General features: G+C 44.0%; 5 protein-coding genes across 6 annotated transcripts; 4 read left to right on the top strand and 1 right to left on the bottom strand.

The window, feature by feature from the left end:
• The first annotated feature begins 20362 nt into the window (after window positions 1-20362).
• Window positions 20363-22692, top strand: LOC106608165 (prostaglandin E2 receptor EP2 subtype). The gene is made up of 2 exons (XM_014205947.3): window positions 20363-21360; window positions 21846-22692. The coding sequence occupies exons 1-2, from the start codon at window positions 20572-20574 to the stop codon at window positions 22170-22172; spliced, it is 1116 nt and encodes a 371-aa protein (XP_014061422.1). The 5' UTR covers window positions 20363-20571; the 3' UTR covers window positions 22173-22692.
• A 14657-nt stretch (window positions 22693-37349) lies between these two features.
• LOC106608168 (26S proteasome regulatory subunit 10B) lies at window positions 37350-41489 on the top strand. The gene is made up of 14 exons (XM_014205950.3): window positions 37350-37508; window positions 37962-38041; window positions 38155-38194; window positions 38292-38344; window positions 38462-38529; window positions 38669-38783; window positions 38894-38981; window positions 39281-39342; window positions 39442-39565; window positions 39793-39854; window positions 40169-40289; window positions 40625-40705; window positions 40794-40865; window positions 40980-41489. The coding sequence occupies exons 1-14, from the start codon at window positions 37424-37426 to the stop codon at window positions 41096-41098; spliced, it is 1170 nt and encodes a 389-aa protein (XP_014061425.1). The 5' UTR covers window positions 37350-37423; the 3' UTR covers window positions 41099-41489.
• A 126-nt stretch (window positions 41490-41615) lies between these two features.
• LOC106608169 (cell growth regulator with RING finger domain protein 1) lies at window positions 41616-45846 on the bottom strand. The gene is made up of 6 exons (XM_014205951.3): window positions 45644-45846; window positions 44823-44962; window positions 43425-43605; window positions 42960-43107; window positions 42613-42720; window positions 41616-42302 (listed from the first exon to the last, which is right to left on the bottom strand). Exons 1-6 carry the CDS (start codon window positions 45820-45822, stop codon window positions 41967-41969), a joined length of 1092 nt encoding a protein of 363 aa, XP_014061426.3. The 5' UTR covers window positions 45823-45846; the 3' UTR covers window positions 41616-41966.
• Window positions 45847-45851: 5 nt separating this feature from the next.
• Window positions 45852-61202, top strand: LOC106608167 (phospholipase DDHD1). Its single transcript, XM_045721073.2, has 13 exons — window positions 45852-47033; window positions 47254-47436; window positions 48166-48294; window positions 49195-49342; window positions 49961-50070; window positions 51330-51436; window positions 51624-51883; window positions 52033-52111; window positions 52228-52377; window positions 53248-53312; window positions 53553-53734; window positions 55695-55943; window positions 57932-61202. The coding sequence occupies exons 1-13, from the start codon at window positions 46241-46243 to the stop codon at window positions 58114-58116; spliced, it is 2640 nt and encodes an 879-aa protein (XP_045577029.2). The 5' UTR covers window positions 45852-46240; the 3' UTR covers window positions 58117-61202.
• Window positions 61203-61817: 615 nt separating this feature from the next.
• Window positions 61818-68537, top strand: stxb6 (Syntaxin-binding protein 6). Of its 2 annotated transcripts, none has more exons than XM_014205909.3 (7): window positions 61818-61984; window positions 62640-62799; window positions 63618-63748; window positions 64134-64458; window positions 64750-64848; window positions 65508-65680; window positions 66491-68537. In XM_014205909.3, the coding sequence occupies exons 2-7, from the start codon at window positions 62646-62648 to the stop codon at window positions 66512-66514; spliced, it is 906 nt and encodes a 301-aa protein (XP_014061384.1). In that variant the 5' UTR covers window positions 61818-61984; window positions 62640-62645; the 3' UTR covers window positions 66515-68537.
• The last annotated feature ends 2798 nt before the right edge of the window (window positions 68538-71335 follow it).

Here is a 71335-nt window from a genome sequence, read left to right as displayed (position 1 = left end):
ACACCCTAATTGACAAACAAACAAACCAAAACAAAGGCAAAGACTTCTCATGCTTTGTTGATTTCAAAAAAGCCTTCGACTCAATTTGGCATGAGGGTCTGCTATAGAAATTGATGGAAAATGGTGTTGGGGGAAAAACATACGACATTATAAAATCCACAAACAAACAAGAAACAACAAGTGTGCGGTTAAAATAAGCAAAAAACACACAAATGTCTTCCCACAGGGCCGTGGGGTGAGACAGGGATGCAGCTTAAGCCCCACCCTCATCAACATATATATCTACGAATTGGCGCAGGCACTAGATAAGTCTGCAGCACCCGGCCTCACCCTAGTAGAATCTGAAGTCAAATGTCTACTGTTTGCTGATGATCTGTTGCTTCTGTCACCAACCAAGGAGGGCCTACAGCAGCACCTAGATATTCTGCACAGATTCTGTCAGACCTGGGCCCTGACAGTAAATCTTAGTAAGATCAAAGTAATGGTGTTCCAAAAAAGGTCCAGTCACCAGGACCACAAATTCCGTCTAGACACCATTGCCCTAGAGCACACAAAAAACTATACATACCTTGGCCTAAACATCAGCGCCACAGGTAACTTCCACAAAGCTGTGAACGATCTGAGAGACAAGGCAAGAAGGGCATTCTATGCCATCAAAAGGAACATAAAATTCAACATATCAATTAGGATCTGGCTAAAAAATACTTGAATCAGTTATAGAACCCATTGCCCTTTATGGTTGTGAGGTCTGGGATCTGCTCACCAACCAAGAATTCACAAAATGGGACAAACACCAAATTGAGCCTCTGCATGCAGAATTCTGCAAAAATATCCTTAGTGTACAATGTAGAACACCAAATAATGCATGCAGAGCAGAATTAGGCCGATACCCGCTAATTATCAAAATCCAGAAAAGAGCCGTTAAATTCTACAACCACCTAAAAGGAAGCGATTCCCAAACCTTCCATAACAAAGCCATCACCAACAGAGAGATGAACCTGGAGAAGAGTCCCCTAAGCAAACTGGTCCTGGGGCTCTGTTTACAAACACACCCCACAGAGTCCCAGGACAGCAACACAGTTAGACCCAACCAAATCATGAGAAAATAAAAAGATAATTACTTGACACATTGGAAAGAATTAACAAAAAACAGAGCAAACTAGAATGCTATTTGGCCCTAAACAGAGAGTACACAGTGGCAGAATACCTGACCACTGTGACTGACCCAAACTTAAGGAAAGCTTTGACTACGTACAGACTCACTGAGCATAGCCTTGCTATTGAGAAAGGCTGCTGTAGGCAGACCTGGCTCTCAAGAGAAGACAGGCTATGTGCACACTGCCCACAAAATGAGGTGGAAACTGAGCTGCACTTCCTAACCTCCTGCCCAATGTATGACCATACAAGAGACACATATTTCCCTCAGATTACACAGATCCACAAAGAATTCTAAAACAAACCCAATTTTGATAAACTCCCATATCTACTGGGTGAAATACCACAGTGTGCCATCACTGCAGCAAGATTTGTGACCTGTTGCCACAAGAAAAGGTAAACCAGTGAAGAACAAACAGCATTCTAAATACAACCCATATTTATGCTTATTTATTTTCCCTTTTGTACTTTAACCATTTGTACGTCGTTACGACACTGTATATATACGTAATATGACATTTGTAATGTCTTTATTCTTTTGAAACTTCTGTGAGTGTAATGTTTACTGTTCATTTGTATTGTTTATTTCACTTTTGTATATTATCTACCTCACTTGCTTTAGCAATGTTAACATATGTTTCCCATGCCAATAAAGCCCCTTGAATTGAATTGAATTGAGAGAGAGCGGGAGAGAGAGAGAGATACAAAGAGAGTTAGAGAGAGGGAGAGGGGAGAGAGAGGGAGGGAGGGAGAGATAAAGAGAGAGAGAGGGAGATATAAAGAGAGAGTGAGAGAGAGGGAGAGAGAGAGATGGAGGGAGAGATAAAGAGAGAGAGATGAGGAGAACCAGGGGGTTGAGTATATAAACATGTGGCTGGAAACCTCTCATTCTCTTATTTCCAGTGGGGGAATAAAGGAACAGAGAGAGGGAGATTCTCTTACAGCCATAAGTGCCTCTCTCTGCTCTCCCTGACAGTGTCTCTCTCTCATGTGGCTTCCCGTCACAGACAGGCCCGAAGTGAAACACTAGGCCATAGGCTTCGGGTTGCATGGCTTTGTAGTTCTGACTGGGGAAGGAAGAGGAGATGAGAGGAGTAGGGGATAAGGGGAAGGAGTGTGGGGTTCCAGGTGGGAGGGTGGAGCTAGTTTAGGGAGACTGTGTTGAGAATTTGGGGAGGCTGTGTAGAGGGTTTGGGGGGCTGTGTAGAGGGTTTGGGGGGCTGTATAAAGGGTTTGGGGAGGCTGTGTAGAGGGTTTGGGGGGCTGTGTAAGGGTTTGGGGGGCTGTGTAGAGGGTTTGGGGGGCTGTGTAGAGGGTTTGGGGTGCTGTGTAAGGGTTTGGGGGGCTGTGTAAGGGTTTGGGGGCTGCGTAGAGGGTTTGGGGGGTTTGGGGAGGCTGTGTAGAGGGTTTGGGGGGCTGTGTAAGGGTTTGGGGGGCTGTGTAGAGGGTTTGGGGGGCTGTGTAAGGGTTTGCGGGGCTGTGTAGAGGGTTTGGGGGGCTGTGTAGAGGGTTTGGGGGGCTGTGTAGAGGGTTTGGGGGGCTGTGTAGAGGGTTTGGGTGGCTGTGTAGAGGGTTTGGGGGGCTGTGTAGAGAGTTTGGGGGGCTGTGTAGAGGGTTTGGGGGGCTGTGTAGAGAGTTTGCGGGGCTGTGTAGAGGGTTTGCAGGGCTGTGTAGAGGGTTTGGGGGGCTGTGTAAGGGTTTGGGGGGCTGTGTAAGGGTTTGGGGGGCTGTGTAGAGGGTTTGGGGAGGCTGTGTAGAGGGTTTGGGGAGGCTGTGTAGAGGGTTTGCAGGGCTGTGTAGAGGGTTTGGGGGGCTGTGTAGAGGGTTTGGGGAGGCTGTGTAGAGGGTTTGCGGGGCTGTGTAGAGGGTTTGGGGGGCTGTGTAGAGGGTTTGGGGGGCTGTGTAGAGGGTTTGGGGAGGCTGTGTAGAGGGTTTGGGGAGGCTGTGTAGAGGGTTTGGGGGGCTGTGTAGAGGGTTTGGGGAGGCTGTGTAGAGGGTTTGGGGGGCTGTGTAGAGGGTTTGGGGGGCTGTGTAGAGGGTTTGGGGAGGCTGTGTAGAGGGTTTGGGGAGGCTGTGTAGAGGGTTTGGGGGGCTGTGTAGAGGGTTTGGGGGGCTGTGTAGAGGGTTTGGGGGGCTGTGTAAGGGTTTGCGGGGCTGTGTAGAGGGTTTGCGGGGCTGTGTAGAGGGTTTGCGTGTAGAGGGTTTGCGGGGCTGTGTAGAGGGTTTGGGGGGCTGTGTAGAGGGTTTGGGGGCTGTATAAAGGGTTTGGGGAGGCTGTATAAAGGGTTTGGGGGGCTGTGTAGAGGGTTTGGGGGGCTGTGTAGAGGGTTTGGGGGCTGTATAAAGGGTTTGGGGAGGCTGTATAAAGGGTTTGGGGGGAGGCATCATAGGATGTGGGCTCATGTAGGCAGCTCCTCTCCAGGAGATGGCTGAGGCCTGGTTCCAATAACAGAGAGTGGGATAGAAGCCTTAGTTCCCACCATGCTTCCACCACCACAACTCCCTTCAGCCCCTTGACCCCAGTCAAGACCTGTCAATAACTACATTTCAGGAAGGGGATTTGGGATTTGCCAAATGGTAAAAAGGAAGTTGTACACAGACATACAGTACATACACATGGAAAGAAAGACATACACCCTCTCTCCTCCCCCATACAACCTCTCTCCTCCCCAGTACACCCTCTCCTCCATACACTCTCTCCTCCTCCACACACTCTCTCCTCCTCCATACACCCTCTCCTCCTCCATACACCCTCTCTCCTCCTCCATACACTGTCTCTCCTCCCCATACACCCTCTCTCCTCCTCCACACACCCTCTCCTCCTCCACACACTCTCTCTCCTCCTCCATACACCCTCTCTCCTCCTCCATACACCCTCTCTCCTCCTCCATACACTCTCTCCTCCTCCATACACCCTCTCTCCTCCTCCATACACTCTCTCTCCTCCTCCACACACTCTCTCTGCCTCCTCCTCTGTTATAATCTCATACACAGCATGACAATTTTAAAGCTTAACTGTCTAATTTAGAAAACAGCCTAGGTGTCATCGATATGAGTCAGAAACATTTATTCTACTGTCAAAATGTACTACGGAGCCCTGATGAGTTTAGCAGGATAGACCGACTCACCTCTAAAGTCCTACCTCCCCTTCTCCTCTTGCTCTCCTCCTCCCCTCCTCCCGTTATGTCTCAGCTCCTGTCCTCCTGTCCAAAGTCCCCATACACCAGCCGGCTGAAGTTAATTGGCAAAATGATTTGGATAACTCTTCCCACCTGCAAACACACACACGTGACATCCACATCAAACCACACCCCGAAACCAACTCGCGTTTCAATACAATCATGGCCGCTGGCATTTCTTAATGATCCAAATCTAAAACAAGGACATATCAGGAAGTGCAGTCACCCTTTAACATTGTTTGGCATAGATAGGAGTAGACAATCATTGGCACACTACTCCTTATAAACAGCGCTCTGCTTTCAACTTTGAGCTATTTCATATGTCTTTTACAGCACCCGCCTTACGTAATACACACACTCACAGAGTGTGTAGTACTGGGACAAAGTGCATTACAAGTGGTAAACAGGTGCAAATACTCACAGATTATTACAACTAAATGAGTCAATAGCCTTTCCAGTTTTATTCCAATCAAGGGTTAATATGATTTCAGGATAAGAAAAAGTAGAGGAACTGAAATAGTTTGATCTCATTGCAACCAATAAAAGACAAGTCATTTTGTCAATGGGTCCTAAACCACTGGGGAAAGTGCACCAATTGCTGGTAAAAAGACAGAACTGTACAGTGTTTTTTACATTCCATAGGTGGGCTTTCATAGCGTCGATATAATCAGGGCAGAATCCATGCAGCCTCTGTGAAGTCATGTAAAATGGGCCCCTATGTGAACATCTCCCCAACCTACAGGACCCCTGATGTGTTTAGCAGGATAGACCGACTCACCTCTAAAGTCCTACCTTCCCTTCTCCTCTTGCTCTCCTCCTCCCCTCCTCCCGTTATGTCTCAGCTCCTGTCCTCCTGTCCAAAGTCCCCATACTGTAGGAAGTAGATAACTCTGTCCAAAGTCCCGATACTGTAGGAAGTAGATAACTCTGTCCAAAGTCCCGATACTCTATGAAGTAGATAACTCTGTCCAAAGTCCCGATACTGTAGGAAGTAGATAACTCTGTCCAAAGTCCCCATACTGTAGGAAGTAGATAACTCTGTCCAAAGTCCCCATACTGTAGGAAGTAGATAACTCTGTCCAAAGTCCCCATACTGTAGGAAGTAGATAACTCTGTCCAAAGTCCCCATCCAAAGTCCCCATACTGTAGGAAGTAGATGACTCTGTCCAAAGTCCCCATCCAAAGTCCCCATACTGTAGGAAGTAGATGACTCTGTCCAAAGTCCCCATCCAAAGTCCCGATACTGTAGGAAGTAGATAACTCTACAACTGGTCTGCGTACTCAGACAGAATAGGACAGGAGTTTGGACTCAAACAAAATAGATGTGTGCCAAGCCAATTCAGAGATTTTATGAAATAGTTCAAACACAATGTCATTAAGGAGTGTCCACACTTGGACCAAAGTAAATAGACAATCACTCTCAGTGTTACATTTCTTATCCTTTACAGTACGAAGTGTCAACACTCCAGGTATCAACAGGAGCCCTATGAACCATCTCCCAAAGGTAGTGCACTATATAGGGAATAGGGTGCCTTTTGAGACTTAACCATAATATCTGGTTGAGTTGGGAAACAGGAAACAGGTGTGTTGTATAACTTGTGCGGCTGGAATAACTCTCAGGCCTCGTGTTCTCAGATACCAGAGAGGAGGTGATAAGGAGATGAGAGGAGAGGAGGTTGGAGAGGAGGGTGGAGAGGAGAGGAGGAGATGAGGAGAGGAGGGTGGACAGGTGGGTTGTATAACTTGTGTGGCTGGATTGACCCTCAAGCCTAGTGTTCTCAGACACCCATTACTCTTCAACATGCTGTCCGATTCTCCCCCCTCCTCCTCTTCTCCGCCTCCTCCTTTCCTGTCCTCCGTGTTATGTAGGCTGTAGAGGGTTGGAGGGTGGAAGGCAGAGGAGGAGGGGGGGTGGTGGAGAGGAGGGTGGACGGAGAGGTGGAGGGAGGGGGAGAGGAGGAAGAGAGAAGGGGGAGAGGAGGGGGAGAGGATAGGAGAGGAGAAGAGAGAAGGAGGGTCAGAGGAGAGGGGAGAGGAGGAGAGGGGAAGAGAGGAGGAGGGGAGGGAAAGAGAGGAGGAGAGAAGGGGAGGAGGGGAATTGAGGAGGTGATGACAGGAAAGGAGGAGAGGAGAGGAGAAGAGAGGAGATGAGAGGAGAGGAGAAGAGAGAAGAAGAGAGGAGAAGAGAGGAGGAGAGGAGAGGAATTGAGGAGGGGAGGGGAGGAGAGGAGGAAAGGAGGAGAATTGAGGAGGGAGGAGAGGAATTGAGGAGGGAGGAGGAGAGGAGGAGAAGAGGGGAGCACTGCAGGGTACAGGAGACGAGTAGTGGTAGAGGAGCTTCTCCTCCTGCCTTTTGTAACAGGGTGGATGGGTGACGTGAATACTGTGGCTGCAGGGTCATTGTGAGGGCTCCTGACTGAGATTCTTCCCCACTGTCAGACACACATGCGCACACACACACAAACCCATGCACACACTGTTTATGTTCACATTCCCAGACTCTGGCAGGTCTCTACCCTCTCACAATACATAAACATGGGTCTCTCTCTCTCCCACCCCCCCGTCTCTCTCTCTCCCTCCCCTGTCTCTCTCGCTCTCTCCCCCTCTCTCTTTCTCTCACCCCCCATCTCCCTCTGTCTCCCCCCCACTCTCTCTCTCTCTCTCAATTCAATTTTCAATTTAATTTAAATAGATAATAAACAAAAGTGAAAAAAACAATACACATAATTACAATAAACATTACATTCACAAAAGTTCCAAAAGATTAAAGACATTTCAAATGTTATATTATGTGCAAATAGTTAACGTACAAAAGGGAAAATGAATAAACATAAATATGGGTTGTATTGTCTTATTTTCACACATCTTGCTCCTGTGATTGGACACTGTGGTATTTCACCCAATAGGGAGATGATCAAAATTGGGTTTGTTTTGGAATTCTTTGTGGGTCTGTGTAATCTGAGGGAAATATGTGTCTCTAATAGGGTCATACATTTGACAGGAGGTTAGGAAGTGCAGCTCAGTTTCCACCTCATTTTGTGGGTAGGGTGCACATATCCTGTCTGCTCTTGAGAGCCTACGGCTGCCTTTCTCAATAGCAAGGCTCACTGTACATAGTCAAAGCTTTCCTTCATTTTAGGTCAATCACAGTGGTCAGGTATTCTGCCACTGTGTACTCTCTGTTTAGGGACAAATAGCATTCTAGTTTGCTCAGTTTTTTTGTTAATTACTTGACACATTGGTAAGAATTGTCTTTTTGTTTTCTCACTCCAACCCTGTTCCTGGAGAGCTACCGTCCTGTAGGTTTTCACTCCAACCCTGTTCCTGGAGGACTACCGTCCTGTAGGTTTTCACTCCAACCCTGTTCCTGGAGGACTACCGTCCTGTAGGTTTTCCCTGGATGACTACATCTTGCTTCTTGTACTTGTACTACTGCTTCTTGTGTTTTGTGTAATTGATGTGAATATATGTAGATATGCATAGTGTAATTGATGTGTATATATGTAGATCTGCACAGTGTAATTGATGTGAATATATGTAGATAAGCATAGTGTAATTGATGTGCAAATGTGTAGATATGCAATGTGTAATTGATATGCACAGTGTAATTGATATGTATATATGTAGATGTGTATATATGTAGATCTGGATAGTGTAATTGATGTGAATATATGTAGATATGCATAGTGTAATTGATCTGTATATATGTAGATCTGCACAGTGTAAATGATGTGTATATATGTAGATGTGTATATATCGAGATCTGCACAGTGTAATTGATGTGTATATATGTAGATATGCATAGTGTAATTGATGTGTATTGATGTGTTCATTTATGTCTCATCGCACTGCTTCAATGAAAGTTAAATAAATATATAATGTGATGGTCTGGAGGTCCACCTGTTCCAGGAGGAGTAGCTAGGCTCCTTAAGCAAAGCTACTAAACTTGGTCAGTGTTTATGCATGTGTTGGGTCAGCATAAAACAGTGTTCTAGGATTTGATTTGATTTGCCCATTCCTATCCAGAACTTAAAGGGTTAAAGTGATGAAGAGCACAATGGAAAGGAAGCGTTCAGTGATCACCCTGGTCACATGACCAGCCAGCGGTCACTTAGTGTTTAACCTCTGTGACTGTGACTGGGCACGGGTTCAAGCCAAACCCTGCCCCAGAGAGTGACCGCTGTGTTGAGCAACCTTGGCTGAACTTGCTGAACCGCTTGCGGTCGGAGTGGAATTCTCTTCTCCTGTGGACATCACACACTCCCACTGCAGAGCACCCTGGGTAATGGCACCCCCCTCTCTCTCTCTGCTCTCTCTCTCTGTGTCTGTGTCTGTCTCTCTGTCAGTCAGTCAGTCAGTCAGTCAGTCAGTCTGTCTATCTCTCTCTCTTTCCCTCTCAGGTCTGTGGGGAGGTAGTAAAGGGAGAGAGAGACTGGGAGGTCTGGTCTCGCGGTCAGTGGCTGGACCTCACTGTGCCTTGGCAACCGTCACGTCTTTAGCAAAGCCAACATGTTTGTTTTAGGATATCATCAGGCTTCTCATTTACAGGAACCCAGCCTGTGGTCCGATAGCATTCCCAAATCCCTACCCCCTCACTGATGCCAGACTTGAGAAATTCTATAATTGTATGCAACGCTGTAGGATAGATCTGTTTACTTGTATATCTATTTTGGGGTAGGGAGATAGCAGAGGTGGGCTGGATGGATAGACATACAGACTACCCCAGTGCCCTCTTAAGTAAGAAAGTAGAGGTGGGCTGGATGGATAGACATACAGACTACCCCAGTGCCCTCTTAAGTAAGAAAGTAGAGGTGGGCTGGATGGATAGACATACAGACTACCCCAGTGCCCTCTTAAGTAAGAAAGTAGAGGTGGGCTGGATGGGTAGACATACAGACTACCCCAGTGCCCTCTTAAGTAAGAAAGTAGAGGTGGGCTGGATGGGTAGACATACAGACTACCCCAGTGCCCTCTTAAGTAAGAAAGTAGAGGTGGGCTGGATGGGTAGACATACAGACTACCCCAGTGCCCTCTTAAGTAAGAAAGTAGAGGTGGGCTGGATGGATAGACATACAGACTACCCCAGTGCCCTCTTAAGTAAGAAAGTAGAGGTGGGCTGGATGGATAGACATACAGACTACCCCAGTGCCCTCTTAAGTAAGAAAGCAAACAGAAAATACATCAGAGGAATCCTGTTCTGCCAGAAAACAAATTCTGTTTTTTCCCAGATTCAAATTCATGTTCATACCTTAGTAAAGCTTAACATAGTCCTATATACAGCATTGTCATGTAAAGAGACTGAGACCTACTAATACTGGAACTGGAAGCATATTTAGCATAAAATATGTAAATACCAGTCATTTTGGCCAGGAAAAGCCCTAGTTTTCCATTCACAGACACGGTTTGTGGGTTATTCTCTCCCCTACTTAGCATAGCACAGCGTAATTACATAACCACATGTAGTTATTGCAATGGAACAACACACGCACACGCGCACACACACACACATGCACACACGCACGCACGCGCACACACACACACACACACACTGTTGGATGACCTAGTATGGAGGAGGAGGGTGCACCAGGTTATCTTGGGTAAGTAATAGTATTTAGTATTTGTTAGGATCACCATGCCAAGGCAGCAGCTACTTTTCCTGGGGTCCAAACAGTATTAAAAAAAATTACATCACAGCAAAACACAACAAACAGCCTACATCATAAATAACACAATACATCATCAAATACATTATTACAATTTGGTGCTTTCAACACGTCAATACATCTCACAGAGACAAGTAGTGATGCAGTCAATCTGTCCTCTACTTTGAGCCAGGAGAGCTTGACATGCATGTTATTGATATTAGCACTCCGTGTACATTTAAGGGCCAGCTGTGCTGCTCTGTTCTGGGCCAACTGGAATTTGACTGTGTTCTACTTTATGGCTGTTGACCATAATACTGGGCAGGAGTCCAGGTGTGATGAAACTAGGACCTGTAGGACTTGTTTAGTTGATTGTGATGCCAAGACAGCAGAGTAACGCTTTATTATGGACATACTTCTCTCCATCTTAGCTACTGTTGTATCAGTATGTTTTGACCATGACAGTTTACAATCCAGGGTTACACCAAGCAGTTTAGTCATCTCAACTTGCTCAATACCACATTATTCAGTATAAGATTTAGATTAAGTTTAGGCGTGTAGTGAATGATTTGTCCCAAATACAATACTTTTAGTTTTTTCTATACACAGAGTATATAAAACTTTAGGAACACCTTCCTAATATTGAGTTGCAGCCTCACTTTTGCCCTCAGAACAGCCTCAATTTGTCGTGACACACATACACACACCCTCTGAATGACACACATACACACACCCTCTGAATGGTACACATACACACACCCTCTGAATGGTACACATACACACACCCTCTGAATGGTACACATACACACACCCTCTGAATGGTACACATACACACACCCTCTGAATGGTACACATATACACACCCTCTGAATGGTACACATATACACACCCTCTGAATGGTACACATACACACACCCTCTGAATGACACACATACACACACCCTCTGAATGACACACATACACACGCCCTCTGAATGACACACATACACACGCCCTCTGAATGACACACATACACACACCCTCTGAATGGTACACATACACACACCCTCTGAATGGTACACATACACACACCCTCTGAATGGCACACATACACACACCCTCTGAATGGTACACATACACACACCCTCTGAATGACACACATACACACACCCTCTGAATGGTACACATACACACACCCTCTGAATGGTACACATACACACACCCTCTGAATGACACACATACACACACCCTCTGAATGGTACACATATACACACCCTCTGAATGGTACACATACACAATCCATGTCTCAATTATTTCAAGGCTTAAAAATCCTTCTTTAACTTGTCTCCGCCCCTTCATCTACACTGATTGAAGTGGATTTAACAGGTGACATCAATAAGGGATCATAGCTTTCACCTGGATTCACCTGGTCAGTCTATGTCACGGAAAGAGCATGTTTTGTACACTCAGTATATTTATGACTAGCTTATTACTAGCCACCCAATTTAAAACTGACTGCAGCTCTTTGTTAAGGGTTGCAGTGGTTTCACTTGCTGTGGTAGCTGACGTGTATAAAGTTGAGTCATCAATGTAGAAAAAAGCTACCTTGAGGTATGCCAAACTCTACCTGGTTTACGTTAGAGGCTTCCATTAAAGAACACCCTGTGTGTTCTCTTAGATAGTAACTCTCAATCTATAATATAGCAGAGGATGTAAAGCCAGAACACCAACGTTTTTTTCAGTAGCAGACTATTATCGATAATGTCTTAAGCTGCACTTACATCTAACAAAACAGCTGCCACAGTCTTCTAATTATCCATTTTATTTCAGCCAATCCTCAATCATTTGTGTAAGTGCTGTGCTTGTTGAGTGTCCTTCCCTAGAAGTATGCTGAAAGTCAGTTGTTTATTTGTTTACTGTGAAATATCATTGTATCTGGTCAAACACCATTTTTCCCAAAAGTTTACTAACGGTAGCAGGCCCGTTGGTCGGCTGTTTCAACCAGTAAAGGGTGCTTTGTCATTCTTGGATAACAGTACAACTTGTGCTTCCCTCCAGGCCTGAGGGCACATACTTTCCTGTAGGCTTAGATGGAAGAGGTGACAAATAAGAGTGTCAATATAGTCCACTACAATCCTCAGACATTTTCTAGCCAAGTTGTCAGTACGAGGTGGTTTATCATTATTGATAGAACCCCCCCCCCAAAAAAAATCACCTCTTCCACTCACTCATGGAATTCAAAATGTCAATCCTTGTCTTTCATAATTTGGTCTGTTATGCATGGATATGAATGTTCAGAATTTGTTGTTGCCATGTCATGCCTACATTTGCTAATCTTGCCAATGAAAAACGAATGACAGTAGTGGACAATATCAGAGGGTTTTGTGATTACTGAGCCATCTCATTCAATGAAGGATGGAGCTGAGTTCGCGTTTTTGCTCACATTTTGTATTTAAAGTGCTCCAAAGATTTTTACTTTTTACTAAGATTTTTACTATGCAATACAGTATATGCTACTTGTTCGTGTTCCCACTCAGTTGTCCCCAGTTGCACTCACAGGTAATCCAACACCCCCCATTGAAAACCTCAAACCTGGTCACGTGTGTTTGAATATGCAAGCTGAAAAGAGAGAGAGAGAGAGAGAGAGAGAGAGAGAGACTGTTTGAGGCCACGGTGTGAGTGAAGGAGAATTTTGTATTTTTCAAACACCTGAAACAGCTTTTTCCTGCAATCTAGAGCCATAATTAATATCCTTAATTCTATGTATATTTTCTGCATATTTAAGCATACCTCTTGAGCTGTCTGTATCCTCCTGACTGGTGGGTAGTAATTGAAAGGAATGTGAGTCTTATTCAGTATATTTACAGTTTTTTACAATCACTTTGGCACAAATTTCAGAACCTTGATGTCATTTTTCAGAACTCTCGACACAAAATTCACAACCGATGATCAAAATGCACATTTTTCAAAACTCTAACACTTTTTCCAATTGCTTGGATACAATACACATAAAGCTAAGATCATTTGTTCATTGAACTAAAATCACCTGTTCAAAATGACACAACTTAACATCAAAGTATTACCATTTCAAAATGCAATTCACACATTACATCTGAGATGACTGTCTATTCATTTCATTACAGTGATCTAACTATCAATTGATACAACTGATCAAAATGATAAGTAACTGTTAAATTACTCTGAATGCCTAGTTTTATGGAAACTGACGAACAATATTCCATGTTTAGATCATGAAAGGTTCAGGATGTGATTTGATTTGACAAGGCCACGGACCAAGACAGCAGCAGCAACAGCAAAGAGCGGGCTGTGGTCAATTTGGTTCGGGCCAGAAATGATATTCGCCTTACAGAACTTCGGCAGCACATCTTGGATAATGATGACATGTTCAACAATGTGGAAGCCATAAGTTTGCTGACTATTACACGCATGCTGAAAAGGCACCAGGTGTCTCTGAAACAGCTCTACCGTGTGCCTTTTGAAAGAAATGCAGACAGAGTGAAACAACTGAGGACTGAGTATGTTCAGGTATGTTCAGGTATGTTTAGTTTCAAGATGCCTGTTGTGAAAAATTCCCCAATATTCTACATCATTGTAATCAGTAATTCTCTTTCCAAAATGTATTTTTAGAGGGTGATGGAGCTGGATGCTGACGAAAACCATTGCAAATTCCTCTTTTTGGATGAGGCAGGCTTCAACCTGGCCAAGACAAGGAGGAGAGGTTGGAATTTCATTGGCCAGCGGGCAACCATCCAAGTACCTGGACAACGTGGGTCCAACATCACCATGTGTGTGGCTATATGAGAAGATGGTGTGGTGGGACGCAGACCTCGTATTGGATCATAATGCAGCTCTCCTTGTAACCTTCCTTTATGAGCTAAATCAGGTCAGTAGAGCTGATGGCATGACCTATGTCATTGTGTGGGATAATGTCAGGTTCCACCATACTCAAATGGTGCAAGCAGGGTTTCAGGACCATCCACAATTTACTACCCTGTACTTACCCCCATACTCTCCTTTCCTTAACCCGATTGAGGAATTTTTCTCCACATGGAGGTAGAAGGTATATGATAGGAGCCCTCATGAACAAGCCACCCTTCTCCAGGCCATGGATGACGCATGCAATGACTGTCACGCTTGACGTCGGTTAAAGAGGACCAAAACGCAGCAGGTATGTGAATGCTCATCTCGACGTTTTAATGAATACAAAATGAACACCAAAATAACAAACAGAAATAACGATCGACTGACAGTCTGCAAGGCACAAGGCTAACACAGAACAATCACCCACCAATAACAAACACAAACACACCCTAATATATGGGACTCTCAATCAAAGGCAGATAGACAACACCTGCCTTCAACTGAGAGTCCCAACCCCAATTAACCAAACATAGAAACAGACATACTAGACTAAACATAGAATACCTGATAACCTAACAGTGCCCAAAAACCCCGGAATACTTAAACCAAATGCCCCTTCAACAAAACACACCACCCCGAACCACATAAAACGAATACCCTCTGCCACGTCCTGACCAAACTACAATACCAATTAATCTTATACTGGTCAGGACGTGACAGTACCCCCCCCCCCCCTTAAAGGTGCGAACCCCGGAAGCACCTTAACAAAAATAACCCCAAGCAACACCAAAAAAGAAAAATTCCCCCTTACTAAAGGGAGGGAAGGGAGGGTGGCTGCCGTCAACGACGGCACTGTGCTACACCCCCCCTCCCCAACCCACCTATCTCTGGAGGTGGCTCCGGCTCAGGCCGTTCCAGGCTGTCGGGCAGTCTGGCAACTCGGGACAGTCTGGGCAGTCTGGCAACTCGGGACGTTCAGGGCAGTCTGGCCGCTCCGGCAGTTCAGGGCAGTCTGGCCGCTCCGGCAGTTCAGGGCAGTCTGGCCGCTCCGGCAGTTCAGGGCAGTCTGGCCGCTCCGACGACTGTTGACTGGCGGGCAGCTCCGACGACTGTTGACTGGCGGGCAGCTCCGGCGACTGTTGACTGGCGGGCAGCTCCGGCGACTGTTGACTGGCGGGCAGCTCCGGCGACTGTTGACTGGCGGGCAGCTCCGACGACTGTTGACTGGCGGGCAGCTCCGGCGACTGTTGACTGGCGGGCAGCTCCGGCGACTGTTGACTGGCGGGCAGCTCCGGCGACTGTTGACTGGCGGGCAGCTCCGGCGACTGTTGACTGGCGGGCAGCTCCGGTGACTGTTGACTGGCGTGGCTGGGTTTACGCACTTGAAGGCTAGTGCGGGGAGCGGGAACAGGACGAGTCGGACTGGGTTGACGCACTTCCGGGTCCGCACGAGAGACAGGAGCTGGAAACCCAGGGCTATGGAGGCGCACAGTCGGTCTTGATCTTACCTCCTGCACAACCCGTCTTGGCTGGATGGAACTAGTAGCCCTGTACGAGCGGGGTGCTGGTACAGGGCAGACTGGGCTGTGCAGGGGCCTGATGGTAGCCGTGCGTAGAGCGGGAGTTGGGTAGCCTGGTCCTCGGAGGCGTACCGGCAACCAGATGCGCTGCGCAGGCATCCTCCTACCAGGCTGGATGCCCGCTCTAGCACGGCACCTGCGAGGGGCTGGAACAACGCGCACTGGACTGTGCGTGCGTATGGGTGAGAGTGCACTCCTCAGCGAAACATGGCGCTCTCCACCCCATACGCTCCTCCATATAACCACGGGTAGCTGGCTTCCGGCTCTTCCTATGCCTAGCCAAACTACACGTGTGCCCCGCCAAATTTTTTTATTGGGGGTGCCTCTCGTGCTTCAACGCCAGTCTTGTCCCTCGGAAACGTTCCCGGTCCATGCCAGCCTTACTCCTTTCCTCTCTCTCGCTTACCACCTGTCCCCATGGAAGGCGATCTTTACCTGCTTGGATCTCCTCCCAAGTGTAGGAGCCTTTTCCCTCCAAGATCTCCTCCCAAGTCCATCTCTCTCGTTTGTCCAATTCGACATTCCTCTGCTCCTTCCTCTGCTGCTTGGTCCTGGAATGGTGGGTGATTCTGTCACGCTTGACGTCGGTTAAAGAGGACCAAAACGCAGCAGGTATGTGAATGCTCATCTCGACGTTTTAATGAATACAAAATGAACACCAAAATAACAAACAGAAATAACGATCGACTGACAGTCTGCAAGGCACAAGGCTAACACAGAACAATCACCCACCAATAACAAACACACCCTAATATATGGGACTCTCAATCAGAGGCAGATAGACAACACCTGCCTTCAACTGAGAGTCCCAACCCCAATTAACCAAACATAGAAACAGACATACTAGACTAAACATAGAATATCTGAAAACCAAACAGTGCCCAAAAACCCCGGAATACTTAAACCAAATGCCCCTTCAACAAAACACACCACCCCAAACCACATAAAACGAATACCCTCTGCCACGTCCTGACCAAACTACAATACCAATTAACCTTATACTGGCCAGGACGTGACAATGACATCACAGCAGACCAGTGTCAGGCCTGGATTCGCCATGCCCGTAGAGACTTCCCAAGATGTTTGGCTAATGAAAACATGGATGAGAACCTGTGTCCGAACCCACAAGACAGGGTTGAGGGAAATGTAGAAGTAGAGTAATCAAGCCTTTGTTTAGCGTTTTACAGTACGCCAGGTGAGGAACACTGCAGTTGACGTTTTATTGAGGTTGTTTTCTTTTTTGTAGCTAATTATTTTTGCTTCGATTCAAAGAAACCTATGTTGTGATTTTATTGTATTTCAAAATACATTTCAGATTTTGTTCAATGATTCCACTGTGTCTGTAGTATTCTCTCGCCTAGTCCTTTTACAGTGATGTATTTACGTGTAGTACCATAATGAAACATGTATCACATATTTTGAACTACAATATTTAACGATTGTACAAACAACTACACAGTGAAACTATCGGTATTTTGTGTGTGGGTGATCTAAATTAATGTTCCTATGGTATTTCATGATAAATGAGTTATTTGAACCAATGATTCTGCAAGTGCAAGGTTTCTTTAAAGATATGAATGCACAATGCAATGTTTTGAACATTGGACAGCCTGTGTTACAAGTGATGACCGCTTTGAGTTTTGTCTAGAGTTTTGAAAAATGACCTCAAGGTTCTGAAATTACTGCCAAAGTGATTGTAAAAAAACATAGTTATCGCTTGCTTTTCTAAAGTCCACCAACCTTGCCAGTTAAGTGGCTAGTAGTATTACTCTGTGTGTGTGTGTGTGTGTGTGTGTGTGTGTGTGTGTGTGTGTGTGTGTGTGTGTGTGTGTGTGTGTGTGTGTGTGTGTGTGTGTGTGTGTGTGTGTCTGTGTGTCTGTGTGTCGTGTGTGTGTGTGTGTGTGTGTGTGTGTGTGTGTGTGTGTGTGTGTGTGTGTGTGTGTGTGTGTGTGTGTGTCTGTGTGTCTGTGTGTCGTGTGTGTGTGTGTGTGTGTGTGTGTGTGTGTGTGTGTGTGTCTGTGTGTCTGTGTGTGTGTGTGTGTGTGTGTGTGTGTGTGTGTGTGTGTGTCGTACCTATTTACACCTCTCTTTCAAGGCCCAGAGAGACAGAGAGAGAGAGAGAGAGAGAGAGAGAGAGAGAGAGAAACAGAGAGTGAGAGAGAGAGAAAAAGAGACAGAAAGAGTGAGAGAGAGAGTGAGAGAGAGAGAGAGAGAGTGAGAGAGAGAGAGAGAGAGAGAGAGAGAGAGAGAGAGTGAGAGAGAGAGAGAGACAGTGAGAGAGAGAGAGAGAGAGAGAGAGAGAGAGAGAGGAGAGAGAGAGATAGAGAGAGAGAGGGACAGAGAGAGAGAGAGAGAGGGACAGAGACAGAGTGACTCCTTCCCCTCTCTCCCTCCTCTCCCACTGTGGTTCTTTAATTTCTGGGAATTATGTGTCTTCTGTTTCTGGGTGAGTGAGAAAGCACTTAGAGAGAGATCTGAATGAAAGGTAGTTATTAAATGCTACCATGTTTATTGTATGTTTCATAGTCTCAGTCAGGTAGTCAACATGTCCCATTGGTTCATCACACCAACTGAGGGAAGAGGGATGAATGTACCGTAACGTTTTACATCATCTTCCAACAGAGGCCTTGGTCTCAATGGGACTACCTGAAATAAAGACTAAATACAAATAAAGAAATAGAATGACCATGACTAAGGTCAAAGAGGGTTCAATCCCTGATCCATAGTGATACCCTCACACACAAAACACATTTAATATAACCCTTTAGCACTGTTGGAGGCTATATCAATATCCAATGAAGTATATAACCTTATCTCAGTTATCCAAGGTATTTTTATGTTTTTACTGTTTGTTGTCTTGTGTAAACTCAAGATGAACAGCCATGAGCGTTTCTCGAGGTTGACAGTAGACCCTACTAAGACCGCCATCTAGTGGAGTGAGTCTTGAACAACAGTCAACTGCTGAGCTGAATTCTGCTCTTAGGATAAATGATTCATACATCATAGTCCCTAAAAACAGGCCTCAGATATATTTGAACTATCTGGACCTGTATTCATAAAGTGTCTTAGAACTGATCCTAGATTAGCACTTGATACATACGGCCCCAGATCAATTCACTTGTATGGATTGGATGACAGTTGACAGCATAGATACAGAACTGATATGGTCTGTGGTTGACAGTCTTGCCTGGGGTACACAGTGAGATGGGTTAACTGTGATTCATTCCATACAGGTGAGACATGTATCTAGGCAGGTACTCCTCTGTCTGATATTTCATTATTATTTTAATAATCATATTAATATATGTTATTTACTAGACACTTTTATCGAAAGAGACTTACAGTCACATGTGCATACCTTATCTTCTACCTTATCTCCTACCTTATCTCCTACAATATCTTCTACCTTATCTTCTACCTTATATTCTACCTTAATCTCCTACAGTATCTTCTACAATATCTTCTACCTTATCTTCTATCTTATATTCTACCTTATCTCCTACAATATATTCTACAATATCTTCTACCTTATCATCTACCTTATCTCTTACAATGTCTTCTACCTTATCTTCTACCTTAATCTCATACAGTATCTTCTACAATATCTTCTACCTTATCTTCTACAATATATTCTACCTTATCTCCTACAATATCTTCTACCTTATATTCTACCTTTTCTCCTACAATATAATCTACCTTATCTCCTACAATATCTTCTACCTTAACTCCTACAATATATTCTACCTTATCTCCTACCTTATCTCCTACAATATATTCTACCTTATCTCCTACAATATATTCTACCTTATCTCCTACAATATCTTCTACCTTATCTTCTTCAATATCCTCTACCTTATCTCCTACATTATCTTCTACCTTATCTCCTACAATATCTTCTACCTTATCTCTTACAATATCTTCTACCTTATCTTCTACAGTATTTTTACCTTATCTTTTACCTTATCTTCAACAAGAAATATCACTCACAAAACAGAATAAATATCTGATACAACTACAGTTCCTCACAATAAAATGACAGCTCTTAATAAAGATTGTTTAAAAAGAAAGACCAACATTATACGATATTAAAACAAATCATTTTGAGCTGATAGGAACTCCAGGTCCAGTTCATTATTAAGGTAAGCATTTGAAGGCCTGAGAAGTCACTAGTTGTGAATCTCATCAAGGAATTAGTCCAAAGTGTCTCAGTGTGGCTTTGTATAAATAAATAAAAAAGAAAATACATCATTTTCTTCCGTATATTCTACAATATCTTAGTACAAGATCTTTATTCGACAAGCACATCCCTGAAAGAAGAGGAGGCTGGTGAGGGTATGTCGGCTCATAGTAATGGCTAGAATAGAACACATGCAATGGTATGAAACACATGGAAATTATTTGTTTGATGTTGGATACAGTTCCATAAAATAATTTCCATGTGTTACTATGAGCCCCTGCCATCAGCCACCACTCTCGACCTGTAGGCCTATACAAAAGAAGGCTACATATAAAAGTGGCATTTATCAGGCAGACATATAACAGTAGGCCTAAACAAAAAGTGAAAACAAATTAAATCCGAGGGTAAGTAATACAATCTTTAAAAATTAATTAAAAGTGGGTAGTGCGCACTTCTCCACCTGAGCAGGCTGACCGTAGTCATATGCCGCGGTCAAAACAACTGGGAACTCCGAGTTGGGATTCCGAGTAGGATGACTGTTCAAGTCGATTATTCCCAGCTGGAGCTGTTTTCTTTCCGAGTTCCCAGTTATTTTGAACGCATTGACGTCGGAAGTCGTAGATTTGCGAATTCTGAGTTCTGAGCTCCCAGTTGTTTTGAACGCGACATTAGTTTATACTTAAAATAGGCCTACCTATCCATGCGTTGTAAGATCTGAAATACGTCAGCCACGCCTGGGCAGAGGAACGCACACAGTGTGTGCTCACACTACACTGTCAGCACAGTGAACCACATGGTTGCGTGTGTGGGTGGTGGGTGGGACTGAAAATAAATCTGCGTTTTTGTTGACACGAGATGAGCCGCATTTATGTCAGTTGGACGCGGACGTTGCTCCTTTGTGTGCACTGATCTGCATAAAAGTTACATTGATCAGGTCATGCGTTTACCGCTTAGTGGAGTAGGTTAATACTTTTTTTATGGATTACAAATCTAAATTAACGTGCGGTGACAGAGACAATGTCTCGTCTGGGAATCTCTATATGTCCGCGGCAATGTTTTCGGCGGGAGTTCTGGGCAATTTAATCGCCTTGGTCCTCTTGGAGATGCGGCGCCGGAGGCAAAGTCCATCCCTTTTCCAGGTGCTGGTGACCGCGCTGGTGATTACGGACCTACTGGGTACCTTCTCTGTCAGTCCTCTCGTACTAGCCTCCTATACACAAAACAGGACCTTGATGGGTATGGGTGGAAATGGAGCGGTATGCGACTATTTTGGGTTCAGCATGACGTTTTTCAGCCTCGCCACTTTGGCCATTCTGTGCGCCATGGCTTTGGAGCGCTACCTCTCCTTTGGACACCCGTATTTTTACGAACGGCACTTGAGAAAACGCTGCGGATACATCACCATTACACTCATCTACCTGATCTGCATCCTTTTCTGCCTAGCACCTTTCGTGGGCTTTGGAAAATACGTTCAATATTGCCCGGGGACTTGGTGCTTCTTTGACATGGTCCCATTAGAAACCAAACCAAAAGTACACGTCGGTGTGTATGCGTCATTGACTCTCATCATGATTTCTACCACAGTGGTCTGTAACTTATCTGTCGTCTACCACTTAATTATGATGTATAGGAGATGCAAAGCGCGTGTTTTAACGCGACGGATACGGTTCTACCAAAGATCCCTCTCTATGACGGAAGAAGTGGAGCATCTTCTGCTTTTGCTGTTCATAACGGTTACCTTTGTCATCTGTTCGTTTCCTTTAGTGGTAAGAGCATTCGTTTCGATGTTGCAGGTCCAAAAATATTGAAAATATTGAGATACTGTCTAATGTGCAGTGTGTGTGTGCCCTCCCTTCTCTCAACCCAAGTATCTCTTCACATATGTTACAGTTCAAAATGGTTCTCTTTAACATAACCATGTCCTCTTCTGTTACATCATCATAAACAACATCAACCCAATTTAAACATTTAATATATCAATAATGAAAGACTTAGGCTTACATGGAGCAAGACCATTGACATATTGTGATTATTTATTTATTATATTACCATGTACTTATTGCAGTGTTCTTGCACCTGTTATAGCTGAAGCCTACTAGCTGCAACCAATACTTCCTGGCCTTTAATAGATAATAAGGATACTGTCTTACTTGATAACCATATTTTGTTAATATTGAAATTCTGAATAACTGACTGTGATGCATTTCTCTTTGTGTGTGTGTGTGTGTCTGTGTGTGTGTGTCCCCCATAGCTCCGTGTGTTCATCAACTTCATGGGCAGGTCAAATGAGAGCTATGGCACTGATCTCGCTGCTCTCCGCCTGCTGTCCTTCAACTCCATCATCGACCCCTGGCTCTTCATCATCCTCAGCCCCTCGGTGCTGCGCTTCCTCTGGAGGAAGCTGACACTGTGTAAGCCCCAGAGGCCCCCTGAGGCCCCCACATTCCCACGGGAAAAGGCTTTCCACGTTGGGACCAAACTCTCACCGCCAAACCCACCCATGGAGCTCCAGAACGAGGAAGTGCAGAGAGTGGACAAGACATCATTTCATGCATATGGAACCAATGACCCAGACTAGAAGGATTACAGTAACGGGACCATTTGATATCAGCAGGAGCCTAAGTGGACACAGGAAGTGATTTAACAGACTAGACATCCACTGGTTGAAGGGACCCCCTTACACAGTGTGTACTTGCAAATAAACATTTAGTGAGGTGCAGCATTTTCACTTATTGACCTCATGACAGGAGGTTGGAATAGATTGAGGAAGATATCAGAGATGTGGAAGGCTGCGGTGCTGACATGTTATGCCCACACAATATGGATTGGGATTTGGAACAGGACTTAGCATTTTGATGTGTCTACTTATTTCATTGCTTCATTATATTTATATACAAACTTTATGATCAGAAATGTATAGGACTGAAATGTTAATTTGACCGAACTCCTCCTGGACGAATGGGTCAAGTATTTACTATATTAATAAAGGTCAATAAACATGATCTAATCTTAAGCCATTTTATGATTGGAAAACCAAATATAATGTCCTTGTATTATATTGAATGTTTACATTAAATATTTCAGTATCAGAACCCAAACCCAGCTGTCGTCGGAGCCCGTATTCATATGATGTCTCACAGCAAAGAAGTATTTTAGATCATAATGAATAAGATTACATGGACAAGACGGTCAGGTCACCTACATGGGACTCGAAAAAAAGCCGGCAGACCAACTGTTAAGGCTGAAAGCTATACAGTCCCAATCCTGAGAAGGTAAACATAGCTACCTGTTCAGCACGTTACAACATGTTTAGACATTTGGTGACCACTGTGCCATTCTTAACATTTATTGGAATGTTTTCATCTGTCCCTTTGCATTAAGCCACTCCTCAACAGATACGCAATCCTTGATTTAGTTGTAATTTGTGACAATAAGATGGGTTTCAGCTTGATGTACTTACTCATACCAGTAACTTTCCATTCCAAACAAAGGTGTTGGCTTGTCTTATTCATAATGCACACAGAACAGACCGGTTTTGACTTGTGTGTCCTCATCTGTGTGCTGTGTACAGTATATCATCCTAACTACTGCTGCGACTATACGTCCATTCAAGTGTTCCTGTATTTCTCTTTCCATTTCCTGACATGGCTTTTTTTAGAAAACAATTCATGTTATTTTCTTCAAAAGTGGTGCCTACCCTTCCGTGGTTCTATTCATTTTCAGTCAGCCTGAAGCCCTGCATCAATGTTGATCGTTAATTAAGTACAAGGCCAGCAGGGCTTCCATTTGCAGTGATCTGGTTGAGTGACTGTTTAAGACTGAAATAGCTATGTTGTTTATTAAACGAAAGTGTCATTGCCCTTAAGGCAGGAAGTCAGAGGGAGACGGTGTGTGCATCCTAAAATGCATCCTAATCCCTTTATAGTGCACTACTTTTGACCAGGGGCCATAGGGGAATATGTAGTAAATTGGGTGCCATTTGGAACTCACTCACTGTATTCAGATTAGTTTGAGCAGATGCACTCAATGTGTTTCCCATAAAAAACTGCGTCTGTATTTACTTTATGCTCCGTTCCCATCATTGATGGTATGTCACATGTCCTTTCAGATAAGATCTCCACTCGCATAAGAAGTGTGTTTGCTGCTGGACTTTCAGTCCTTTACGAATCTAGGAAGGAAACACTTACCTTGGATTGTTTGACTATTGCACTGAGCTGACACTTTGGCACATCTTTGCTAGGTCAGTAAATGGTAAAGCTGATCTTTGTAAAAGTGGACATTTTTAAACAGTTTTTATTTGTGTGCCACTGTGTGTGGGTTTACCGTTTAAATTTGTTAGTGTGAATTTCAGTCGACAACTGAAGTGAGGGGGAGATTGAGCTAATATACTGTGGCCTATCTCCAATGCTCCATAAATATTGTACTGAATCTCTCCAAATGGTCCTTTATTGAACTACAGAATGAAGAAAAAAGTTAATAATGTCTCCAAGTGCAACAGTATATTGTACTATATACTAACAGTACACTTACAGGGAAGGATGCACGGTCATCTCACAACCAGATGGTTTCTGGTTGGACTGATACAACATAGAGTAACATAGAATTGGACACAGATCACACTTACACTAACAAACACAGGCCGCATGTACACAAAAACTTCATTTCAAAGTGACAACAAGGACATAGGATTTCGAAACACAAACAGGAACTCAGATTTTTATTTTCGAAGGTATCTGAGATTTCATTTAATGTTCATATCAGTTAGATTGGACAGCTCACAGAATGTCGCACATCTTATGAAGATAACAAGGAACAGACAACCAATAGTACGAACAAACAACAACAGCCCAGAACATTACTGTACATACAAAATACAACACTCTACATGATATTGTACGTCGGATCACAGTTAAGGGCCCTTATTCACAAAGAGTAAAAGTAGTAAAATGAAGATAATATGGATAATACAGCTCTGTGACTGGGAGACTATAAATACGGTCCCTGAGATTTAGCCTAAAGATTTGACCTAGGCCTAATATACTGTAGGAATGTTTTTTTTAAGTTGATCAAGTGCCATGTCCATGACCCCACGGGATATTTCCCACAGGAAAGTTTTTTTAATGCTTCCGAGTTGAGAATGTTAACAGCATCCAGAGACCAAATATCTAGAGAATTAACAACACATGTTTGATTTGCAGAGGGGTTGATGAGTTGAAGCTGCTGTGGTGCTTGCTTCACTGTCTGTCCTCATTCAAATTGCATTATTTGTTTAATTTAACCCTTATTTTACCAGGTAAGTTGACTGAGAACATATTCTCATTTACAGCAACAACCTGGGGAATAGTTACAGGGAGAGGAGGGGGATGAATGAGCCAATTGGAAGCTAATGGGGATGATGAGGTGGCCATGATGGTGTGATTGGGAATGTAGCCAGGACACCGGGGTTAACACTCCTACTCTTACAATAAGTGTCAAGGGATTTTTTGTGACCACAGAGAGTAAGGTCACCCGTTTAACATCTCATCCAAATGACAGCACCATACACAGGGCAATGTCCCCAATCACTGGCCTGGTGCACTAGGATAGTTATTTTGACCCGAGGAAAGAGTGCCTCCAACACCACATCCAGCAGCATCTGGTCTCCCATCCAGGGACCAACCAGGACCAACCCTGTTTAGCTTCAGAGGCAAGTCAGCAGTGGAATACAGGGTGGTATGCTGCTGACTAAAATGTAATTAAGGGGTGCTGCCAGATGGATGCCGCTCATTCTCTACATTTGGAGACCAGATGACTATGGGGTACCATTACCTACAGGGGCGTCATGCATCCCCAAACTCTGAGGGGGCACGAAGTAAGTGAGGATGTCAGATGATGGGGGTGGGAGTGGAGGGGGTTAAGTTTGAGAATTTTGCCTTTTTCAAACACCTGAAACAGCTTTTTTCTGCAATCTAAAACCATAATCATTATGCTTAATCCTATGTAAAAAAAATATGCAAATTTTTCTGCATATCTAAGCATATCTCTTTAGCTATCTGTATCCTGTTGACAGGTGTTTTTTTTAAGAAACTAAATATGCTTCTCTGCATCTCTACTAAAATCTGTGTAAAAGATTGAAAGGAATGTGTCTTATTCAGTATATTTAGTTATTGCTTGCTTTTCTAAAGTATACCAAACTTTTCAACAGACATGCGAGTTAAAATAGTTAGACTAGCAAGCTGATCTAACTTGATTGATTGCCTGAAAGGGCTTATTGGTAGCTAGATATGAGGTTAGGAGATTGGGAACCTATCTGCGCTAGCTAAAGCCAACTTCATAAAATTGCTAAGTGGCTAGTAGTATTACAGCAAATTTTGTTTATTTTTTCAAAATGTTTCTTAACAGGACAAATCTGAGGGGGCATGTGCCCCTGTGCCCCCTATGGGCATGACGCCACTGATTACTCAGTATAATCTGTAGCTTTTAAAACAAAGAAATTCCCATAAACTGCTGCTTGCTGCGTTTTCCATTGAAACCTCCCCTGCAGAGTACTAATGCAGCGTGACAGCCCAGAGGTTGTTTGCTCGGCCAAAACAACAGGATCTCATCATAGTAAAAGGTCCCATTTATCAGTAGGCCTTTACCACATCCTAGAGTTCTAATCTACAGCAGAAAGTATCACCTATATCAGATCACACTGAGCACTCTGTATCGTATACATCTCTGTACTGTATTCCTACATTGAAAAGGGAAAAACAAGCATAGAAAAAAAACACTGTTTCTAATTACTCTTTGTCTATACTTCCAATGTGTTTATCTTGTGAAATGTCTTGGGGGGCAAATCAGCTCCTTGTGTAACCTTGAGGTAAATGCAGTGGTCCCAGCTGAGACCAGAAGTAGCCCTCATGGTTGCAATACCATACTGTGCAAGACAGTACTCCCCTGGAACACTGGACAACAACACCACATACTGTAGAATCACTATCACTAAATCATTTCTGTTGTTTTGAGATTAAAATGGAACTGATGACCGTGATAGGAAAAAAATCAAAAGGCACTCGCACATCTGAGCTAACTTTTTTGCAGGTGTATAGTAACAAATCAAATCAAACTTTATTTGTCACATGTGCCGAATACAACAAGTTTAGACCTTACAGTGAAATGCTTACTTACAAGCCCTTAATAGTTGAATTAGATACAAAATAATAAGATAAAGCTCTGACAAAGGCCTTGAGGTCGATACGTAAAGCTTTTTAAAGAGCAGTGATACTATCAAGAGCAGTATGCGTGTTTCTTCTTTTCTCATGACCCGTAATAAGGACATGTAAGCTCATATTTAGTTTAGAGTGATCAACACAATGTTCAGAGTTTCACTAGACTTGATGCTGAATGTTATGGATGAGAGAGATTACGGAAGGTCCAGGTACAAGCACTGAGGACACACTGATTACTCACTGTTGCACTGTATTGATGACATTCTGTGGACACTGTTCGATAATCTAATCAGTTCACAACTGCTCAGAGAAGGCCGGTTTGACATGTTCTATCCTTCTGTGCTGGATGGTCTCCCTTTTGCAACTTGTAATACACTGGATTGATTTTTGACTGACTTACGACTGCTCTCCTTTTTATTCAACTGTATAGTCCTATTACAATGACAATTTTTTTTAAATTACATTTGATATCATAGAAAATGTTCCATCAATCAAACATTGTGTTTTGTCCCTGCAATCTCCCCTACGGTCTCTCTAACGCAGCTTCTACAACTCAATCTCATACCATACTCTAGAACCTTCCTGGTAGGTAGGTACCCTCCACTAAGTTGAATAAAACATTTTTTATAGGCAAGTCAGTTAAGAACAAATTCTTATTTACAATGATGGCCTACCAGGGAACAGTGCTTTGTTCAGGGGCAGAACAACAGATTTTACCTTGTCAGCTCAGGGATCCAATCCAGCAACCTTCCAGTTACTGGCCCAACGCTTAACCACTGGGCTACCTGCCACCCCAAGAACATCCTACACAACTCTGCTGTCCCACTGATGTCACACTGTGACTTTTCTTATACCCTTCAACAAACATCCAGTCCTTTCTGTGAATACAGGAAATGCAGATGGACTTCCAGCCGTGTCCTGTCTTGTTAGGATGACATCACTGGGTGTCTTCTATTCTCAGGCTAGTTAGTGACAGGAAGAAGACATAGTGCATGATGATAGCAAGGCCTGAGTGGTCTTGCGTAAGGCGTCCTTCTGAAATAGTCCATTAAGTTAAGTGTTTACACATTAGAATGATTCAAACAGGCATGCTTTTGGCTCCCTACCCTATTACACACATGGACACTAAAAAAGAGATGATATGGAAGTGAAGCAAAGGGATGGTGAAAAAAATATTAAAAGGCTGAATGTTTTGACAACAGATATATTTTATGACCGTCTTTTGTCTTTGTTTAAACTTTTCCTGTGTTTGTGGGCACAGGCGTTGGTGGTAGGGGTGTTTAAGATACACACAGCTGTTCTATAGCTTTGCTTCCTCACTTTAGCCGCCTCTGCTGCCTACTATGCTCACAAAGAACACATGAGAAGTGCTTCAACCAAACTGATAGTCTTAACCACCAACTCACAATCAGCCTGCACCCCCTCCCATTCTCTTCTCAGGAAGTTCAAGGATTCATCATGCTATAAAAAACCTTAGCTTGCTCATAACAAAATGATGTGCTCTGTCAAATATGGTAAGATGATATCCAGACTAGAAGAGTGTTGTAAAATATTTGTATTATTCATCTGTGACTCTTCATGGGAAAGTCACACAAGCCAAACATTACCAGATTCATACTGAGTTAGAATAATGTGTTTTTGTGATTTGAAAGAAGGGCAAAATATTGTATTTCCTAATGAAACTTATTTTGTGTTCGAGTGGCATCCTTTGGAGCAGTGGTTCGCAACCTTTTGGGTTACTGTACCACCAACTGAATTTTGCTCTGCCCGGAGTCCCCCTGAAGTACACCGTCATGTGCACTTAATCAGTAAGCCTATCGTCTCATGAGTTTTCTCATGTACCCCCTGTGGATAGGCCAAGTACCCCTCGTTGGTAAACACTGCTTTAGAGCATCCTTTGGTCCTCATCATAATGAGAAGAATGAGGAGACACAGCACCATGTGGCAAAGTTGACAAATGGCACGATGGCACAGAAACTAAACACATCCTCTCTGAAGTTTACAATTCCTGAGAAAGGGCTTATGAGTCGTAATGACAGCCGGGGAACCAGGATTGACCCAATAACTGGAAATGAATCTACTCTGGATCTCAAATTCAATGGCAGGCAGATGTAACTGGGAGGTTTTGAAGGAATCTACAGTTGTGGCCAAAAGTTTTGAGAATGACACAAATATTAATTTTCACAAAGTCTGCTGCCTCAGTTTGTATGATGGCAATTTGCATATACTCCAGAATGTTATGAAGAGTGATCAGATGAATTGCAATTAATTGCAGAGTCCCTCTTCGCCATGCAAATGAACTGAATCCCCAAAAAACATTTCCACTGCATTTCAGCCCTGCCACAAAAGGACCAGCTGACATCATCTCGTCAACACAGGTGTGAGTGTTGACGAGGACAAGGCTGGAGATCACTCTGTCATGCTGCTTGAGTTCAAATAACAGACTGGAAGCTTCAAAAGGAGGGTTGTGATTGGAATCATTGTTCTTCCTCTGTCAACCACGGTTACCTGCAAGGAAACACGTGTCACGGTTGTCGTAAGAACGGGACCAAGGTGCAGCATGTGTAGAGTTCCACATCTTTATTCCAAAGTGAAACTTCAAGCAAAAACAAATAAATCAAATAAACGAACAACTAAACTTGACTACGTGGTGCACAGGCACAAACACAAAACAATATCCCACAAACACAGGTGGGAAAAATAGCTACTTAAATATGATCCCCAATTAGAGACAACGATTACCAGCTGCCTCTAATTGGGAATCATACAAAAACACCAACATAGAAAATATAAACTACAACACAACATAGAAATATTAAACTAGACAACCCCCTAGTCATGCCCTGACCTACTACACCATAAAGAAACAAGGGCTCTCTATGGTCAGGGCGTGACAACACGTGCCGTCATTATTGTTTTGCACAAAAAGGGCTTCACAGGCAAGATATTGCTGCCAGTAAGATTGCACCTAAATCAACCATTTATCAGATAATCAAGAACTTCAAGGAGAGCAGTTCAATTGTTGTGAAGAAGACTTCAGGGCGCCCAAGAAAATCCAGCAAGCGCCAGGACTGTCTCCTAAAGTTGATTCAGCTGCGGGATCGGGGCACCACCAGTACAGAGCTTGCTCAGGAATGGCAGCAGGCAGGTGTGAGTGCATCTGCACGCACAGTGAGGCAGACTTTTGGAGGAAGGTCTGGTGTCAAGAAGGGCAGCAAAGAAGCCACTTCTCTCTAGGAAAAACATCAGGGACAGACTGATATTCTGCAAAAGGTACAGGGATTGGACTGCTGAGGACTGGGGTAAAGTCATTTTCTCTGATGAATCCCCTTTCTGATTGTTTGGGGCATCTGGAAAAAAAAGCTTGTCCGGAGAAGACAAGGTGAGCGCTACCATCAGTCCTGTGTCATGCCAACGGTAAAGCATCCTGAGACCATTCATGTGTGGGGTTGCTTCTCAGCCAAGGGAGTGGGCTCACTCACAATTTTGCCTAAGAACACCGCCATGAATAAATAATGGTACCAACACATCCTCCGAGAGCAACTTCTCCCAACCATCCAGGAACAGTTTGGTGATGAACAATGCCTTTTCCAGCATGATGGAGCACCTTGCCATAAGCCAAAAGTGATAACTAAGTAGCTCGGGGAACAAAACATAGATATTTTGGGTCCATGGCCAGGAAACTCCCCAGACCTTAATCCCATTGAGAACTTGTGGTCAATCCTCAAGAGGCAGGTGGACAAACAAAAACCCACATATTCTGACAAACTCCAAGCATTAATTATGCAAGAATGGGCTGCCATCAGTCAGGATGTGGCCCAGAAGTTAATTGACAGCATGCCAGGGCGGATTTCAGAGGTCTTGAAAAAGAACGGTCAACACTGCAAATATTGACTCTTTGCATTAACTTCATGTAATTGTCAATAAAAGCTTTTGACACTTATGAAATGCTTGTAATTATACTTCAGTATTCCATAGTAACATCTGACAAAAATATCTAAAGACACTGAAGCAGCAAACTTTGTGGAAATTAATATTTATGTCATTCTCAAAACTTTTGGCCACGACTGTACAGTGGGTAGTGATCACTATCATCCTATCATGAGGGAGGAAGAATCAGTAGGAGATGGATATTTGGGAAAGTGGAGTGGTGTCAGTTTCAGGAGTTGAGTGAACAGGAGTTGTCCCAGGTAGATCTTCATTCAGATATAGAAACAGTCAATGAGGGAATAAGAGGAGCAATAGTAGGGGCCTCAAGGCAGGTGATTCCTATGGGTACAGGGGGAAGAAAGAGTAACACAGTCCCCTGGTAGAGTGAAGGGTGTAGAGAAGCAGTGAAGAGTAGGAACAGCGCTTTCAGAATGTTGAAAAGGTCCCATAATTACCAGCACCTGATTCAGTGTAAACAAGCACAAGCAGTAGAAGGATGAGTGGGGTCAGAAGAGATTGGGATCTCCCTGTGCTGAAAAGTGGGGGGATTGTTGCAGTGAGAGATATGGAGAAGGCAGAGATGTTAGCCCAGGTATTTGTGAAGGTGCACAGCTCAAATAATCTGACAGAAGAGGGGCAGCGTGGGGGGGAGAGACAGGGTCAGAGAAGAACATGTGGGGTTCCTGGATCAGAAAGAGATGGTGGGGGATACATTGAATGGCCCTTTTACGTTGGCTGAGATGAAGAGTGCATTAGCTAAAGCTGGGGTAACATCTCCTGGGAAGGATGAGATGTGTTACATTATGATTGCTCATCTCAGTGACACTGCAATGGGGAATGTATTGGGCCTTTATAATAAGGTGAGGCAGAAAGTGAAACTGCCTGGAAGTTGGAAGCAGGCAGTAGTTGTGCCAATACAGAAACCTGGGAAAGACCCTACAAGTCCTTCAAGCTATAGGCCGATAGCGTTGACATCTCACGTATGTAAACTTATCGAAAGGATGATAACGGAAAGGCTGACTTACTTTCTGGAGAGTAGAGGACTAATGTCACCAGATCAGAGTGGGTTCAGGAAACATTTACATTTTTTACATTTTAGTCATTTAGCAGACACTCTTATCCAGAGCAACTTACAGTAGTGAATGCATACATTTCATACTTTTTTTTTTGGTACTGGTCCCCCATGGGAATCAAAACCACAACCCTGGTGTTGCAAACACCATGCTCTACCAACTGAGCCACACAGCACTACCAACTGAGCCACACGGCCACAAGGCAGGGGAACAATGGATCGTGTACTGTGCCTTAAGTCAGTCATACGGAAGATATAGGCAAATAAGGAGATGGTGGTAGCTGTTTTCTTTGATGTAGAGAAGGCTTATGATATGACGTGGAACGAAGGCCTACTTATCAACCTGGATAACATGGGGGTTGGAGGAAGGGTTTTTAACTGGATAAAGGATTTTATTTTTGGTCGATCAATACAAGTGAGGGTGGGGAGCTCTATGTTAGAAAGCTATGAGGTGGATAATGGTATCCCCCAGGGAAGTGTCATTAGTCCTTTGTTGTTCTCCATTATGATTGACAATGTATTCTCTCAGGTGAGACCTGATATTGGGAGGTCATTGTTTGCGGATGATGGAGTGCTGTGGAAGAGAGGGAGAAATATTACCCATACAGCCAGAAGATTTCAAGAAGCGATTAGGGAAGTAGAGCAGTGGTCCCTCAGGTGGGGCTTCAAGTTTGCAGTTGAGAAAACACAGACTGTGTTTTTTCTAGAAGGAAGTTTCGGGAGGAAATATACCTGAAACTGTATGGAAGGAATCTGGAGAGGGTGGGAGGGGTTTAGGTTCCTGGGGGTCTGGTTTGACACTCGAATGACATGGGCGGAGCATATTAACAGAGTAGTTGTCAAAGGAAGGGAAATATTGGATGTGATGCGTTGCTTGTCAGGAATGGAGAGGGGGTAGATAGAATGGCGTTTAAAATGATATATATAGAGCTGTTAAAGTCATCAGTGGATTATGGAAGTATAGCATATGGATCATAAAGTTAGACGTTATCCAGTCCCAAGCCCTAAGAATATGTTGTGGAGTACTCAGGACCTCCCGGTGGCAGCGATGCGGGTAGTGTTGGGAGAGATGCCGGTAAAGTTAAGAAGACAACAGCTAGCCATGACATTATGGGTAAATCTACAAGGACATAAGGTTACACATCCGACAAAAAGGTGCTCCTTGAGTGTTGGGAACATGGACAAAATCTGAATACAAGCTTTGGGTGGATAGGCAATTGCATGGCGAGAGAGATGGGGTTGTTTGGGAGGGAGTTTAGTCCCTTTGTGCTTCTTCCTGCTGTCCCACTTTGGTTTCTCCCTCAACCACTGATAGATCTATGGTTGCTTGAGAGGGTAAGGGATGTTGAGGAAGGAGTAGATTCAGTTGTATGTGAACATTTAAGAACACAATACTATGTTTTCTGTAATATACTCACAGATGGATCTAAGGATCTAAATCTCTCTCGTCATTACTCAATGCCTAGGTTTACCTCCAATGTAATCACATCCTACCATACCTCTGTCTGTACATTATGCCTTGAATCTATTCTATCGCGCCAAGAATCCTGCTCCTTTTACTCTCTGATCTGAACGCACTAGACGACCAGTCCTGATAGCCTTTAGCCGTGCCCTTATCCTACTCCTCCTCTGTTCCGCTGGTGATCTAGAGGTTAATCCAGGCCCTGCAGCGCCTAGCTCCACTCCTACTCCCCAGATGCTCTCATTTGTTGACTTCTGTAACCGTAAAAGCCTTGGTTTCATGCATGTTAACATAAGAAGCCTCCTCCCTAAGTTTGTTTTATTCACTGCTTTAGCACACTCTGCCAACCCTGATGTCCTAGCCGTGTCTGAATCCTGGCTTAGGAAGGCCACCAAAACCCCTGAAATTTCCATCCCTAACTCAAACATTTTCCGACAAGATAGAACTGCCAAAGGGGGCGGTGTTGCAATCTACTGCAGAGATAGCCTGCAGAGTTCTGTCTTACTATCCAGATCTGTACCCAAACAATTCGAGCTTCTACTTTTAAAAATCCACCTTTCCAGAAACAAGTCTCTCACTGTTGCCGCTTGCTATAGACCACCCTCTGCCCCCAGCTGTGCCCTGGACACCATATGTGAATTGATTGCCCCCCATCTATCTTCAGAGCTAGTGCTGCTAGGTGACCTAAACTGGGACATGCTTAACACCCCGGCCATCCTACAATCTAAGCTTGATGCCCTCAATCTCACACAAATTATCAATGAACCCACCAGGTACAACCCCAAATCCGTAAACACGGGCACCCTCATAGATATCATCCTAACCAACTTGCCCTCCAAATACACCTCTGCTGTTTTCAACCAAGATCTCAGTGACCACTGCCTCATTGCCTGCATCCGTAATGGGTCTGCGGTCAAACGACCACCCCTCATCACTGTCAAACGCTCCCTAAAACACTTCAGCGAGCAGGCCCGGGTATCCTTGAAGGATATTGACCTCATCCCGTCAATAGAGGATGCCTGGTTATTGTTTAAAACTGCCTTCCTCACAATCTTAAATAAGCATGCCCCATTCCAAAAATGTAGAACCAAGAACAGATATAGCCCTTGGTTTTCTCCAGACCTGACTGCCCTTGACCAGCACAAAAACATCCTGTGGCATTCTGCATTAGCATCGATTAGCCCCCGTGATATGCAACTTTTCAGGGAAGTTAGGAACCAATATACACAGGCAGTTAGGAAAGCAAAGGCTAGCTTTTTCAAGCAGAAATATGCATCCTGTAGCACAAACTCAAAAAAGTTCTGGGACACTGTAAAGTCCATGGAGAATAAGAGCACTTCCTCCCAGCTGCCCACTGCACTGAGGCTAGGAAACACTGTCACCACGGATAAATCGACTATAATTGAGAATTTCAATAAGCATTTTTCTACGGCTGGCCATGCTTTCACCTGGCTACCCCTATCCCGATCAACAGCCCTCCACCCCCCACAGCAACTCGCCCAAGCCTCCCCCACTTCTCCTTCACCAAAATCCAGATAGCTGATGTTCTGAAAGAGCTACAAAATCTGAACCCCTACAAATCAGCCGGGCTAGACAATCTGGGCCCTCTCTAAAATTATCTGCCGAAATAGTTGCAACCCCTATTACTAGCCTGTTCAACCTCTCTTTCATATCGTATGAGATTGTCATAGATTGGAAAGCTGCCACAGTCATCCCCCTCTTCAAAGGGGGAGACACTCTAGACCCAAATTGCTACAGACCTATATCTATTCTACCCTGCCTTTCTAAAGTCTTCGAAAGCCAAGTTAACAAATTACCGACCATTTCAAATCCCACCGTACCTTCTCAGCTATGCAATCTGGTTTCAGAGCTGGTCATGGGTGCACCTCAGCCATGCTCAAGGTACTAAACGATATCATAACCGCCATCGATAAAATATATTACTGTGCAGCCGTATTCATCGACCTGGCGAAGGCTTTCGACTCTGTCAATCACAACATTCTTATTGGCAGACTCAACAGACTTGGTTTCTCAAATGATTGCCTCACCTGGTTCACCAACTACTTCTCTGATAGAGTTCAGTGTGTCAAATCAGAGGGCCTGTTGTCCGGACCTCTGGCAGCCTCTATGGGGGTGCCACAGGGTTCAATTCTCGGGCCGACTCTCTTCTCTGTATACATCAATGATGTCGCTCTTGCTGCTGGTGATTCTTTGATCCACCTCTACGCAGACGACACCATTCTGTATTCCTCTGGCCCTTCTTTGGACACTGTGTTAACTAACCTCCAGACGAGCTTCAATGTCATACAACTCTCCTTCTGTGGCCTCCAACTGCTCTTAAATGCAAGTAAAACTAAATGCATGCTCTTCAACCGATCACTGCCCGCACCTGCCCGCCCGTCCAGCATCACTAATCTGGACGGTTCTGACTTAGAATATGTGGACAACTACAAATACCTAGGTCTCTGGTTAGACGTAAACTCTCCGTCCAGATTCACATTAAACATCTCCAATCCAAAATTAAATCTAGAATTGGCTTCCTATTTCGCAGCAAAGCATCCTTCACTCATGCTGCCAAACATACCCTCGTAAAACTGACTATCCTACAGATCCTTGACTTCGGCGATGTCATTTACAAAATAGCCTCCAACACTCTACTCAACAAATTGGATGCAGTCTATCACAGTGCCATCCGTTTTGTCACCAAAGCCCCATATACTACCCACCACTGCGACTGTACGCTCTTGTTGGCTGGCCCTCGCTTCATACTCGACTCCAAACCCACTGGCTCCAGGTCATCTACAAGTCTCTGCTAGGTAAAACCCCGCCTTATCTCAGTTCACTGGTCACCATAGCAGCACCCACTCGTAGCATGCGCTCCAGCAGGTATATCTCACTGGTCGCCCCCAAAGCCAATTCTTCCTTTGGTCACCTTTCCTTCCAGTTCTCTGCTGCCAATGACTGGAACGTTCTGCAAAAATCACTAAAGCTGGAGACTCGTACCTCCCTCACTAGCACCAGCTGTCAGAGCAGCTCACAGATCACTGCACCTGTACATAGCCCATCTGTAAATAGCCCATCCAATCTACCTCATCCCCATACTGTATTTATTTATTTATCTTGCTCCTTTGCACCCCAGAATCTCTACTTGCACATTCATCTTCCGCACATTCTACCATTCCAGTGTTTAATTGCTATATTGTAATTACTTCTTCACCATGGCCTATTTATTGCCTTACCTCCCTTATCCTACCTCATTTGCACATGCTGTAATTATACTTTTCTACTGTATTATTGATTGTATGTTTGTTTATTCCATCTGTAACTCTGTGTTGTTGTATGTGTCGATCTGTTTTGCTTTATCTTGGCCAGGTCGCAGTTGCAAATGAGAACTTGTTCTCAACTAGCCTAGCTGGTTAAATAAAGGTGAAATAAATAAATAAAAATAATAACGAAAAGTACCCCAAAACAGAGAGGACAGGAGCAGCTATTAGTGTTCCTGAGTTTAAGGTGGCAGTGACAAAAAGAGCAACGGATAATTTATCTGTTTACACAATGGAGTTGTTGGCCATACTATTGGCTGCAGTGTGTGTGGAGGAGGTGAGGCCAGACAGGGTAGTCATCTGCTCTGACTTCTGTGCAGCACTGATTCATTTGTACAGCTTACATTCATTTGTGTCACAGAGCAGACAGGATGTATTGTATGAGGTTTTGCAGTGCTTGTATAGGGTGAAACAGATGGGGGTATTTGTAATGTTCCTCTGGGTACCAGCTCATGTGGGAGTAGAGGGGAATGAGGAAGTGGATATTATTGCCAAGCAGGCTCTTAAACATCCTAATGTTGAGTTGGAATTGTCCATCAGTAAAACAGAAGCCAAGGGATTAATAAGAACAGTGGTTAAAAATAAGTGGCAAGAGTTGTGGAACAGGGAGAGTAAGGGAAGACACCTGTATACGATCCAGGAAAAGGTGGGGGCAGAGAGGTCCTTAGGCCGAGAGAGAAGGGAGGAAAGTGTAGTCACAAGGCTGAGACTGGGACACAGAAGGCCACTGTCTCTGGTTCAAACTCCAGTCCAGTTGGAGGCGGTAATGCACCTTAAAGTTGGTTGCCAACCGCCATATAACATCCACAGAAGAAGAAGTAGTTTACAATTCCCATAATTCATAGAGGCAAAATGGCTGACACCAGAGAAAAGGGACTTCAAGATTACAGAAAAAGATTACTTGAACATAAAGAGATTGATGGACGTTTAAAAGAGTGTAAGTGATATATTAGCTTGCCTTTGTCAATATTTCAAAATAATACACATAAAAGGGGTTATCTAACTAAAATAACCAACATTACCGGTTAGCGGCTAACTCGCTTTGTCATGCAGTAGAATCGGCTATAGAAATGAATGGTCATGACAACCGGCTAACGCGTTAGCAAAATGCTAGCTACCAAAACAGCTGCAGTTAACCGTATATTGAAGTGTATTCGCTGTGCTTAGCAAGCTATTTAACCAGCTATTTGCCAAGACCGCTAGCTAACAATAGTAGTTAGAATTTAACTTGAACATTAAAACAATAACAAATGATCAGCTAACGTTAGCTAACTAGTTAGAATAAAGCTAGCTAGTTAGCTAACAGAGCACAGCCCTATCTTCTAGCTAAAGTTAACTAGCTTGCTAACGTTACATAGCTTGATTTCATACTTGTATCCTGTGTTTTCAGTGAGGGAACAGCTCAAGGAACAGACAAAACAATATGAAAAATCTGAAAATGACCTGAAGGCCTTACAAAGTGTTGGTCAGGTAAAATTGTGTATTCACACAACATGATTTATTGATCGGCAATAGTGTACTAAAATTGTCTCCGTATCATAAAGAATGGATTTTAACTGCAACTTCTTGTAATACTTATGCAGATTGTTGGTGAAGTGCTCAAACAGCTGACAGAGGAGAAATGTAAGTTGTAACATTGCAATCTTCCTCTGAATCATTATATATGTCTGACCCTTCGGCATTACATATTATGTCATGTTCATTCTCTTCCTGTCTTCAGTCATTGTCAAGGCAACCAATGGACCTCGCTATGTTGTTGGCTGCCGCAGACAAGTAAGTCTTGAGCCATGACGCACCCTCGTATCATCCGCATTTATTTACTTTCAGTGAGTGTCAGTGTCACCTCTCCATGATTGTAATGGAGCTCATCTATCTGTCATTTTCACACAGCTGGATAAATCCCAGCTCAAACCAGGCACAAGAGTGGCCCTGGACATGACCACCCTCACCATTATGAGGTAGGCACTGTACACGCACGCATACATACACACACACAGCTATTGAGCAACTGTCAATTCAGTCTACTGAAAGAAAATGTTCCAAGTAAAAGGTATGTCAGCCTTAAATGTTGCTGGTGATGTCCCTTCCCCACCTCAGATATCTGCCCAGAGAGGTGGACCCCTTGGTGTACAACATGTCCCATGAAGACCCAGGCAGCATCTCCTACTCAGAGATCGGGGGCTTGGCCGAGCAGATCCGTGAACTGAGAGAGGTAACTTCTAGCACATCCTACTGTACACTTATGATATTCTTAGAAAATGGGGGTACGTGCTTTTCCTGAGCCAGTCAGGTTTTATATATGACCTTCCCCCTGTGTTCCAGGTGATTGAGCTGCCCCTGACCAACCCTGAGCTATTCCTGAGGGTGGGGATTATCCCTCCAAAGGGCTGCCTGCTCTACGGACCTCCAGGTAAGTCACTATCTAGCAGGATTTCACTCTAGACCGAGGCTGAATCTCAAGTGTTTCCTTGATTTCTCATGTTCTTGATTCCTTCACCTACCTCTCAAAACACATTGGATGAGAAGATCTAAGGTCCCGCCCCTCGGACCTTCTCCTCCAATGTGTTTTGAGAAGGAGGTCAAGGAATAAAGGGTGCGGCGAATCACGGAGACTTTTGAGATTCACACTGAATAATGCAAATAAGTTACATCACTGAGGTCCTGAGGGTTTATTCATAGGTTTTCTTTATGCACTTATCTTTTGATTAGGCACCGGAAAGACTCTTCTGGCCAGAGCGGTGGCCAGTCAGATGGACTGTAACTTCCTAAAGGTGACCTGTAGGCTACACTTTGTTTAACTCCACTGGCCTTTCTGACTCTCTTCACCATTCTTTGAGAAACTTGGCTGACACTGTGTCCCCCTGTGTCAGGTTGTGTCCAGCTCCATTGTGGATAAGTACATTGGAGAGAGTGCCAGGCTCATCAGGGAGATGTTCAACTACGCCAGGGACCACCAGCCCTGCATCATCTTTATGGATGAGATAGACGCCATCGGTGAGCATCCAGAGCTGTAGCCTGGCCCCAGATCAGTTTGCACTGTATAGCCAACTGCTATGGTCATTGTCAACCAGTTGGCTATACAGCACAAACAGTTCTGGGACCAGGCTAAGCATTCTGAACCCTGATGCCATATCTATTCCTTCTCCCTTTGCTCAGCATTGTGTGCAGTGTCTGGGAACTGGGAATGTGTTGTAAGTTAAATACTTGTTTTTCTCTCCAAGGTGGCCGAAGGTTCTCAGAGGGCACGTCAGCTGACAGAGAGATCCAGAGGACTCTGATGGAGGTAAAATGAGCGACCATAACACTTAGATATGTTACATAGAATTGATATTGTTCAACAGACGTTGCTTTCTATGAGTGATGGTTCAATAAAACGTTTATTTGGGGAAAGACCTGGTTCTGTGGCTTGGTCCTTACAGTATATATTGTGGAGATGTTGAAGATAAGACAACTCAATGACGTGTAGCTTGCAGTAAGCTTGACTGTCATTTCAATAAGCGAAGGGTATTACTGTAAGGTGTTTAACATTATTAGGATCCATGGCAGATAATCCTCGCTGAATTGGATTTTCACCGTCTTATCTCTGTGTGCACCCAGCTGCTGAACCAAATGGACGGCTTTGACACACTGCACAGAGTCAAGATGATCATGGCCACCAACCGGCCTGACACCCTGGACCCCGCGCTGCTGCGTCCCGGCAGACTGGACCGCAAGATCCGTAGGTTCTTCCTCCTCTCTCTGTCCATCATCACCCAGTCTGCTTCATACTTACTCATCATATTATAATATATGCCATTAAGTAGACTTTTATCCAAAGGGACTTAGTCATGCTTCATACATTTTCCGCATGGGTGCCGCCGGGACGCGAACCCACAATCCTGACGTTGCACGGGCCATGCTGAATCAACTGAGCCATACAGTACCTTATCCCCTTTGGGACGTAGGGTCACAATGATCCCCTCCACTTCCTTCTTTTTACAACCAGGTAGTAACACATGTAAATCTCTATGGTATGAAAAGAGTGACACATGGTTATTTCTACTGTTCCAACAGACGTTGAGCTGCCCAATGAACAGGCCCGTTTGGACATCCTGAAGATCCACTCTGGCCCCATCACCAAACATGGAGAGATAGGTGTGTTGATTTGAACACAGCTGGGACATATTAGGTTGAAGTCATGTACTGTTTCCTTTTAACAGGTGTTGGCTTTTTTTCTTCTCAGATTACGAAGCGATCGTGAAGCTTTCGGATGGCTTCAACGGAGCCGATTTGAGAAACGTCTGCACTGAAGCAGGTAGCTGTCATGACTAACTCGTACATTATCATTCTAGCTTGACAAAAACTGTGATTTTTCTTGAATCCAACCGCGTTTTGATCTCCCTAAGTCTGGTCTCTTTCGGTCTACCAGGTATGTTTGCAATCCGTACCGATCACGAGTACGTCACTCAAGAGGATTTCATGAAGGCGGTTCGCAAGGTGGCCGATTCAAAGAAGCTTGAATCCAAGCTGGACTACAAGCCCATATAAATTTCTATATGTGAACGTGGGGAGGTAGGGGGAGGTTTGCTGTTGGGGCGTTCTCACCAGTAAAACCATTTTTTTTGTTTTGTTTTTTGTTTTCTTCTCACCAGTTTTTTTTTTTGCCAAGTTGTATGATGCAGAAAAGTTTCTTGGGGGAAAAGTGGATTAGGGATCTGTTCTTATCAGAGAACCATTTCTATACAGAGTTGCCAAGACGTGACCTCAGAACAGCTACAGATATGGGACATGCATACATTGTCTCTACCCTCTCGTAGTGTTACATTTCTGCCCAGTATTTAGGATTATATTAACGAGACAATACTGTTGCCATTGAAGCGGCTGTATCTGTAAAAGCATACAAAAGGAGTATGCCATATTAAAAACTTTATCATACTGATCACTGTTATGCTGTTTTTTACCTCGAGAAAGCTGTGATGCCGGGTTTGGCTTCTTTGCCAATTTCCAAAAAATGTAATTAATAATTTCTGTCCCTACAAATGATCAATGCTCAGGAGAAGAAAAATGTAATGTATGGTATATTGATAATAAATAAAATACATCTATACATTACACATAAAACAAATAGAAGGTTTTCCATATCTACATTGTTTACAAACAGTTCAAGGAATAGTTTACACCACAACTATCAACGTGATAAAATAAAATGTATATGCTCACAGCCCTACAACAGTTTGAAATGTCAAATAGATGACTTTGGTGTAAAACCATATCACATCCATTCTATGATAAACACTGATTCCCATGAAACAGTACTATTATATCTGTATTGGACCAGCACCTATAGTGATAATGCTCATGCACATCCTGGCCACCATACAGCTACTCTAATGACATTGACCTGCTACATCACAGCTCATTCTTCCTCCTCCATAGGGGAGTTCTGGAACAGGACAAAAGACTCCAATACGAAAGCTCTGCATATGGGGCAGTGTTGGAAGTGATGGACACAGCCGTCACACACACAGGCGTGCCTGCAGGGTAGCAGAACACGGTTAACAGGTGCATTCTGACACACAACACAGTCTTTGGCTTTTCCCTCTGACCACTCCTCTTCATCTTCCATTCCTGGTGTCTTCTCCTTTTCCTCCTTTCCATGTTCTCTTTCCTGTCGTTCTGTTGGTATCTCTGTGCTAGGGGTGGGGTCAGTCGCCCCTGACAACCCCATGCTCTCAGCTGACATAAAGAGTGACTGGAGGAGGAAACAGACAACAGATACCATTGCATTTACGAGAACATCAACTGCCAGCATCGGACTTGCTCTTAACAGCCAACAATTTATTCCAATATCCACAATAGCATACCACTAAGAAGAAAGCAATGTATTGGCCTGCATTCTAAGTGGAAAGCTAGTATGGATAATGGAACACAATCAAATATCAGAAGAAAGTGATGACAGGCTACTGTAATCTCACTGAGCCCTTGCCCACTCCGTAGAAACATATATTTCTGTTTCAATGGGACTGGATGAATAAATGATGAATAAAGAAACAAAGCTATACCTTTAACTCATACATGTTCCCTTGTGCCGTGAGGAGGTATTGAAACAGGATCCGTGCCGACAGGCTGTATTTATCATCTGGAACATGGACTACGGTGACACTGGCGGCCTGAGAGAGAGGAACCATGAGGGATAATGAGTGTCACATCTAGGACAACACCCACGCAGAGAAGGTACCGTTAAACTTACTGAGCACACCTTATACCGGGGTGTTTATTGTTTTCCTTCATTATGTTCCCCTAACACTACCACCCCTCTCCTAATTGGAGTAAACTAATGGACAACAACATTTAGGCTTCTACTTCCAGCTTACACATGTTCAAGTGTTACCATGACGGTCATACTCACAATGTTGTATGTGTCCCTGGCTTCAGGCTCAGCCAGTGTGAGGAGAGCCACCAGGGGATAACGTTCCCGCGGCAAATGACCAAAATCAGTGATCCTCAGTTCAGCTGGCATTTCACTGTAGTGCTCCTCTCTGTCCTCTCCACTGATACTGAAGCTTTGGTTAAGGGGTGAAATACATGATGAAACTGAACTGAAAGACATTAATCAGCCTTGCATGTACTCCATCCATCCTCAATCTTAGTGTAACATCTAAATATCACAATAATTAAACGTCATGATATATCATAATACATCAATGAAACTTGCGATATATCATAAAGGATAAACACAACATGAGAAAATAATATCTTCTAGAACCTGAATATCAAATCGGACCATCACATGTACAAAACATGTACTAATAATACTAAACTAAGTAAGCAACAATGACACAGATTATCAGATTATAGCCCCTGAGAAGGATACTGGAAACTTTGGCAGTGGTGGTACTGGAAGTGCAGGGCTTCCTGGAACTGTTGTGGTGTGCTGAGCCTGCTGGGGCCGTGTTGGTGGGTCTGTAGCGCCCCCTGGAGGGCATGGACACCACAACCCCAGTAACAGCTCAGCACACAGGGCTCCAGGCAGCATGGATGCAGGGACACACCCTCTGGAAGGAGGAAAATAATGAATGATTCATTGTTGATTGAATGATTAAGGCCCGATGGGGTGTGGTATATGACCAGTATACCACAGCTAAGGGCTGTTCTTAAGTGTGACGCAACAACGAGTATCTGGATACAGCCCTTAGCCATGGTATATTGGTCATATACCACAAACCCCCGAGGTGCCTTAGTGCTATTATAAACTGGTTACCAACGTAATTAGAGAAGAAAAAATTATGTTTTGTAATACTTTGGTATACGGTCTGATATACCACGGCTGTCAGCCAATCAGCATTCAGGGCTCGAACCACCCAATTTATAATGGCATTGCGTCGCACTTAAGAACATCCCTTAGCCGTGGTATATTGGCCATATACCACACCCCCTCGGGCCTTATTGCTCAATTATAAACTGGGTGGTTTGAGCCCTAAATGCTGATTGGCTGACAGCCATGATATAACAGACTGTATATCACAGGTATGACAAAACATATACTTTTACTGATCTAATTTTGTTGGTAACCAGTTTATAATAGCAATAAGGCACCTTTGGGGTTTGTGGTATATGACCAATATACCACGGCTAAGGGCTGTTCTTAGGCCATATACCACACCCCCCGTACCTTATTGCTTTATTATAAACCGGGTGGTTCGAGCCCTGAATGCTGATGGCTGAAAGCCGTGGTCTATCAGACCGTATCCCATGGGTATAACAAAACATTTATTTTTACTGCTCTAATTACGCTGGTAACCAGTTTATAATAGCAATAAGGCACCTCAGGGGTTTGTGATATATGGCCAATATACCATGGCTAAGGGCTGTGTACTAGCACTCCCCGTTGCGTTGTGCCTAAGAACAGCCCTTAGCCGTGGTATATTGTCCATATATCACAAAACTCCGAGGTGCCTTATTGCTATTATAAACTGGCAACAACCATAAATAGTACAGTACAGAAGTATTTTTGTTTCATCCAATCAGCATCCAGGACCCAAACTACCCAGTTTATAATATGCAATAAAATCTACATTTATATATACTTGATGGCGGCACACCTATAACATAGTATGGGGCATAGACCTAATATAACACTATACTATATGGGCCCGTTTCCCCGGAATGTCCATTGAAATAGTTTTTTGGACCTGGAGGGTTAATCTGGGTTCAGGAATCTGGCCCTATGTGTGGTGTTTTGCATTATAACTGTCCTTGTATGCTCTCTTACCAGTAACAGAGGCCACCCCAGAGGTCCCCATCTCCAGGGCAAAGGGGTTGGTCACCTGAACCATCCTCTTCTCTGGGACAGGCAAGACTGACTCAGTCTCATCAGAGCTACGAAGAATCACTGGGACATCGAAACCAAACCTATGGGGGACGAGGTGGAACAGCACAGAACATTTGAATGGAGATATTCCATTATGTTGTGTGTATAAGAAATCAGACGAGATTGTCGAAGTCGCCTACATAACAACTTGACAAATTGATTTTGCACGCAGACCATTTTTTTAAATAAACGTTTATATAATCCCATTTCTGGGGATGATATATATAAAAAAAAGAACGCTCTCCAATAGCCAACCTTATGAAAAGTATGACAATTTGTGTATAACATTATAAATTATTTACAAAATTCTGCCAACCACTTTAATGTTATAATAAAACGAGTAGACAACAGTGCAGAAAAGTGAACATTGCAGTTCACTTCAGAGGCTATGCCACTATGTTCCATTTCCGCAGGCCCACGTTCATCCAACGCTACGTTTCATTTTCTCGCGTGCCGAACATTGCGTCACTGTATTTTTGTCACGTGAGGTGTCAATGTAGCAATAATGGTGTGCTGTCAAACGATCAACGTCTTTTCCCATCTTTATTACAGCGAAAGAGAGGAGGAATTGGACTTTACTGAACAGAATATAAACATGACTGACTTCTAAATGTCGGCACAGATATGACAGATAGCTAGCAACGTTATGTGTAGGCTAAAATAAGCCCTTAATTTAATAACCATAGCCTAATGTTGTTGTCAAGGCAATTTGATAAACCTACCAGCCGAGGACCATGGCGGCGGTAACAACGAAACATAATGATATGACACTAATGTAAAATAAAGGAGAATATTCATACAACATAACTAAAAACACGGCTGCCATTTTTAATCTGGCTAACGATAAATAAACCGATTTATGATCAAACCCGTGGATAAAAAATACATTCGTATCCTCCATAGCAGGCACTTCCGTCACTACGGTGTCCTGTGCACATGCCCTCATGCGCATTTTTTCGCGCATTTGGGAGGAGCACTTAGCCGACCATCTGTAGTAAGCAAACCGCAGATAGGAGGGTGAATACAATAGGTGAACAGATAGTCTCCCCAGAGTCCCACTTTGTTCCTGCCAGTAGATCTATATTTCAATCATTTCAGTAAGTCTCAATTTCGGTGGACTATTTCTGGGAGAGTGGATGAACCGGCGCACAGATGGTGGCATTTGTGGTAATAAGCAAGGAGAAGGTTTTGAAACCGTTAGTCCTGGACCTATCTATGACAAACCATTAGGTAAGCAAAAGGCACAGAGAAATAAGGTTGAGGACGTAGGCTAGACTATATTGTTTATTTAGACAATAGGCTGTTTTTTTTGTCAAGTCATGAGCAATTTTAAGGACATAAAGTCGCCATCCTGTCAACTGAGCTCGGATAATAATTCCGTGAGCAGCAATGACTGGGATATGGCCAATGACGTGTTTGTGACCTGCTACGAGGACCCGATGGGAGAGAATATACACGGGGAGATGGACTCGGTCCAGTCCGGCTTGGAAATACACCTGCCTCCGCTGCTGCTAGGCGATCACCGTTTATCTCAGGACAGCATGCTATTGGGCCTAGTGGAGGAAGCTTACTCGGGCTATCATCCTCTCCCCGACTCGGGGACAAACTATTTGGATATCACAAACGACCTGAACTACAGCGAAAGTGATGGGAATGTGACTACAAAGAAACGTAACCGCTCCACCAGTTCCAGGCACCGCGGGGAGGTCGTCACCGAGCTGGGACCAGAGGAAGTGCGATGGTTCTACAAAGAGGACAAGAGAACATGGAAACCATTCGTTGGACACGACTCTTTGAAAATTGAAGTAATTTACCGCAAATTATGTGAACTAAATCCCTGTAAGGTCAAATGTCGGAGCCCCACCACCGAACCAGAGGATGCCAGTGAGTCGGCCACGGCTTCCGAGCCACTACTGGAATATGTGGCAGAGGGAGGAGCTGTTCAAGCAGAGATGACGACAGGGGACGCAGAGGTTGGAGGGGACAGAGAATGGGAGAAAGATGAACTCGACCTGGATTCCATAAGTGTAAACGTTGAGGCTGTTTGCGTCAGAGGTGGTCTCTACGAAGTGGACGTCAAAGACAAGGAATGTTACCCCGTCTACTGGAACCGTGAGTAGCCTATTCTTATCACTATAGACGATTCTTCTCTCCCTCACTGTTTGTCATGTTAATCCTGATTATATCACACCGGTCCCCAGTTCTATTCAATACGGCTGCCATAACAGTCCCGAACCTGTCAGAGCACAGATTGAGCAACTGATACTGCCCATTCAATAGAGTTGATTCGACATCACCATAACCACAGTGTGATCCCTCTGTATGTCCATAGAGCAGGACCGTATTGCTGTGATGAGGGGTCAGTGGTTTGTCGACGGCACGTGGCTTCCCCTTGAGGAGGACGAGAGTGACCTCATCGAGCTGGAGCACCTTGCCCGCTTCAGGGGGCACCAGACGAGGGAGACCTACGAGGCCGCCATTGAAGTGGTGACCACCACAGTGGACAACAAGGATGGTAAAGTGGATGGACTCAATGGCAAGTGGGACATGGGCGTGCTGCCGTGTGGGGCGTCGGTTGTGACCGTGTCGATGAAGGGTGTATGTGAATGGTATGAATGAACACGCACCCCACTGGTCCTGCACCCAAAAACAAACACTTTGAATAAAGAAAGAACAAAACATAGCTAGAAAATCGCACATGGCATGCTGCTCCCAAGTGCTTTCATTGTCCCTGTACCTAACTACAGACAACACTGGCTACTGTTCAGCACTACAGTAAGTGAGTCACTATACTGTGTGTAGGCTGTCTTTTTTTACTGTCAAACTATTTAGGCCAGCGTCACAAAGAAAGCTCTGGTCAGCTGACCTCGTTTTCGCCGAGCTCCGTCGAAACCAGGTGGACATTCATAGGTTCACCTGAAAATGAATACAAACTGTCATAGTAAAAATGGAAGGAAAAATGGCAGATTGACAACATACATGACAGCTGTGCCATATTCATTAGTGTATGCCTTAGGAACATGTTTTAAAGCTTTTTGCTTGCAGAAAAGAAAAACAAGCGATTCTTATTGGACAAGTTCATATCTGTTTGGGACCATTTTCTTCCATTTAGTAACTACTGAACACGACTACTGTTTAAGTGTGTGCAAGTGGGACTTCTCCAAACGTCACTGGAGACTTAATTCACATGAACGGAATGAAGTTAATAGGTCTGTGTTAATTACTGTTCCTCGTCTTCCTCCAGCAATCCACAGTTTGAAACTAAGCCGAAGCCATGTGGACTGGCACAGTGTGGACGAGGTGTATCTCTACAGTGATGCCACCACCTCCAAGATTGCACGCACTGTCACCCAGAGACTGGGCTTCTCCAAAGGTTTGTATCCCCACTGACATGAAATAGGAATCCTCTGTGTTTCACTGCCTACAATATGGTATGTAACACCTTACTTAAAACCTGCAGGTACAATGCATCCTATTATGGTTATAATGTATTGTAAGACTTGACATAAGCATGTATGAACCCCTTATAATGTCTCATCTCATAACGATCCTGACTAAGAACTAGCAGTCTTTCGTGGGATTTGCTCAAATACTTTGTTTTGGTACCGTACATAACTGTACAGTTACAGTAGGCTAATCAAGTTCAAGTTTTTATTTACACTAATCTGGCGTTCAATACAAAGTGAAATCCATGCGCATACAACATATGAAAAGGATAGGAGGATGACAACAACAAAAAATGTAAAAACATCCAGCAATTTATTGAGTGACTCATTAATGAGCAGAGAATGGGTGATCTTGTCACGTTTGTGTGTAGAGAAGGACCAAGGCGCAGCGTGCTCTGAGTTCCACATTTTATTTTAGTGAAACTTTACAACCAAACAACAAAAACAAAGAAACAACCAACAAACCGTGACAACAGAGGTGCTACATGCACTGACTCAAAGATCCCACAAACAACAGGTGGGAAAAGGCTGCCTAAATATGATCCCCAATCAGAGACAATGAGATACAGCTGCCTCTGATTGGGAACCATATCAGGCCAACATAGAAATACAAAACTAGAGTACCCACCCTAGTCACCCCCTGACCTAACCAAAATAGAGAATAAAAAGGATCTCTAAGGTCAGGGCGTGACAGATCTTTTGTACCGTTCAGTTGTCAACTCTGGTATAATGTTGTCAGTTTGTTTTCTCCAGCGGGTCTTCCTGCTCTTCCTGTGTTTCCCTGTGCTCATGTATACGGTAAAAGAGCTGGTTTAATTCCTCCTCAGCTGGCAGTAGTGGGACGCGTCTCCATCGGGGCTATGTGGAGGAGGCAGCGCCCGAGGACACCCCGCCCGAAACAACACACATCGTCTTTGTGGTGCACGGGATTGGCCAGAAGATGGACCAGGGCCGCATCATCAGGAACACAAGCATGTGAGTTACAGGAACAACGAACTCAGTGACGATATGGTATAAAACTCTCTCAGACCCTGTCAACGGGTTTTCTACAATCTAATATGTTTATAATATAGTATTATCATGGGGAAAGTGAGCAGAGAAAGTATACCAAACATTGGAGGATTAAATCTAAAGTTCTCACGGAACCATTGTTAATGAGCAATTCTTTTCACCTACAGCACCAGTCAAAAGTTTGGACACACCTACTCATTCAAGGGTCTTTCTTTATTTTGACTAATTTCTACATTGTAGAATAATAGGGAAGACATCAAAACTATGAAATAACACATGGAATCATGTAGTTACCGAAAAAGTGTTCAACAAATCAAAATATATTTTATATTTGAGATTCTTCAAAGTAGCCACCCTTTGCCTTGATGACAGCTTTGCACACTCTTGGCATTCTCTCATCCAGCTTCATGTGGTAGTCATGTTTTGTGGTAGTCACATACTGTATGTTTTGCATTTTGATGCATTAATAATGCATGTATAATGCTTCACAAGGAGGGTATTCATAGGAAATATGACCAAATATTCTTGGTGATGTATTTTTTGTTAATGTGGATCTGTATCTGTGCCATTACTCGTCTATAGGATGAGGGAGGCTGCTAGGAAGATGGAGGATAAGCATTTCTCAGATCGTTCCACAGGACACGTGGAGTTCCTTCCTGTGGAGTGGAGGTCCAAACTGTGCCTGGATGGAGGTATGTGTGGCCACACCCACTTTGTGACCTATTGAACTCCTATGTGGTCAAAACGTTGTCTGTGAATAGATTGAACACCTAAGTGGTGGAAATGTTGTCTGTGGTAGCATAGATTGAACACCTAAGTGGTGGAAACGTTGTCTGTGGTAGCATAGATTGAACACCTAAGTGGTGGAAACGTTGTCTGTGGTAGCATAGATTGAACACCTAATTGGTGGAAACGTTGTCTGTGGTAGCATAGATTGAACACCTAAGTGGTGGAAATGTTGTCTGTGGTAGCATAGATTGAACACCTAAGTGGTGGAAATGTTGTCTGTGGTAGCATAGATTGAACACCTAAGTGGTGGAAACGTTGTCTGTGGTAGCATAGATTGAACACCTAAGTGGTGGAAACGTTGTCTGTGGTAGCATAGATTGAACACCTAAGTGGTGGAAACGTTGTCTGTGGTAGCATAGATTGAACACCTAATTGGTGGAAACGTTGTCTGTGGTAGCATAGATTGAACACCTAATTGTTGGAAACGTTGTCTGTGGTAGCATAGATTGAACACCTAATTGGTGGAAACGTTGTCTGTGGTAGCATAGATTGAACACCTAAGTGGTGGAAACGTTGTCTGTGGTAGCATAGATTGAACACCTAAGTGGTGGAAACGTTGTCTGTGGTAGCATAGATTGAACACCTAAGTGGTGGAAACGTTGTCTGTGGTAGCATAGATTGAACACCTAAGTGGTGGAAATGTTGTCTGTGGTAGCATAGATTGAACACCTAAGTGGTGGAAACGTTGTCTGTGGTAGCATAGATTGAACACCTAAGTGGTGGAAACGTTGTCTGTGGTAGCATAGATTGAACACCTAATTGGTGGAAACGTTGTCTGTGGTAGCATAGATTGCAGGGTGTGGTATTTGTTTTTATCATGTGAGTAACATTGTATGTGCTTGTAATATTTTTCAACATCTACTAAGATGTAAATGCAGTAACAACAGCTGTTGTTGTGTAATGAAGACAAAACAACTTAACCTGTGAACCCACTGGTCTGTTTGTGCTTTAGCCGTAACGCATGACAACAATACAACAGTTGTTTACTGTACATGCTGTATTGGACTGGGCTTCACGCCAGACGGGTTGAAATGTGTTCTTTGTTGATGTGTGTGTGTGTGTGTGTGTGTGTGTGTGTGTGTGTGTGTGTGGTGTGTGTGTGTGTGTGTGTGTGTGTGTGTGTGTGTGTGTGTGTGTGTGTGTGTGTGTGTGATGGTTGTAGACACGGTGGATTCCATCACTCCAGACAAGGTTCGTGGACTCAGGGACATGCTCAACAGCAGTGCCATGGACATCATGTACTACACCAGCCCTCTGTACAGAGACGAGGTGAGATCCTCACGAACACACGTATCATGTGTTGCATTGAACAGTCCCACACAGAAAACACAAACACACACAAACAAACACACAGGTACGCACACACACTTATCATGTGTTGCATTGAACAGTCCCACACAGAAAGCACTCTCAGCCACACACACAATCTAATTGGTCCCACTGTTTGTCTCTGTAGATCACTAAGGGTCTAACTCAGGAGCTGAATCGTCTCTACAGCCTCTTCTGCATGCGGAACCCTGAGTTTGGGGAGAGTGGCAAGGTGTCCATCGTGTCCCACTCCCTGGGTTGTGTCATCACTTTCGACATCATGACAGGCTGGGATCCAGTACGTTTCCGTCATGAAGAACTATGGGCTGACCCCGAGGAGATGCAAGAGCGCTGGCCAAGCTGTCAGGGGCGTCAACTACAAGAGGAGATGAGACTCACACGACTCAGGTAGGTAGACACTCACTAGCCAGGGTCATATTCATTAGGCACCAAACGGATGACCACGACACAGTGATTACCCAGTCGCCCACTGTAATTTGTCCCCAGTGTTAAATCTTTATGTTAATTTATTGTTGTGTTTCATTCATGTCTAAAAGGTTACGAGATTTGGAAAATCAGTTTGCTGGTTTGCAATCCCCGTCATCTGAAGGCTCTTCTTCAGCCTTGAAATTTAAGGTGACATCGACATATTCTTTATTCCATTTCTTCTCATTGTTGTGACAGACCTACTGAGCTGGGAATGAACCCTTTGTAATCCTCTGATGTTCTCTGCGCCGTTTATTTGCTTCTAGGTGGAGAACTTTTTCTGCATGGGTTCTCCCCTGGCCGTGTTCTTGGCGTTACGAGGGATCCGACCTGGGAACAACGTGACCCAGGATCACATCTTACCCAAATCCATCTGCCAACGTCTCTTCAACGTCTTTCATCCTACTGACCCTGTGGTGAGCCAACCAACTGAACCAGACAGTAGAGTCATTCAGTCATGCAGTCAGTCACTGATGGTATACTGTAGTATACTGTACCTATAAAGGATTGGAAGGTGAAAGGGGAAGAGCTTTGGTAGAGGCTCAGCTTCCATTTCCGCCACCAGAATCACTTCAAGCAGCTAGCTAGCAAGCTAGCGCAGCAAGATTTGGTTCTGGGTTCCAGTATCGAGATTGCTGATGGCTAGTGAGTGTCTGGCCTCCCTGCCTGTGCCATTAAACCCCTACAACTCATCCAGAATGCCGCAGCCCATCTGGTGTTCAACCTTCCCAAGTTCTCTCACGTCACCCCGCTCCTCCGCACACTCCACTGGCTTCCAGTTGAAGCTTGCATCCGCTACAAGACCATGGTGCTTGCCTACGGAGCCGTGAGGGGAACGGCACCTCCGTACCTTCAGGCTCTGATCAGTCCCTACACCCAAACAAGGGCACTGCGTTCATCCACCTCTGGCCTGCTCGCCTCCCTACCTCTGAGGAAGCACAGTTCCCGCTCAGCCCAGTCAAAACTGTTCGCTGCTCTGGCACCCCAATGGTGGAACAAGCTCCCTCACGACGCCAGGACAGCGGAGTCAATCACCACCTTCCGGAGACACCTGAAACCCCACCTCTTTAAGGAATACATAGGATAGGATAAAGTAATCCTTCTAAACCCCCCCCCCCCCCCCTAAAAGATTTAGATGCACTATTGTAAAGTGGTTGTTCCACTGGATATCATAAGGTGAATGCACCAATTTGTAAGTCGCTCTGGATAAGAGCGTCTGCTAAATGACTTAAATGTTAAATGTAATGATGGATGTGCTTAATGATGACCTATGGCTGTATTTTCAGGCTTACCGATTGGAGCCCCTGATCTTAAAGAACTACAGTAACATTTCACCAGTCCAAATACACTGGTGAGTAGTGGATTGAGTATGTTTGAGAAGAATAGGTCAGAATGAGTTACACTGGTGAGTAGAGGATTTAATGTTATTTTGAATATATTAGTTCACAGTCAGTACACACACACACACACACACACAGATTTGGAACAGCGAATAATCGGCGGCAGAGCAGCATCCCCGGAGCAGTGTTGTATGAATCAGGAATTTCCGTGTTAGTGAATGACATGTATATATTGTGACCGGGTTCTACAGGTATAACACATGCAGTCCGACACCGTACGACCAGATCCGTCCCACGCTGCTCAACCCTGCACTGAAAGAGAGAGCATCCATCTCGGACACGGAGAGCCTCCCCAGCCCCTGTACCTCCCCCCCTCAGACTCGAAGACACTACGGAGAGTCCATCACAAACCTGGGGAAAGCCAGCATTATGGGTGAGAGAGGGAGCGGGAGAGAGAGGGGGGGAGGAAGGGAGAGATGTAGGGACTTTCTGTGGCAGATTCTTTATTTTTATCTCCTTGCTATTTAGACTTTTCTCTTTGTTTATCTTGTTTTTTATTTTGGACTTTCCTGAAATCGCCTTCTTTTGTTAGGTCATAGTGGAGAGAGTGGGCTGTTAGGTCACAGTGGAGAGAGTGGGCTGTTAGGTCACAGTGGAGAGAGTGGGCTGTTAGGTCACAGTGGAGAGAGTGGGCTGTTAGGTCATAGTGGAGAGAGTGGGCTGTTAGGTCACAGTGGAGAGAGTGGGCTGTTAGGTCACAGTGGAGAGAGTGGGCTGTTAGGTCATAGTGGAGAGAGTGGGCTGTTAGGTCACAGTGGAGAGAGTGGGCTGTTAGGTCACAGTGGAGAGAGTGGGCTGTTAGGTCACAGTGGAGAGAGTGGGCTGTTAGGTCACAGTGGAGAGAGTGGGCTGTTAGGTCACAGTGGAGAGAGTGGGCTGTTAGGTCACAGTGGAGAGAGTGGGCTGTTAGGTCACAGTGGAGAGAGTGGGCTGTTAGGTCACAGTGGAGAGAGTGGGCTGTTAGGTCACAGTGGAGAGAGTGGGCTGTTAGGTCACAGTGGAGAGAGTGGGCTGTTAGGTCACAGTGGAGAGAGTGGGCTGTTTGGGTTTAGTTAAGGACAGACCCACCCACATACGCAAAAGTATGTGGACACACCTTCAAATTAGTGGATTCGGCTATTTCAGCCACACCCGTTGCTGACAGGTGTATTATATCGAGCACACATCCATGCAATCTCCATAGACAAACATTGACAGTAGAATGGCCTTACTGAAGAGCTCAGTGACTTTCAACGTGGCACCGTCATAGGATGCCACCTTTCCAACAAGTCAGTTCGTCAAATTTCTGCCCTGCTAGAGCTGCCCCAGTCAACTGTAAATGCTGTCATTGTGAAGTGGAAATGTCTAGGAGCAACAAAGGCTCCGCCTCGGGCCCACTGAGTGTTGTAGTGCGTAAAAATTGTCTGTCCTCGGTTGCAACACTCACCACCGAGTTTGAAACTGCCTCTGGAAGCAACGTCAGCACAATAACTGTTAGTCGGGAGCTTCATGAAATGGGTTTCCATGGCCGAGCACCCGCACACAAGCTTAAGATCACAATGTGACATTGTCAAGCGTCGGCTGGAGTGGTGCAAAGCCTGCCGCCATTGAACTCTGGAGCAGTGGAAACACATTCTCTGGAGCCCTCACCTCAACCCCATTGAACACCTTTGGGATGAATTGGAACACCGACTGCGAGCCAGGCCTAATCGCCCAACATCAGTGCCCGACCTCACTAATGCTCTTGTGGCTGAATGGAAGCAAGTCCCCACAGAAATGTTCCAACATTTAGTGAAAATCCTCCCCAGAAGAGTGGAGGCTGTTATAGCAGTCAAGGGGGGGACCGACTCCATATTAATGCCCAGGAGTTCAGAATGAAATGTTCGACGAGCAGGTGTCCACATACTTTTGTATATATGTAATTTTGTGGAAAGATGTAATTTGATCTCGCTGAAACAGAAGTAGCTTGCATAGCTGAATCACTGTCCAGAAAACACAGCCTCAACAAATCAATGGAGAGCAATTAAGTCTTATCACAGGGATTGACACTAGAGGACCTCTGATTCATATATTTCCTTTATTCAGGATTAGATATTTTTTATTTAAAGAACACTTTGCTGTATCAGACCAAATCTAAGGTAATGATTTGTAAATGCGTGGGTGTGCTATGTCCAGTATAAATGTTATTGTGTTTTCCTGCCTATATCTGTGAGGACACATTAGTTGATTGATATGTGTTGTCCTGTGCTGTGCTGTGCTGTGCTGCTCCATGTGATTGTGTGTGCGTGTGTGTGTGTTTGTATGTGTGTGTGCTTGTCTGTCTTTGAGTTTCGCTGTGTTCTCCATGTCGGCAGGTGCGGCCAGTCTCGGGAAAGGCATTGGCGGGATCTTCTTCTCCCGCTTCTCACGCTCAAGTGGTCAGGTGGGCAACGTGGAGGAGGAGCCTTCCGATTCAGAGGGCGGGGTCTTGGAGGTGGATAATGCCGTATCAGGAGAGGAGGGTGTGGCTACGGAGTTAGAGAAGTTACCTGTAGTAGAGGAGACGAGGGAAGTAGAGTCCTCCATATCTCGGTCCACCTCAGCTATCCTGGACAACACCACATGTACGTATCAGGGATGGAAATCAAGCTAGCCCGTGGCTAGTACTTTTCAGACCGGGTTAGTAGAAAATGTGTCCAACTAGCCCAACGGTTAGTGAAATGTTGTCTTTTCAATTATCGCATGGCACAGATTTTGGACCTGGGCTGGTAAAGATTGCAGTCTATTAGCCTGGCTGGTCAGTGCCCAAAGTCCTTAAAGACATACTCCGGGAACTTTGGCGACTACTAAGTATTTTTTAAACGACCTGCTTTGGGCTGGATGTAACAATGTGTAGTTCATACTGTACATGCATCATCTATGAGCAGAATTACTGTCTTACCTCAATTAGCCAACAAATCAAATTGTACTGGTTGCGTATTTGGAAAGCGTTTTTCTGGAAGCTGTGCTTTGCCATTTTCCCTACATTTTCCCCCACATGGGCCTGCCCCCTAGCAATGTGAGTTTTAGCCAATGAGCTTCAGCTACTTACCATTTGAGTGACAGCTAGCAAGATGAACACACAACAGAGCAAGAGAGAGCAATGAAGTGGTACACATATCTGCACATACTGTATGTGACGTAAAACGCAATTTACGTGGACCACTTTTATCTCGCGAGCGCTACTTTCAGAACTACTGGCTAAAAAGTATACAAAAGTACCGGAGAATCTCTTTCAGGAAGTTCCATCCCTGTCTATGACAGATCTATTTAACCGAAGCACCTACCCTACTGTTCTCCCACAGACCTGGATCAAATATGTATTGCAAATACTAAATACTTGAGGTGTGCTTGATTTAGTTTGTCAGGCATAATCAATCAACCAATCATTCAACCAATTAACCAATCAAATGTATTTGTAAAACCCTTATTAGAAAGTGCTTTAACAGTAACCCGGCAAAACAACCAAGAAGCCAGAGCACAGTGGCCCAGAAAACCTCCTTGGAATGAAGAAATCTAGAATCTCTGCCCTGTAACACAACCAAACCTGTATCATAATGAAGATATCTAGAATCTCTGCCCTGTAGCACAACCAAACCTGTATCATAATGAAGAAATCTAGAATCTCTGCCCTGTAACACAACCAAACCTGTATCATAATGAAGATATCTAGAATCTCTGCCCTGTAGCACAACCAAACCTGTATCATAATGAAGAAATCTAGAATCTCTGCCCTGTAACATAACCAAACCTGTATCATAATGAAGAAATCTAGAATCTCTGCCCTGTAACATAACCAAACCTGTATCATAATGAAGAAATCTAGAATCTCTGCCCTGTAACACAACCAAACCTGTATCATAATGAAGAAATCTAGAATCTCTGCCCTGTAACACAACCAAACCTGTATCATAATGAAGAAATCTAGAATCTCTGCCCTGTAACATAACCAAACCTGTATCATAATGAAGAAATCTAGAATCTCTGCCCTGTAACACAACCAAACCTGTATCATAATGAAGAAATCTAGAATCTCTGCCCTGTAACACAACCAAACCTGTATCATAATGAAGAAATCTAGAATCTCTGCCCTGTAACATAACCAAACCTGTATCATAATGAAGAAATCTAGAATCTCTGCCCTGTAACATAACCAAACCTGTATCATAATGAAGAAATCTAGAATCTCTGCCCTGTAACATAACCAAACCTGTATCATAATGAAGAAATCTAGAATCTCTGCCCTGTAACACAACCAAACCTGTATCATAATGAAGAAATCTAGAATCTCTGCCCTGTAACATAACCACCCCTGTATCATAATGAAGAAATCTAGAATCTCTGCCCTGTAACACAACCAAACCTGTATCATAATGAAGAAATCTAGAATCTCTGCCCTGTAACACAACCAAAAGTACAAACTCAAGCTAAGTCAAGTGTTTGTATATAAAGTGTTTGATAAACCCAGGTCTGCTCCGTCATATTGTTATGGGAAACTAATTCTGTTTGGTTACCGTATCTATGGCTAGTATTACAAGTGTTTGTTTTAACTCTGTCATTCTTTGTGTTACAGTGGAGTTGGAGAGGCGCATTGACTTTGAGCTGCGAGAAGGCATGGTGGAGAGCCGCTATTGGTCGGCGGTGACCTCGCACACAGCCTATTGGTGTTCACACGACGTGGCACTGTTTCTTCTCAGCTTCATGTATAGACAGGGGTATCCCACTCAGCTCTCTGAGGATAACCCAGAGTTATCCTAACCCACAGCCAACACTCACACACATACACACAGAGGCGCACACACAGAGACACGCACACACAGAGAGAGAGGCACACACACACACACACACACACACACACACACACACACACACACACACACACACACACACACACACACACACACACACACACACGCGCACACACACAGAGGCACACACACACACAGAGGCACACACACACACACACACACACACAGAGGCGCACACACACACACAGAGAGAGGCACACACTCACACACACACTCTTTTTCCCTTTCCCTCAACACGTATAATAGTCTCCCAGTGTACACACACAAATTTGCGACCAGACCAATTAGACATAACTGTGTATCAGAGACCACTTCACAGCCTGTGGTAAGCCTGTGGTCAGCCTGTGGTCATCCCGTCAAAGACCGTACCCTTTACCCTATGGTCCTAATAGTGACTGTTCCTCATATACCCACCCTGTGGGTTTATTGAAGACTTTACCCCCCAGGCACACACCAACCTCAACGAAGACTGTTCCTCTTTCCTGTGACTAAATGATGACTCTAGGACCAAGCATCTGTCAGTGTTCATTATCTTGGACTCGGCAGTGACTGTGTTGGTGTCGGACACAGCTTTGACTGGGTCTGTGTGACTCCTGAAACTGTAGCCATGCCTCTAGCCCAACCTCTCCTCACACAACTCCCAGCGTCAACACTCATTTAGATGTTTAGCCTGTTGAGAGCGTTACATCCAAATCCATCCCTCAGAACATTGAAACCCATTTGATTTCAACTCGTTAGGTGGATCAAAGTGGATTGTTACGGAAGGTTTGAAGTAGCCTGGTTAAACATTGTTTTTTCCATTCAGTCTGGTTTGACCAGGCTAGGGTTAATGCTGCTTTATTGATGAGGTCATTGGACCTGAGCATGTGGTAGAGTAAATAGAATGTAGCTCTGTAGACTACCTGTACTGCTACGATGATGATATGTTGAGGTACCATGTTTACACTAACTAACTGAACATTTCTATAAGGGATGATGGAAAGATGCTAATGTTGAGTAGACAATTTGAGCAAAGTTGCCAAATACAGTTATTTGCTTATGTCTCTTAACTTAATGGCAGGTTCGGTCTCTTGGCTGATCCATCCATCGGAAGATCACAGAATTGTTTTAGTTCTACCGTGAATTGTCTTGATCCAACAGAGCACTACTGTATCCATTTGTACTACTAACGCTGACATGTTGCACATAACGCTGTAACTTTCTAGTCAGGCAACAAACAGACAACATATCAGTAAAACAAGAGGAACACAGGCATGAAGGACCCATGCAACATGTTTTATTTACATCCAGGTGACTAAAGAGTTGCATTGGAGAGGACTGGATAATACACTGTACTAATACAATATATTTATTAAAATCAATAATGATTTAGGTCAAAATGAAAACAAAGCATGCAGTATGTACATAGACAGGGAGGAATATGCTTGGGCTCCCGAGTGGCGCAGCGGTCTAAGGCACTGCATCTCAAGTGCAAGACGTGACGCTACAGTTGGGAGTCCCATAGGGTGCCGCACAATTGGCCCAGCGTTGTCCGGGTTTGGCCGTCATTGTAAATAAGAATTTGTTCTTAACTGACTTGCCTAGTTAAAAAGAGGTTCAAATAAATGTCTTGCTGTTAGTGAGGGATTACAGCAGGCTCATTTGTTAAAGGCTTTTAGCAAAGTAATTACACTAACATCGAATGACATCACTTACATCAGATCTCTCTGCCAGAATAAAGCTTGCCATCAGGAAGTTTTTTAATATGATTTGTGTAAACACAGCAGAGTTTTTTTTTTTTTTTTTGGATTACGTTTTACTGTCTTGTGAATGTTAGCTATTTCATTTCTCCTCAGATGTGTTTGAAAGCCTCCCTTGTTAGATCAGACTGTCAGATTCCTAGGTATTCTACTCTGTCATCCCCATGCCTTTGCTCCAACACCTGGTTCCCACTATAGGGCCAACCCAAATCAAACTGTGCTGGCACAGATATTTAATTTTCACATTGTCCTTTCTAGCATGGTTCTAACAGCTATGGTGGATGCATAACCAGACCAGGCCAGTACAACACAGCATCGTTTAGCTCTGTAGTATGAAAGGGTATTGAGAAACCTCTTAGTGAGTCTTACCCATGGTTCTCTCCTTGGTTCTGCATATCCTTGTTTACATGTCGTCCCACTGGGCACAGACGTCAATTCAGCATCTATTACACGTTGGTTCAACGTAATTTCATTGAAATGACGTGGAAACAACATTGATTCAACCAGTGTGGGCCCAGTGGGATGTTGTTACAGTTATAGAGATGATAGGTTCATCGTCCTTAGGATACAATTTACCCATTCATGTGCCATAACGTGTAAGTGACATAGATGTCTTCTCTTAATTTTGCATAGAGTTGTCACTCAAGACAAAATGAAGTACTGTACCCTAGGGAACAGTGGAGGCTGCTGAGGGGAGGACGGCTCATAACGGATGGAACGGAGCAAATGGAATGGCTTAAACACATGGAAAACATTTGATACCATTCCACCAATTCCGCTACAGCCATTACCACAATTCCGACCCCCTTCATCCATTACCACGAGCCCTTCCTCCCCAATTAAGGTGCCACCAACCTCCTGTGCTAAGGAAATGTGATTGTGTTGTGGGTTGTCCACCCTTCAACTGTAGCCCCTGTTGCCTTCCACCAGAGGACACTATTTTTCTGTCATGTCTCCTCTCCTCTCCACTCACTGTCCAATTGCTGTCCATTGCTCACTCGTTTTAATGGTCGCCACTAGTTACCACAGCCACAAAGTCAGAAAACCCGCATATTTCTAAAATGTATCTTCTTAAAATGTGATTTCAACCCGAACCTTAACCACCCTGCTAAACGTATGCCTAACCCTAACCTTAAGCACATTTTTGTTTTCATACATTTTTACGATAGCCAATTTTGACTTTTTGGCTGTGGTAACTAGTGGAAACCATTTTTTTTCCGTTCCCTCTTCAAATTAATGACGTGGTGCTTAACCTTGGTAAACCTTTTGTTTTACATTAAACTATATCTCTACAGCTGTCTGTCTGTGGTCTCAGTTCATTCAACATTAGGCCTACTTTTGAATAAATAAAGACGAGCCATATCAGTGAGCTTTGGAAATAGTGTCATGGCAAATTCAAGTTTTTAAAGGGGAAATCATCGATTACTACATCCTTTTTTTGACTTATAAATGAATGATATGTACCCACTGATTCTTGAAGAATATAACTTATAAATGTCTCATGAGCTTAGTTCAACTGTCACAATCCACGAGAACCCAAAATATAAGCTTGTTTTTCTACAATGTTTGGAAACAAAAAATGGAAACAGACACCATATAGCTTCAAAACATGGTTAAAACAATACTTTTGATGGCTCCTTACATACATAGCTGTCTATGGACTGGAGAGTGAATACATTTATCCAGCACAATCCCTCATCTTTTTACCAAACCAGGAGTGGGGGTGCCGTTGTTATTGTTTTTACTGCTGATTTCCTGTTTAAAGTATGACTTTAAGAGAGCAACCTGCAAAGAGTAAGCCTATAAAGAATGATGGTAAACCAAGATTTAAATGAATTATTGTATGAGATTCAACCCAATAAATCAATTTTCCCACGTGACTTGTAATTTGTTCAAATGGGATGGTCTCCAGACAGAGTCGCCTTCTCCGCAATGCTCTAGAGTAGAAATTGAACTCGGATTGTAAACCTTGTCGCGGTTGATTAGAGTGGGCAGCCTGACAGTTAAACAAGTCAGTCGAGTCGTTCGGTAATCAGCCTAGCTGTTTCTGCACCTTGGTGGAGTAAAACAACAAAAAAGGTATTGTATACCATACAACTTTCTTCTCTCTTAATTGTATGTCGAGGGTTACTAAAGAATAATCGATAAACCATTTTGGGATTTTGATGATGGTAAATGTAATTCAATTTAAACGAATAAAGAGGACCCATGACACGATCATTTGAATCAGTTTAATGCGTCTCCCACTCTAACAGGTGTGAAGTTTATCTTTCACTAGTTACAATACAGATTGTTGCACCAGATAATGTGATTTAACCAAAGAGTTTTGGTATCCATTACTTGGAGTTACAGGATCGGTACTGTTTGGTGTAACACTTTGGCGACACTGTCTTCGTCCTTGATTTATGGAAACACGGGTCTCGTAAAGTGGCCAGTTGCAGGTGGTCCGTTTTTGAATTTAGAAAATGTTCTGTTATTTAAATAAATTCTTGTTTTGCTCCATGAAGAAATCTCTGCGCTACACTAAACACCCTGTAACTCCCAGTAATTGAATACAAACAAATCTTTGGTTTAATCACATTATTTGGTGTAACAATCTGTAGCTAACCTTTCACATCAGATGGCATTCATTTGGAAGACAATACACTAAGCATATGACTCACGAGTAAAATCCTCAATATTTTCCCTCATCAATCTGTCTGTCTATTTTGTCCATTGCCTATCCTGCTCCCAGATTACTATGAATATCCAGTCAGTTATCAACAGGGAAGTGTTTGCCCCCCGGGATGAGAGGATACTAGTGGCTGTGGAGGTTAAGAGGAGAAAACGGAAAAAGGTTCCCTTTCTGCCCACTGGAGGCAAGGGAGAATATATGACATACATCTGTCTGTCAGGTAGGCTCCTGTAACATATTTCTCTATGACATCTATCTGTCTGTCAGGTAGGCTCCTGTAACATATTTCTCTATGACATACATCTGTCTGTCAGGTAGGCTCCTGTAACATATTTCTCTCAGCTGGGACCATTGTGACTTGTTGATCTTCTGTATACTGTAAACTCTCTTGTTCAGGATTAAAAGGCTGCATTGTTTAACCATCTCATGGTGGAATTATCTGACTGGAAGGCAGCAGAGGTATTCATTGTGTTGCAGTCAGGACATTGTGCTGCTGGCTATCTAATACCACTGAGTCTGTTGTCAGAGGACATGGATCCTATAATTGAGCAGGAAGGATCACTTGCATATTATTTAATGTTCAGTGTCACTCACTCTCCATCCATAGTAGCTATTGTTACTGTGATGAAGTCACCCAGAGCCATGGGCATTCACTGCCCCAGTGTCCCTCGAGGGACTCTTCACCCCGTCCCAATTACACCAGTGACGGAAGAGTGACTAGTGTCCTCAGCTGGCACTGCCAGTCTCCCCTCATTACAACCCCTCATATCGTTTGAACAAGAGAATCCACTGAAGAAGAAGGGGCATTGGCGGTCTGTTTGTTGATCTGTGATGGTGACTGGTCCCGTGTGTGTGTGTGTGTGTGTGTGTGTCCAATGTTTGTAAAAAAAATTAAACACGTGTTTAGTAGTGGAAAGTGAATCCTAAATCTCTTCTTTATATCCTGTCTTCATTGTAGTACTGTGCAGATTTACTTTGATATTTTGGGGTTATATGACATGTGCTTGGGTTTCATATTTCTAATCCATGGCCCCTCAGTGACCAATAAGAGGCCAGCCCAGCTCCTCATCACCAAGGTGAAGCAGTTTGGAGGCTCCGCCCCCTTCACCAGGAGGTCACAGTGGAGCGTGGAGCAGCTCCGCCAGGTCGACGGCATCGACCCCAACAAGGTGACGTCATCAATAGTATAGATGTGATATTCTGTCTAGTGTTGTTTATTTTCTTTTTTTCTCTCTGTGGATCTAAGCCTGTACTGCCTAGACTCACTGGAAGCCCTGCATCCCAAACCCATCCATTTCATTCCTCTCTCCTTAGCCCCCTCTGCCATTTTCAGATTCCCAAAGCAGAATGGGTGAAAATCAGCGAGGTTTGGGGGCTAATTAGTCTAGTAGAGCCAATCAGGTCTTGATGGGTAAAGGGTTGAATTGGGATTGGAGCACCAGGATTTTGACCCATGTGTTTCTGGGCGATTGGTTTGGTCCACTATTCTCCTCTACTGTCTTATGACCGCTCTATTGTATCCCTCATCTGTATACCCTTCTGTATCTCCCACAGGACTGCCCAGAGTTTGACCTGGTGTTCGACAATGCCTTTGACCAATGGGTGGCCAGCTCAGCGGCAGAGAAGTGCATCTTCATCCAGATCATGTACCACGCCTGTCAGACTTACTGGGAGGGCAAGGAGCGGGTCCCTGGAGGCCTGGGTAGCCCAGCTGGAGACCAGCAGAAGGACCAGGGAGCTAGCCCAGGGGCCCAGGTTAGCCCAGGGTCCCAAGGGGGCCAAAGAGGAGGTCCAGGGGCCCAGGCTAGACGGAAGAGCACAGTGGGTCCCAGGCCCCGCCAGACTGAATTTGTCAACTGTCAGTCCAAACTCACAGGAGGTAAAGGGGTGTGAAAGGAGAAGCGCAGTCTGTCAACAGTCATTCCCAATTCACTCCCTTCCCCTTGGTCCTAACCGTTCCATGTTTGCAGATCGACGTGCTTTGACCTAGGGGAAGTGTTAGGGAGCAAATCTGGACCAGCTATCAGTTTGCATTATTCTGAGAACGTGGGAGTGGTTTATCCTCATGATATGGCATGGACTCCAATTTCCTGTTTGATTCTGTACTGTCTATTTGCCCTATTGATCATGATACAGCTTTTAGCAGTCTCATTGGGTGTCATTGTAACAGATGCCTGCACTGTGAATCTGGTCATCTACCGTTGCAAGGTCTTCTTCAACCGCATGAAGAAGGGGATGGTTTCAAAACAAAGCAGTCCTCAGGCTGGAGGTAAGGGTACAAAACAAAATAACCTTCAATAATATAAGGACATAACCTTAGTGGTAGGCCTATGGCTGTATCCTTTATATTCTCATGGATTCCTAATCCTCTCCCAGGCGATGGATGGTTTTGTCAATTGTTCTCTGTAACACCTCTCTCCGCTACAGTAGAGAATGGCTCTTCTATGAGGTTGCGGCTAGCTGAGTGGCCACTTTGTGTCTAAACCTCCTGCTAATAAAAACAAAGGCTGGCCTTGAGTCTGCGGGGTAGGGAGACAGTGAGAAGAAACGCGGCTCCTCATGGAACCAACTGACGTGTGTGTGTGTGTGTGTGTGTGTGTGTGTGTAGCACAGGGAGAGGTGCCAGGCAGTAGCAGGGCATAGAGATGCAGACCAACAGAAAATGTAGGGCAGTCTCTTCCAAGCTGACCAGTCCAGGTGGTATGATATAGCCCCCCCCTACAGATTGTTACCTCTCTCGACAAACAGTAGTTTAGAATAAAAGAAAGCAAAGATGGCTAGATCGACATGTTGATCCTGGCTCTTGGATGTTGTAACATAATGTTACGCCTGTTGGGTATCCTGTCTTTGGTGTGTGTGTGGTCATAACCAGTGCTTGTCTCTCTGTCTCTCTGTCTCTCTGTCTCTCTCTGTGTGTGTGTTGTGCAGCAGGCCCCAGAGCAAGTCCCAGTGGGCAGCGCCCCCCAGGGGGCAGTATGGCTAGTGTAGTCAAGAGGGCAAGCCAGGCCCTGCAGGAGCGTGGGGAGAGACTGGGCCATGCCGAGGACAAGACAGTAGACTTGATGCACAAAGCGCAGCAGTTTGCAGACACTGCCCACAAGGTGAGACGTGGCACTGTTAAATGTCAATACCACTAACACACACACATGCTCACACACACACACACACACACACGCTAACACACACACACACGCTAACACACACACACACGCTAACACACACACACACACACACGCTAACACACACACACACACACACACACGCTAACACACACACACATGCTAACACACACACACACGCTAACACACACACACATGCTAACACACACACACACACGCTAACACACACACACGCTCACACACACACACACGCTAACACACACACACACACGCTAACACACACACACACACGCTAACACACACTAACACACACGCTAACACACACACACACACACAGACTCTGCAGTTGGCCGAAAGTTTGATTTCAGCCTCTGAGTTTGGTCCAGCCATGCTCGCGACGTATGAGCAACTTAACATGTATTATGAAGTGTGTATCATTCCACACTGTGCTGTGTAGTTGACCTTGTCTAGAACACCTACCCAATGAGCGCACCAGAGGGCTACCAACACCCCCCACACCATTAGGTTTTACAGTAATTGCGAGTCAATCAATCCTCATAATAAACTCTTCATTTGGAAAGGAGTCATTATAAGTATACCAGCGTAACACTGTCATTGATGAGAACATACGGGTAATTAACTCATTAAATGTTTATGTAATTGGATGACATTGGTCATCTAAAACTATTAGGCCCTAGAATGCCTTAAAGTGGCCCATCAAAGAGAAAATACCTTTTTATTTCAGGGGAAATGAGCTAGAATGTGAAAATTATGACTTTCTTTCTCCTCTAGCTGGCTCTGAAGTATTCAAACTAGAGGCATCTCTTCCTGTGGGTCTGCTCCTGGAGTCCATGGCCCTAATTCACCTGTTGATTTATGTATAATAACTCCTATACTAATGTTGGACTGAGGCATAGTTTAGTTGAAACCCAGTGGATGCTGCAATTCCTCTGTGAAGAATCCTATGTTCTGAGAGGAGTGGAGGGTTGTGGTACTTGCTCTTAGGACACTGACTATGTCAAAAGGACATGGAAACCTTTACAGATGGGCAGTGGGGAGGACGGCCCAGTTATGGACCTCCAGAGTTTAAGAATGACCTTTAACCTCCAGAATGGGACCTGTGGATCACATGACGGTGTCTTTTCATAGCTAGCTGGTTTACTGGATGGCAACGTTGTCACAATGCTCCCACTGCTTGAGTGTACTTGTCTTCCCTGCTTCAGTAGCCTGTGCTCTGATAACGAGGATTTTACATTTTGGGGGTTTCACATGTTTTTAGATGTTTAAATATTGGCATATGAATTCTCAGTAAAAAATCTTTTCAGAATTCACGTGTCTTCTCCGCTATGGAAGTATATTTCAATGGTGGTTTTGCTCGTTACATAAATAGTTGATCATTTATGACCGTGAACAGGCACACGCATAGAGAGCAGCTGGTGAATGTTTGATTTAGATTGATACTGGAGAACCCATTTTACACATGGGGGGGGGGGGGGGGGGGGTTACCAATTACGTAGTCATTTAATGTTTGAATGGAGTTGAATGCGTACGTAAGTATGGCTATTTCAGGTTATTGCCGTAGTTTTGTCCTAGCCGGTGCAGGGGTACGAGGAACACCTGGTGAAATGTTTATTTTCTTTGCATGGTGATGCTGTAGTAAGTATAGTCTTGATTTCTTGGCACTTTCTAAATTTTACTATTGTATGGATTCCTATATTGCACTATAATTTGTTTTGCTTTAATTTCCTTCCACTATTTTTCACTGCTAAATTCCTCCACTACCCTATCCCTGCTTGCATCATCCATTGATTAGTCATTAATCACTATTCAAACCATTGATTAGTCACTAATCTCTATTCCAAATTCAAGTTGATAATCTATCTGATCCTTGTCTATTGTCTTTGTCTAATCATGTGTGAGTCATTGATCCCCTGTCTTGTCACGTATGTGTCTTGTGTTTTTGTCTCTTGTACCATATGTATCATAATTACATGTCTCATGCCCTTTTAATCTTTAACTGCTGGTTCCGTGTCAGAGACTTGAGTACAGCCGATATAAGGGTGGGTTTGTGTATGTAGACCAGGACTCTTCTAGGTGAGGTTGTAAGCAAGATATGGAACGTTGACTGTGAATGATTGCGTGTGATCATAATCTCGTCCACACAGCCGGCTCTCTATGTGGTAGCAATTGAGCCTGGGGACGAGGTTCATGTGATGAGGGTTCAGAAGGCCACTGTAGAGACGGGTAGAGAAGAGACTTCTGAGTTGGTTAGTGATGAGGGTCAGAAAGACTTGTTGTAACGTTTAGTTGAGTGCTCTTGCGCAGGCCTGTGGTTGTTGAATTTCTTTCGATGCCTAATAGTGTTTTTATTGTACACAACACAAATAAATAAATCAATATGCTTTATCAGCTGGGACAACATGTCCCACCTCATGCTTAACCTGTCATGGAGTGAGAGGGAAGCCTAATCTGTCTTTCAACTACCCGTATCTGAATGAGACTTAATTGTGGCACTGAACTAAGGAGACAAATCCTAAGATGGCGCTTGTCCTGACTGCATGCTTTCTGTTGCTATATTACTGTTGGTGTTATGATGATAGGTCAGCTAGAATCTAGATTAGTTGAAAAGTGCCTACACTACCTTTTTTTATTCTGATCATGGAGTTGAAACCATGAACTGATGTTCTTATTCCTAGAAATGCTGACTATTTAACATAGTTTTAGAACAGTTCTTGAAGCTCTGTTTAGTGTCAATGTTAACATGAGATTTGTACTGTTTTTAATGAGAACTTCAATGACCTTAACACTTTTTGACCCAATAAATGAAGTGGGACCTGTCTGACGTTCTGTGTTTTCCTTTTGTTAGGCCTACTGCAGGGCTCTCCAACACTTCCTGGAGAGCTACCATCCTGTAGGTTTTCACTGACTCTAATCTAGCACACCCAATTCTAATAATTACATGGCTGATAAGTGGAATCAGGTTAGATACAACAAGGGTTGGATTGAGTAGCCTGGATTGAGAGACGTACAGTACCTGAATTTTCTTTGCCTTTTTTCTGAACACTAGAGGGTGCTCAAACAGCAGTGAAATCCGATCCACTGGCCATCACAAGTGACATTATTACTTAAGGTAATTTGTGATGATGGGGTATTCTTTAAACATGTCGTTATGTTGCATATAATACAACATATCTGTGTGTTCTTATAGATCATGTAGATTTCTTGTGGTCAGGATGGTTTGTTGTGAATGTTCACCACTGACTTTTGAATAAAAGGAAATGTTTGCTTGGAAGAACTGGGGTCAATATTTTGGGACCCTGAGCGTTACATTTGCACAATCCCGTCATAACTCTGTGTCAAAACACTGTCCAAACCATTAACAAGCAGGTAGCCTGGCGGTTAAGAGCATTGGGCCAGTATTTGAGAGGTTGCTGGTTTGAATCCCTGAGCAGACTAGGTGAAAAATCTGTCGACGTGCACTTGAGCAAGGCACTTAACCCTAATTGCTCCTGTAAGTTGCTCTGGATAAGAGTGTCTGCTAAATGACTGAAATGTGAAACTATTCTGTAATCAATTGGAAAATATTGAATTCGTGCACCTGTCTATATTTTTGCTATATTGTATACCCAGGCAGCTTGGTCAGCATCTGTGGATCAGATGAAAACAGCTCTGGTCCCTGGAGAATACAGTATTGATGCAGCTATACTGTAGCGACCTTAAGCCAACACCAAGAGACCTTGTCAAGAGGTTCAGAACTCTTGGTGTATCAGTTGTTGAGTTGACTGTCGCTGGACCTGGTTTGAGTCCCAGTCGGGGCGACCCCTCAAATTCCCTATGATACAATGCATGAGGATACGTTTATTTTCTTATAAATGCCTGTGCTCACACAGGGCAGAACAGACACTCCGTCAGAGACGACTGATATATAAATTGTGGATCATGTCATTGTATGTGGTGTGATAGGAGTTTGTTTGTGGTACTATATTTAAGTCCCTGCGATAGACTAGCGTCCTGTCCAGGGGGTGTACATCAAGCTGCCACGCTACCGAAACAGATCACCTTCAGACCCAAGAGTGGTTCTGGAGCCAAGGCTCCTGACTTCCTGTATTTACAAAATGTAAATGAGCTACATAGCTCCTCCTTTAGTACCATAATGTAATTGATGATTTACTCATCAGTATCACATTGTGGCTAATCAATGTATTTAACCTTCATGGTCACACCAGGAAGTGTCAGTATTTTGTCGTATCGACGAAGAGATTTCCTGATGCCTGAAGTAGACGTATCAGCAAGAAGGGCCGGTCGTGACATGGAGACGCAGTGACTTTGCATGGATCTCATATTGACCATGCCTCCTCCTTGGATGTTAACATCTCAAGGACCCTTGGTTTAAGTCGGGCTTAACTCTGACTCAGACCGCTGTGTCATGAGTCATGACTAGTGGCCAGGGACACAGGGGATGTATTCATTTGGACACAATGTGGCAAAGTCTTTTTCAACAGAAAACAAAAATAAGTGTTTCTTCCCGGTTTAACTCCATTTTATTTATTTTGGTGCCTAATGAACAACCAGGGAGAGCATTTAAGCTTTTGGTGATATTGTCATCACTATTATGACTGTTACACTAATACAACGAGGTGAAAATTATGTGCCCATGAGCAAGGCACTTAACTCTAATTGCTCCTGTAAGTGGTTCCTGATAAGAATGCCTACTAAATGACTGAATTGTAAATGTGCTGTATTAAATGAATCATGATTTTCTTGTTTGTCAGAGTAAGTGGCTGTAGTTCTCCAGTGTACCACTGTGGGGCGCAGCTGTGCAGTGGTGACTGTACTTAGGGGATGTTAATAGGGCGAGACTGGCCCCCCTCCAAATAGTAGAATGTAAACAGAATTGTCTCTTGAAGCCCAATTATTTATTTTTATTTCAAACCTGGACGAATCTGGGCCAATTGAGCACCGCCCTATGGTACTCCCAATCATGGTGGTTGTGATACAGCCTTGATTCGAACCAGGATGTCTGTAGTGACGCCTCTAGCACTGAGACGCAGTGCATTAGACCGCTGCTCCACTCGGGAACCCGAATGCTCCTTCACTAACAATTTGAATTGTAGAGCAATGCTTTTGAATCAGCAGAAATGTATAGACAGACATTTTCCTTATTTGAGACTTATTCCCAGCACCTGAGAATTATCCACCTGCTTTCTATGAAGGCCATCTGGCTACAGACTAAAGGACTATAGCGCTCTCTCTGATGTTCTGGTTGAAATAGGACAAATCTCACACACATCAATGCCCTCAATCCAAAACATAGGGCTCCAATCAGTCTTTTCCAATGATGGTATACAGGTGAAAATGGCTAGACAGAATGCTGTGTAGGCAGAATGCTAAAATACACATTCAATCTCTGTGTCACAAACTCCAATAGTTTAATTGTTCGACTATTTTTTTTTTTTCTTCTCTGATTTACTCCAAACATTTCTTATCTTATCCTCTGTGACATCAGAACAGAGAAACTTAACCTAGAAAGAGCGGTTAGAGGGGCAGAGGGAGCTCTTCCAGACAGTTATGAGGCCCCTCTTACATGCTCCAGATTAACTTTGTGTGAAGAGAGGAACAAAAAAATAGGAATTTGTT

This window comes from Salmo salar, chromosome 06, assembly GCF_965601325.2.
Source record: "Salmo salar chromosome 06, fSalSal1, whole genome shotgun sequence".
In the NCBI taxonomy this organism is placed as follows: domain Eukaryota; kingdom Metazoa; phylum Chordata; class Actinopteri; order Salmoniformes; family Salmonidae; genus Salmo; species Salmo salar.
The sequence above is the reverse complement of the archived record's forward strand: the minus strand, read 5'-3'. Positions and strand labels throughout refer to the sequence as shown.

Excerpts from the sequence above, each read along its gene's own strand:
- LOC106608165 (XM_014205947.3), top strand. The coding sequence starts at position 20,572 with ATGGATTACAAATCTAAATTAACGTGCGGTGACAGAGACAATGTCTCG. Across the intron at positions 21,361-21,845 it reads TCTGTTCGTTTCCTTTAGTG|CTCCGTGTGTTCATCAACTT; the intron begins GTAAGAGCATTC and ends TGTCCCCCATAG.
- LOC106608168 (XM_014205950.3), top strand. The coding sequence starts at position 37,424 with ATGGCTGACACCAGAGAAAAGGGACTTCAAGATTACAGAAAAAGATTA. Across the intron at positions 38,982-39,280 it reads CCTGCTCTACGGACCTCCAG|GCACCGGAAAGACTCTTCTG; the intron begins GTAAGTCACTAT and ends TCTTTTGATTAG. Across the intron at positions 39,343-39,441 it reads TGGACTGTAACTTCCTAAAG|GTTGTGTCCAGCTCCATTGT; the intron begins GTGACCTGTAGG and ends CCCCTGTGTCAG.
- LOC106608169 (XM_014205951.3), bottom strand. The coding sequence starts at position 45,822 with ATGGAGGATACGAATGTATTTTTTATCCACGGGTTTGATCATAAATCG. Across the intron at positions 43,606-44,822 it reads TGGGGTGGCCTCTGTTACTG|AGGGTGTGTCCCTGCATCCA; the intron begins GTAAGAGAGCAT and ends TCCTCCTTCCAG. Across the intron at positions 43,108-43,424 it reads CACCACTGCCAAAGTTTCCA|TATCAGTGGAGAGGACAGAG; the intron begins GTATCCTTCTCA and ends CCAAAGCTTCAG.
- LOC106608167 (XM_045721073.2), top strand. The coding sequence starts at position 46,241 with ATGAGCAATTTTAAGGACATAAAGTCGCCATCCTGTCAACTGAGCTCG. Across the intron at positions 47,437-48,165 it reads CACAGTGGACAACAAGGATG|CAATCCACAGTTTGAAACTA; the intron begins GTAAAGTGGATG and ends GTCTTCCTCCAG. Across the intron at positions 48,295-49,194 it reads GAGACTGGGCTTCTCCAAAG|CTGGCAGTAGTGGGACGCGT; the intron begins GTTTGTATCCCC and ends ATTCCTCCTCAG.
- stxb6 (XM_014205909.3), top strand. The coding sequence starts at position 62,646 with ATGAATATCCAGTCAGTTATCAACAGGGAAGTGTTTGCCCCCCGGGAT. Across the intron at positions 62,800-63,617 it reads GACATACATCTGTCTGTCAG|TGACCAATAAGAGGCCAGCC; the intron begins GTAGGCTCCTGT and ends ATGGCCCCTCAG. Across the intron at positions 64,459-64,749 it reads TCAGTCCAAACTCACAGGAG|ATGCCTGCACTGTGAATCTG; the intron begins GTAAAGGGGTGT and ends TCATTGTAACAG.